Below are 72,089 nucleotides of genomic sequence, written 5' to 3'. Positions count from 1 at the left end.
TAAAAAGTTGAAAATAAATAAAAGTTTTTATATAACAGTGTTTATGGATAGACTAGTTATATTTATATATCTTATTTAATTATTAGAACCGTAAACCAAATGTTAGCAATAATCGCGTACTTTAAGTCAAAATGAGGCCTTTAGTTTTTCCCACTCTCATAAAATTGTAAATAAATATTCTTATTTCCGATAATATCCAATAGTGCCTTAGATTTAAGAACCCTCAGTAGGGTTAGCTTAGCCAAGGTAGTTTAGCAACCCCACTTCCCCTAATTTTATGTTAGTTATAAGCTCATATTTAAAACGAGTAAAGCCAGTTGACACCCAGCTTCATACAAAGGAGTTTTATTTCATATACATTTGACCACTCCTGCAATAACCGCCACTGAACTTAACTGGCGCTACAACCTTTTTTTAGGTCTGGGTCTATTTCATGATCATTTGTCAATCAAATACTCAAGTATGTCATCAGCCTTCTCTGCTTGAAACGGGCCGTCGTCTTTTTAGATTTCCTCAATATATTTTTTTACACCGTTCGAGCGAATGTAAATAAGCAAACAGACAGAAAGTTCATTGGTGCACAGCCGGGGCTTGATCCTACGACCGCAAGGATAAGAGTACCACGCTGAAGCTACTAGGCCAACGCTGCAATTTTAATCGCATTTTTAGAACTTTAAATGGTTGTGCTACTTATGATATAGATAAAATATGTCTCGTTGTAAACAACGTCGACTATTTTTTATTCGGCGAATTATGGTCTGAATATTGTGAATTATAGTGACGAATACTGATCTACTGATTCACTGGAAAAATTTAACATATATTTAATAAAAGTTTTTATAAACAATAATATATGAATTTTTTTAAGCATATCTAACACTTTTCCATATTAATTGGACCTGTTTCTAAAAATAATCGTTTACTATGTACAGTTTAAGTGCTAAATTTGGATATATTTTTTGACTGATAAGGGTCAAGTAAAGGAGTTTATAAATATCAATTGTATTCAGCCGAAACACTTTTCGTGATTTTTATATAAAATGTCTAGTGCAATTTAAAAACGATGTCGATTATTTCCCTAATTCCCTAATCAAAAATTTTTATTACAAAGGGTTTAAGGGATTACAAGTTGGTTATTAGTAGCTTATTTTCAATTTTAATATAAATCTTTGCCCATGTTACCGAATATTTCTATAAGTGAGTGTAAAGTGTGTTAATAAATAAGTATTTGAATTAAAAAATTACAAAAAAAATATCATGCATATGTAAAGTCTATTTAATTGCAATTATTCTAAAAGCTCAAATGTTCTTCTGAATAATAAAATTGTTGTTAGCTATCTAAAATCACATGGGATTTACGAAAAGCGGTTCTTTAGTAGTTAATAAACCAACAATTTGTCTTCACGTTGGATACTATCCAACGAGATTTTGCCAACTTTTTTTCATCTATTATTTTTTGTTTATTATATTGTGAGAAAAATCCAATTATAAAGAATATTGGATACTTATTCAAAATCCGATGCGACAATGGTGACATATAAGTTATTGAGTTATTATTTAATCTACACAATATATATTTTAAAATACATTTTATTCAAAAATTATAAAAGCGATTAAATTTGAAAATTCTTGAAGTTAATAATGAAGTAGACGTATTTTGTTTCGTGTAAGTAATATAATAATAAGCCTTGACTCATCTTGTAATTATGACTATAAGTATAATATATAATAATGTAAACGGTACGATAAAAAAATTAATAACATAGGCAAATCAAGTTATTTGGTGAAAGTATTTACAATTTTAAGGCTTTGTATCTTGTACTCTTTTGAGCCTTTAAACATAAACATAAATATAAAATATTAATTTTATATTAATAATTAATTATTACTTTGTAGGTAAAGAAAATTGTAAATATTGTTTAATGGTAAGTTTTATTAACGCAATACATTAAATATCAGTAAAAAAATTGTATACATATGTGTATGTGATATTTAATATAAAATAACTTTTGCAATTTTATATTGCCAAGTAAATTTTTTATATAGGCATTCAGAATTATTTCATATAAATACAAAAACAAACAATTTTCTTTAAACAATGGGCACATTATGAAATGAATACGTGACCTCTAGACTAGAATTTATATATATATATACACATATAAGTACTTAAGCCAACGGGCTACTGTTTAAAGAATATGTAACCGAATGTCAAAATTTACTAACAAGTGTGTAGGCATAAATAACAATGTCGAACCGTTATAGCGAATGACATATTTCAGTTAATATTGTGAAAACTCTTTATCGGATTACAAAACCCTTGGTGCGTCAATTTGGCAGGTTAACTGAATTATTTGACACCACAATCATACAGAGGGCCTACATATAAATGAGTTATCATTAATGGCCACTTTCTGTACTCCTTCTATAATCAAAAACTACTGCCAATCCAGATTTTAAAGTTATAAGTTGTTAAACTTTTTTAGTTGTATTCTTACTTGCGGGGTTTTGAACTTGATTATTAACATCTCAACGATCATGTTTAGCGAGTACACGATAGCAAAATGCACACAATTGAATGTCAGATAGTTTGTGTTATGCTAGTTACTAAGTTATTTTGTTACCAATCCTTTGAGCTACATTATTGGTTTTTTTTGTATCGAAAAATAGTACGATTCCCGGTACCTTTTCCTTGGAATAGCATTAGAAATATTATAGAAGAAGCAAAGGTGCGACAATGTATATAGATAAACATATAGAGTTGTAATTAGAGAAGTTTGGTGTGTGAGTTTCCGACCTATCAAATAACAAAGTTCTACAATCACCGGTGAGGTTGGGTACTGATTTTCCTTCATTATCTACGCTCGATTCCCTTCAAACAATTTTTGCCAGAACGTCATTAAAATTACTGAAATAATATTACAAAAGTTTTGATTAAAAGGATGGAGATGCAAATTTTTTTCTCGTAATAATGAAATAATATTTTTAATATCTTCTACACTCTAAATGAAAGATAATTTTGCAAGACCTGGGGTGAATACCTAAATCCTATTAGCTTAGATTTACAAGATCCACTTAAGACCATGTATAACGGTTTTTAATTAAATTCGTTCATAATTACTAAGCGCAAGAAGAACTTGTAGTAAGTGTTTTCTTAGTAAAAAGTATGTGGATATAAAAATACCGACTTCAAATAAAGCAAATTATTATTATATAAAAATATTATTGGTTTTCAAAAATTCCAAGTCTTTATTGGATTATTTCTATTTTTATCACTGTAAATGATAAAATAATTTAACATAAAATTAGTTAAAAAACACAATTAGTACAGTGAACAACATTTTCGAACTAACACAACTTGGTTTTGGCACGAAAGGCAGCTGTAAAACTGCTATACACGCTTTTCGCAATCTTTTTACTAACGAAAAAAATTGTGTTGTTGAAAGTTGACGTCATAATTGCATTTATTTCAATACGCCATGTTGAAACATTTGGAAATATAAATATCTTTTACTGTGTTACTGAGAGCCATCAAAATTAACATAAAAGAATTAAGGAACTCTCTTCCGAAGTTGGTTTTCAACAAGGTGATCCTATCGTTCCGGCTATTTTTAGACTAGCAATAAATATTTGCATACAAACTTTAAAATCTAATTTTAACGTCTGGTATCTCGACGATGGCACTCTAGGAGGTAACGCATATACGAAAGTACTTTCAGATCTAAGATTATATCAGATTTAGTTCAATAGGTGTTACTTTAAATTTTGATAAATGTGAAATTGGACACCGAAGACACAATAAAAACAACTAAAACCTTAGCCCCAAATGTAAAAATAATAAATCGTTGTACCTGTTACGGGCACCAATTTTCAAAGAAGCTTTTGAAGAATTCATTAACTCAACTAACTCAATATTAAAATTTAAAGATCTTTCTCACCGTCTTCTGGATATTACCACACATTCAGTACCGTTCATTTCAAAATTCTGTATTTTTATTAACTTATTTACTTCGCTGTAGGCCTCTATGAAATCATTGTGTTCTATTACGTGATTTGGATAATCTTTTAAAAACTTCTTTGGAATCTACTTTAAATGTTCGTATTGAAACACCTTCTTGGAATCAAGTATACGTTCAAAGGATCTAGGATGATCCTCTTTGTATTAGGTGACACTTCAATAACAGACCGCGCAAGGTTGGTGTATTATCCGTCGCCAAACCCTGGCATCATTTTGGACCCTGAATCACTCCGTATTGTCATCAGCCTACGCTTAAGAATGCCCATATGTACTTCCCAAAAGTGTCTCTTTGGCTTTGAAGTAAGTTGCCTTGGACATCATAGCCTCCACTCCCAAAAGAGTGCAGGACGTTTTTCTCGCCACGCCGCGATCAACGACATCATACACAGCTCATTTGCCATATTGGAGCTAACAGGCATCGCTAGAGACGATGGCAAGTGGCTGGATGGGATTTGTTTGATCCCTTGGAAGACGGGCTTTGGTATGAGGTGATACTTGTATGGACACGTTTGCTCTGTCTCACCACCCTCGGACAAGCAAAAAAGGTAGGGATTGATCCCTTTGGAGTAGAGACTCTTGGGTCGTGGGGTTCAAGTGCACAGCGCTAATTAAAGAGTTAAGTTGGTTACTGGTAGATAATATCAGTGACCCCAGAGCTGATGTTTTCCTCGCTCAACGAATAAGTATCGCAATGCAGCGAGGAAATGCTACCAGCATTAAAGATACACTGCCACAGAGACCAAACATTTTGAATTTGATTTAACTTTCTTTTTATAAATTCTTATTTATTTTTATTATTACTATGTAGGTTAAAAAAATTAAATACTGTGTATTTGATTGTTATGTTAAGTTACACGAATCAAATGTTATAATATTGCTATATTCATAAAATTGTTTTAACTGAGTATAATATTGGACAGGTCAATTTATTACAACTATTAATCACAGGTTAAAGCCGCTGTCATATGTAGAACAAAACGTGTCATAATTAAGGTTCCGTCCAACGTTGGCATTAGTTTAGCGACATATTTGAACTTCATTATAACTTTCAGCGTGATGACAAAATTATATCGATATTTGTACACAATATGTACTTCAACATATATTTTCGATAGTTGAGGTAAAATTTAATTTCTATATATAACGGCTGAATCACAAGCGTAAACTTGACTAAAAATTGAAGCACTGGCAAAAATAGATGTGTTAAAATTGGCAGGTTAAAATGATTACAGAGTAATGATAATCGGTTGGGGAAAAAGTTTCTTCGCATCTTTTAAAGAAAATTCACAACATTTTTTAATATAGTTTGTTTACATTTAACTAAAGTATGTAGGTACTATTTTGTTCGATACCGTTTTGCCATGTAGGTAGGGATGGGATCTCATTGCTATATACATTTTGGGGCTTCTGAATAAAATATTAATAAAAGTAATAAAATAAAATTTCCGGATTGAAAACGCTTACACCAAATTTGTGCTACTCTCACAGATACTGCACTAGGTCCACATACATCGCAAATTTTTTTCGCGGCTTGCGTTGCAGTTTTACCTTTTTTGTAGTAAAATTTTAAAATATATCGAATTTCTTCATTAGATTCACTCATCTTGACAGTACGAAAAATAAATAAAAATCACACATTTTCCTTATTTAAATTTGGAATTGTCTTCTTTAAAATTTAAACTTATAATGATACTAAAACCAGCCAGATACAAATAAAATAGTCAAAGAGATTTTATTTCAAGTTCATACATACTGTTACGAAGACGGGTCGACTGCAATGTTTCTAGATTTTTCCACTAGTTAGAGAACTTTTCAGCAGGCTGTAATATGATTTCTGACCGTTTCAGGAGAAGGTCAATCACGTATTATAAAAAGTGTAATTTCCATACTTTTACCCTAGTTTTCAGGAAACTGAAACATTTTTTTAGTCAGTTTCAGAACATGTTTAGTCGAGTGGTGCAGTTTTCAGGCGTTTTCAGGCCTAGTTATACCTTTGATGAAGGAGTATTCTAGACCGAATATTCTAGGTGTGAGACAAGGACGAAATGATACGCGAGAGAGAGGGAAGATTAGAACCTTCTCGAAGCTAGGCTGAGCACTCTAGAACGCCATACGACAAGGACGGAGCAACGTGCGAAAGAGACAAAGAGTGCGGACGTTCTAGAATTGTGCAATCGCTACTCAGTAGCAAGCCCGCCTAGAGAGTTCGAGTTAGAATATTGTACAAGATTATTCCGAGGGATATATAAGCGAGCCGAAATGCGACCACTTACTTTAGTTTTGAATGCGATATCAAGAGAGAAACACCGAAGCGGTAAAGTGCGAATAAAGTGAATACAAGTGAGAAAGTACTGTGTGAAGTGTGCATAAGTGAAGTAATTAGTGATTGTTTCTGAGTGTAATAAGTGCTTTTCGGCGATTAATTTTGTGCCCATAAATTCCTCATTGATTTATCAAGAAATAAACCCTTGAAGAAATCCAAGGCTTTTCTATCCGATCCCCTAGCTCGTAACAATACTATGCGAAAAGACTTTTTCCCCAACCTAATATTTTTAGGTATATATGATACAATAATGAACAACTAAAAGTATAACCTCATCCACAACTACATAAAAATAATTCAAGTAAATTAATAATACACTAAAATATATATTTAAAAAGTTTTGTTCCTGTGGCAAAGGACTTTAAATACTGGTAGCATTTCCTAGCTGTATTGTGAGAAAAACACCAGTTCTGTCTGCCAGGCGCCAACTTTAATCTTGAGCAATAACAATTTTTCTATGTATTTAGTTGGTTGTTTATTATTTATATCTAATTACTTTTGAAAATCTACGATATTAGGTTCTATTATTACAAAAATATTAAAATAATATTGTTACATACAATAACGTTGTACAAAATACTAAGTCCTAATTAAACAAAGCTGACTAAGGACATTTATTTTACATAACGCTTTACAAAAGGTTCTGGCCGTGTTACGCAACACTTACAACCGCGTAAGCAAAAATAATATTTGTCAGATCCTACGCGTATGGAACATGTTAATTAGATTTTAAGATTCTTTATAAAGCACTTAGTTTCTAAAAATACTAACAATTAATTAATCTAACTAAATAATGTTATGGTAAACTATTATGTTGTATATGTATAATTATGTATTCTAAAACCTAGCAAAAAGTTCTTTAAAGTATCATACCAACACATGAGTAAACAAAAGAATCACATGAGTAAATAAAAGAATCACATGAGTAAATAAAAGAATCACACGAGTAAGCAAAAGAATCACATGAAGAGACAAAAGCATCAACTTTTACCAGGATTGAACTTACCAGTACGTAGCACGTTTTGCCAAGAGAAAGCAGTTTTTTTAATAAATTCATTTAACTAATAATTTACCACATAATTTGATAGAATGATTTCCATTGCTACATATTTATATGATTACAACCATGACGTTGAATTCGTCCTTCAATCTTTGATATACGATATATTCCGAATAAATAACGTATCTACTGTTTACACTAAGTATCATAATTATTTAATAAGTTAATAAAAGAGACGTTATTCTTTTCAATGACTATAATTATAACATTTTAGTATAAAAATACAAATACCTACTGGTATGTTCTGTGTTGTTATTTTCTTATATAACAATAAATTATAGCGCAAGGGTATCGCTTTCTATAGACACTCACAGTTTCAAGAACAAAATGAATCGCCGGTAAAAAATCGAATAGATTTAATTAATTTTTCTCATCGACTAAAATATACTGGAGTTCAGTTATCGACTGAGGGGAGTGAGGAAAGTGGCCTACTGGCGGGCTCCACCGGACGCCTTGATTATAACATAATTGAGTGCTTCCTCTGATATAAGGAGCCTCCATTAAGGCCGTGCAAGATAATACAAGCTGAAATAGAACCTCACCCTAATAATCCACTGAAATTTATGGCCTTATAAACGTAAAGTGAAATAATTTTCTTTCGATTAAGGAAAAAGTAATTATTACCCTAACTTATTTAATTTATTTTAAATAAGGGCTTTTAATTTAGATTTCCTTATATTAGATATTTTTGATTTAACCTTTTTAAAAATAAACCTTCGGATATAATAATAATTAAGCGTTATTCCTTGAAACATTTACAAAATGTAATTTATATTTTTTTTTCAAGCACCTCTATAGAGTATATATGCCTGCTCCAATTGGCTCCATTTTTCAGTGTCTGGTGCATGCTTCTCCCAATCTTCTCCACCAACTTCCTTTAGCTCGTCAGCCCACCGTGCAAGAGCGCGACCTCTGTTTCTTTTTCCTGGTAGCCCTTTCCACCTTGTTACCCTCTTTGTCCATCTGCCATTGTTCATGGGAGCGGTATGGCCCCCCCATTTCCACTTAAGTTTTTTGCAATGGGATAGGCCATCAACAACTTTTGTTTTGTATTTCTGAGCTTCTTATCTTGTTCATGGGTTAAATTTAGTTAACTACATTCCATTCCTTGTTGATAAATTATTATTCTTCTGTTTGTTTTCGAGTCATTTATCCATGATTGAATACCGGAAGCAAGATATGGCAATATATACGTGTCGAAGACTTTCTTATTTAATTAAATGGGTATTTCTGCCTTCAGTACTTCTTTATATCCCTAGAATTTGTTTCATAAATATCGACTTCGTCATGATGTCGTAGATTAAAAAAAAAAAAAACCTTATCCAAGTAGATATATTGTTGCACATATTCCATGGGGTATCCATTAATTTGGACAGGATCTTGTAGGTGATTTGCTATTTTTGTTCCAATTCCAATTCAATTGCTTGGCTAACGAACAGAGTTGTTTATCACTTCCTCTATTTGAAGTGATGCTGAGAATAAAACAATGTCATCAGCATATTTTATATGTGTCCACTTGAGCTTTTGCATGGAAAAACTTTTCGATATATTAGGTTGGGGAAAAAGTCTTTACGCATTATATGAACTTGAAATAAAATCTCTTTGGCTATACTATTTGTATCTGGCTGGTATTATTAAAAGTTTAAATTTCAAAGAAGATAATTCCAAATTCAAATTAGGCAAATGAGTGATTTTCATTTATTTTTCGTACTGTCAAGATGAGTGAATGTTATCAAGAGATTCGATACATTTTACTACAAAAAAGGTAAAAATCCAAAGCAAGCCGCGAATAAAATTTGCGATGTTTATGGACTTAGTGCAGCGTCTGTGAGAGTAGCACTAATTTGGTTGAAGCGTTTTCGTCAAAGATGCACGTCGCTCTGGTCGCCCTATTACGGATAAAATGGATGCCATTTTTGAAAAAGTGGAGCAAGATCGGCATATCAGTAGTTACGACGTAGCTGAAGAACTGGGAATTTACTACACAACAGTTTTGGCGCATTTGAAAAAAAACTGGGTACACAAAAAAGCTCGATATTTGGGTACCTCACGAGCTCACTGAAAGAATGAACCGTGTACTCATTTGTGATTCTTAATAACTATGTAATGAAACCGAAATATTTTTGAAGAAGCTGGTGATGAAAAGTGGATCTCGTATGACAAGGTTCATAAGTACCTGACACACAACTTTTGTGAGCCTCAGTCATGCCTGTTTTCTTACGATGTTTTCATTATTATCTGTACGCACATAGACAGAAAGTTGGTTGCATTTGTGCACAGCCGAGATGGAACCTACGATATCTTGGATGAGAGTCCGCTGAAACCCCAAGGCCGACACCGTTCCTTCCTATATGTAATACGCAGTGAAAATGGCGTACGGCAATAGTAAACTATTTAAATCTACATACCTACGTTATCATACTATCATACAATGCGATAACCTACAATATACAAATTGAGTCTTTAAAAAACAAAGCGTCACTTTTTAAATACATTAAAACCCGCTTAAGACGATTTCACAGGGTTTTACCAAAAACGCGAATTAAGCGAGAAAGCGTATTATGCGGTATATTGAAAATAATACGTACTACATATTATTATGTATTATGTTCTTATTTTTGTACATATAGGTATTAATTATACATTTATAAATGACATTAAGTCTGACAGAAGATTTAAATTCATTAGCAATTAAAATATTTTCAACATAATTCAACTTTAGCAGTGAGTCTTCGCTTTGATCCAAAGAAGCTACATAAATCATTAACAACTGATAATACCTGGATGTTTGACAAAACCGGAGCTGACTCATCTTCGTCTTCATCATTATCGCGTAGGATCTCGTTTTGTGTTTGAATTTCGTACGGTGCTACATTGTCATCAATGGAAGAATATCCAGGAAAACCCTGCAGTATTTCGGGTTCTTCACGAGCGGGCGGGGGGGCGTATTAAGCGTTAAGAAATCTATGAAAATCTCAAGTTCCAGAAACTGGCGTAAAGTAGCGTATTATGCGAGAAATCGTATTAAGCGTGATCGTCTTAAACGTTCTACTGTATAATTTTCTTTTCCGTCACCTGGAAAGTCAGTCAGAAAAACCAACAATTTGCTTAGTTTCATGAACCAACACAATGCGCGTTTGATATTACTTGAACTTGAAAGGCGACAGTTATGGTTATCTAGTTAAGCAAACATTTTAACTGGTTGATAAGAATAAAAATGATGTATGTCAACCTAATACATATATCTTGACTCAGGTTCCTCTTGAAATAATTACTTGTTGGTTCCTAAGAGTCAACATTCCTTTTAAACTTTTAAAGTACAATTTATAATATCTTAAAGAAATTGGAAGTTTTCAAAAGCTCTATTCTAGAGAGTCGTATATTTAGGAAATGTGACATTTAATCTTTTATGTTCAGGATTTGCACATTAGTCACTCGCGTTGCCTTCTCTTTGAACGCCTTTCTCTCAAATACTTCTACTATTTACAATGCAAAGAACTCATGGGCATTTACTAGATATTAATTAAAAAAACATTTACTCTATGGTATGGTAAAATAAAAAATACATATATCATTCTTGGAAAGATACGCCTAGTAGTATATTATAATAAAATTTATGTCAGCAGTTAAGCTTTAAGGTGAAATATTGTAAAGGATATTACTTTATGTAGTATTTGTATATCTTAGTATATATTTCTATCTTGTGCAGTTTTTCACATTTTTGGAGTTTTGTAGAACTTAATGATAATTAAACACGATGTGGAATCATACATGGAGTCTGCCTTATCATCTAGATAGTATTTTTTTATATTTAGGGTAAAACGCGTTAACACGCACGTACTTAGTGAAATATTATTATTTAATTCATTAAAATATGTAGTTGCTTCGTAGATATAAATAATATAACAAATAAAACATATTTTTCTCCACTTCCGAAAAGTTATTATTAAATTAAACACTTACTATATATTTTATTAAGAAATACTTTATTCGGAAACAAACAGTTATTTAACGATAGACTAAAAAGCTCAGCTAAGCATACTTGTGTATAACAATTCAGAAAAGATATTCTTTTTTTACTCTTTCAACGAAGTAAGAATTTTGTAGCAAAGTACTGGCATTCAAACAAACTTAATCCAGAAGCGAGTGTCGAATCGATACTACGTTAAACTGGGACAATAATAAGCACTGGATTCAATAAAACTACTGCGACCCTCACAGTTCCGGAAAATGGACAACTTCTTACGGCTTTTATTTCCTTTAGATTCCGCTCTCTGAACCAAAATTATTTCCTACCGACTTTTAATAACGTTTTTTATTAAGTAATATCATGTTAAATATATAAATATTTTTTTTCACATAATAGTCAAGTTATAAAAAAATTACACGAACATTAAGGCGCCAGTAACATTGTGCCAGATGGATTCCCCATACTTTAACTGACGACCAGAATCACCTTTGCATGGACTGGTGTCGCCAAATGTTAGATAAATTCAACTGTGGCGACTCAAATGCTGTATTTAACATCGTCACAGGTGATGAAAGCTAGATATACTGCTACGAACCCGAAACAAAAAGACAATCAGCTCAGTGGGTGTTTCCTTTCGAGGTTCGGCCAACTAAGGTAAAGAAAGGAAGGAAAAAAGATGATTGCATCATTCTTTGGTCGGAAACTTCAGTTCGCGACAGTTGTGCTAGAATATGGAAAGATAGTAACTGCGGACTGGTATGTCAATCGCTGTTTGCCTGTTGTCTTGGAAAAAAATCGACAGCAGTGCCCTCGAAGCAAAATCCTCCTTCACTAAGACAATGCTTCAGCGCACTCCGCAAAACGGACTGTTGAATATTTGACTATAGGTGTCGTCGTATGAGTCATCCGCCATACAGTCTTGACTTGGTGCCCTGAAAAACTAAAGACAAAATGCGAGATATTCGCTTTACCTAAAGATGCAGTGAATACTATACTATACGAATGCCATAGAAGAGACCCCTAAGGAAGAATGAGCCCACTGCTTTTCTCAGTGGTTCCATCGAATGCGACGATGTGTAGAGAGGAACGGAGATTACTACACAAACAGACAAACAATAAAAGCATTGGCAACTTTCTAGATTAAACCGTTTTTCATTTTCTATGTATGTATGTGTTGTTTCAATGTACAGTTGTATCTTTTTATTATATGCAAAATATTGATGCAGATGAAACAAAAACGGTCACAATAGTTTGTTAACATTTATGACTGCGATGTTTCGTTTTACTATCGATATGAATAGAAACTAAACCAGTTAGGTTTTTTATTTCCAACCTTTACATTTTTTTGTTATGCTTAGGTACTACATTGTACCCCTACAATGGTTGACACGTCAATGAAATTTGTGACATAATTACGCATGATTGGTTTATTTAACATAATAGATGATACTGAGGAAAAAGTTTCAATAAATTATAAAATCTTTTATTTTTTCTAGCAACATCGTATAATTGATGAATGAAAGAACAGACCAACTGGTAAAGGAAGCTCCGCATCTAGAAGAGCCGTGCGTGTACAATAGAATCCTCATATCGCATTTGAATGGAATCACAGATATCGCAACGGCGAAACAGCTACAATAACAAAGTTAATCCTTCCATATGTTATTTCGGCCTTTTCAATAACTAATGAAATAAAACCAATGGAATTGATTACCCAGATGTTGACAGCTCAGACAGATTTTTGGCGTATCTTTACAGGTTTAGGGTTAGACAAAGTGCTGCCTGTTCTTGTAGCAATACAGCAGAGACGGTGTTACATGTTCTGACCGACTGTCCCATGTATGAATACGACAGGTATAACAATGCAACAAGCTATGGGAATAAACGTAACAGAACGAACTTAAAAGAAATAATGTTTAACAATAGTTATAGGCATCTTTCTGGAATTTGCTGTCATACAAAAAGCTATTAAAATACATAATATAAACAGGTAGTAGTGTTAAATCATCCGGGTTACCAATGCCATTTACGTAAGTTATTTAATACCTTCGATGACAACATAGTCCGGAAATTATCTAGAAAATATTAAAAAAAACACATCGTAAAACTTCAGTTGGTTTAGTGCACGGCTGGATTATTATTATTATTTGAAATTTTACTATCTTTAACAGTTCGCATATCGCACTTTTTATTTTGGTTTTATGTTTGTATTTTGGCATTTGAAAAAATTAAAAAGCCAGGGTATTATTTAATAACGACATTGTTTCTTCAATCCTGAATAAAAGGAATCCTGCTCTTCTAATCTTAAGGGGGCTAAATTGAGTTGTCCTTAATATGCAAATAAATTACTAGTTACACGTGGTTTGTGGTTTTCTATATACAAGAGATTGCCCTTCTGTAACGCTAAGCAAATATTAAATATACAATATTTTGATAAGCTGTCTGGCTCCGCCACTTGACCTTACGTATATTTTCTAACTATTAAGAACAGTGACTAGCTTTATAAAAGAACAACTTCAAATCGCAGAAGACTTTTCAGTTCATACAAGTTATGATCTTTGGTAGTATCACGCTATCAAAAGCTTTTATGAAATTTTCATTCCACATCAAAGTTTACTTTTTTAAGTTATTAAGATCTGTGTCGTTGAAAGGACAGTTAAGTATTAACATTTAGGTTAAAAGTACAGATACAATATGGATATAGATTAGATTCTGTTTTATGTAGTGCTAACTACCGCTGACGCCTGCATGGATTTCGTAAATTATTGCAAATTTCTTAAACTCAAACTCAAAATAACTTTATTCATATAGATAAACAAGTACACTAATTAACGTCAGAAAAGAAGTCAAATTAATTGTAAATTTACATTTACTACCAGTTCGCAAGTCAAGGGTGTAGAGCGGGCAAGAAGAATTGGCAAGAAACTTTTAGTCATTTTAATCGCTAAGTTTTGAGTCATACAAATAGTTTGAACTGGAGCAAATCAATCCCATATTACTCATACAGGGGCCTTCAGCCTATCTTTCGAGTTTACTATGAAGATAATAAATCATTAGAGTTACTTAGAGCGCTGGCCGCTGTGTCTTAAATTTAAATGTTAGTAATAATTACACACGCTCCTTTTGTATTCACTATTGCATAGTAAGATGAAAAAAAGTTATTGTGAGACAACTATAATAGTAAAATGTATGGTACTATTGTATATTTTGTCTTTTTATAAACTGTGTTATATTACTTTTCTCTATTGTCAATTGTTTTCGCAGCGTACACGATATAGGGATATTAGAGTTTTACCCAGGATGTTACATTATCAGAGTTTTAATTTTTGAAAATATTATATAGTCTATGTTTATCGGGTATAAAATTGGATTGTATACGTAATGGTGAAATGTTTTTGAAGTTGTCCAGTGGTTTTGGAACCTTTACAATTCAAACAATGAAACATCTTTGCTTTTTTATAAAATCTGTGTATATGTAGACATAGACTACATGCATACTATAGTATTCTATATCTATCATTTATTTTTTTATGATTAAATGAGGAATTTCTTAGTAAGGTGTTCTGTGTGTTTTATTTTTAATTGCGGGCCAGGTAAGCCAGGCCCTAAGTCAATTTTTCAACCAACCTAAAATCGAACGGAATATTTAAGGACCTTTAAGTAATCCTATAATATTATCATCAAATTATCTTCTACAATTTCTTGTGAAACAACGCTTAAAACATTTCATTACTTTGCTAAAGTTAACCATGTTAAAATATGCGCAATAATTAACATAAATGACATAAGCAATTACGATAACTAGTTAGAGTATCGAAGTTAGAATTAATATGCATAGTAAACTTAAACTTAAAACTTTGTTTGGAGTTGAGTAAGTTTTAATAAGGGTCTCTTTGGGTCATTATGGGCTCGTAGCGGTAATCGTCAGAGACGGTACGACCCAGCACTTAACGACACTTCTGGTTGACGGAGCCCCTCTTGATGGCGTTTGTGCTTCGAGAGCCGTCTATACTCAGGAATAAATTAAAATATTGTGATTTATTATAACTAAATTTTCGACAAAATAATTCACGAATATCGCGTGGACTGCGAGTCCTGATTGCCGTTATAAGAAAACAAAATCCACACGTGTCAAAAACTTGTATCTTGTTACTCGTGAAGTTTTTCTTGAAAATCTTCTGTAGTAAATCCCGAAATATTAATAACAAATAAAGTGTAAGAAGCATAAGTATTCATGGAAATAGCAAGCAATGAAAATCATTTTATCGTGTAGATTCCAAGAATCAATCAATTCAAAATGTTCAATTTACGTATATTTTATAATATTATGTTTCCAGTACTCTGTAGTCTAGTCATGGCAATGGCAAGGTATAAGAAGAAGGAGAAGACTGTCCCATCGGTCGGAGATATTATGGCCACCAGTTTTTTGGAATTCAAAAGGTGTGATCTACATCGACTACTTGCAGAAGGGCAAATCAATCACAGGGCTCTTGGGCAACAATCATTGGGCCGATTCGACGCCGAATTGAAGAAAAACCGGCCCCATTTGGCAAAGAAAAACTGTTTTTCCATCAGGATAACGCACCGGCTCACACCTCCGCTGTCGCCTCGAAATTTGGTAAAATTAGGCTACGAACTGCTGCCACATCCACCGTATTCTCCGGATTTGGACTGGTGCGACTTATTTTTGCTTCCAAATTTGAAAACTTGAAAGAGTCATTTTCAAACACATCGGGCAGAAATTTGAGTCAAATGAGGCGGTTGTCCCCGCCACGGAGGCCTACTTTGCAGACCTCCAGAAAGCGTTTTTTTCAGACGTGTAAAAGAAGTTGGAGCATCGCTGTTACTGTACAAGTTGAGAAATAAATCTAAACTTTCCTTTAACACCCTATTCCATATTATTGATATTTGATAATGAACACGCAAAATTGATGAAATTTTATTTTAAATGTTCCAAATTCAAAATAATTAAAAAGTTGAAAAAAAGAAAAGTTTTTATATAATAGTAATTATGGCCAGTTATATAGCTTCTATGTTTAAGATAATAGATTTTTGTTAGCGACTTTAAAGTTCGTATATTACTGTGCCGTAAAGACGATAACACTTTACGACATATTTATGAAAAAAAATTCTGTTAGCTAAGCGCTCGAACCTAAATAAACAAATGAACCAAATATTAAAAAAGACTTTTCAATTTAATATTAAAGGGCACCCTTGTGCTTTTTTTTATTTTTGTTTAACAACGAAACGTAAACAGCACTTTGAAGCGGCGCTTTAATATTGCGCTTGCTTAGGACTCAGCACATAAGTGAGTAATTAATTGATTTACGCTAATTTTATACACACATCATTCTAAAACATCCTTGATAACGCGTAACGCGAACATGATACTAATTCAGTTTAGTGACTAGGAATGTTGTAAAGCATTCGAAACTTAAAATTAAATAAATCATATAATTATCAAAAATTAAGTTATTTTAGACTACCTTTAAGAGGTGAATAACCAATGAATACTTGATATCGATATGCATGTTGGAAAATTCAAAATCATTTAGTCACACAGGTAACATAATGTAGACTTATGAACATCAAAAACAGTAATGTGAATAAAATGCTTCTAATTTTACATTTACTTCCAGTTATCAAATCAAGGGCGTAGAACGAAAGAGAAGAACTGGCAATAAAACTCTCCGCCACTCTTTTTAATCGCCAAGTTTTTCACACAATTTGTAAGGAGCTGCACCCATTACACCATGTTCCACATGATAAATGAATAATAATAAAATCAATTAAAAACAAAGATTTGTTTGTCATAATCATAATAAAACTTTGCATACATTTGATGTGGTCATCATCATAGTGCTTTAGTACATAGCCACAAGAAATACGTAATAAAATTACTTGTATTTTAACCTTTACTGACGATTACGGTGGAAGTAGGAATTTATTATAATTTTATCAGGCGCTTGCCAATTTTGAAAAGGTTAAATTTAATGATTTTTCATCTAAGCTTAGTAGAATGAATGCCGACTTGATTAGAGAAATAAATTGAAGTCATTAAATAGACACTCTGGTGGATGATCCTAAATGTTGAACAAGTTTGCGAAGTTTAAGTCGCTTAGGCTGATTTATATTTCTTTAAAGACATACCTATTAAAACTTTTTTCAGATTGCAACTCCTTTAACACTTTCAATTTCAACTGCAATAAATCAGGTCTAACCGCGGCAGCTTTCACGTTATGACTTCCTCGTAAAATTTACATTTAAAAGTTAATTTTCTCATTCCCGGCTCAGGGCAATTGTTAATCGTGGATTCTCGCAAATTTAATGTGGATGAACCCATGATGGAGCTTACAAAAAAGTTTCAGTTATTTATTATCTACATGCATTAGGACGGAATTGATGTATGAAAATATGTACATGCAGATGCTAGTTCGTTGTCTTTAGATTTAAAAAAACAATAAGTGCTATTTTAATTAAGACATAATTGAAATTCGTCATGTATATGTTGTTGTCGTGTATCTCCCAAATCCCGATTGTATGTACAATAAAGTTAATAAGTCAACTATATTATAATATTAATAAATAGTAAAGTCAATCAAAATATGTAAGTAACTTCTAAACTTCTAAAAAGTTTGCCAAAAAAATATTGCATTTTAATCTCGTAAATTCTTCTAATTAATCTATGTGCAATATAGTAATAATATATTATCTTCGCTATAACTTATAAAAACAGCTTATGAAAATACATAAAAATATCCGTATAATCCAAAAACTGATTTTCTTACATGGAAATAGAAAAGTCGTTGTGCTAGTTGAGCACTTATATCTGCGAAAAATATTATGTGAACTGCATAAATATACGCTAGTGTCTGGGTCGTTAACCGAGAAATCCACAAAAGAGTTGGTCTTGCGGAGACTATTTCGTAGTCCACAAACGAATTGCAAATTCGGGCGCGGCGTTTGCTCACCCGGCACCCTCTAGCACTCGCCAAACACGGCCATCTCTCGCTTAGCATGCTGATAGAGCTGATACTTTCTAAGCATTTCTCACTAGATTTCAAATATGAGCTTTCAAATTTTAAAATAATGTTTTATTAAATATGATTTTTTTTTAAATTTATACACACACTCAATAAGACAAACAATTAAAGGCATTGTACCAAAAATATTAATTTAAGTACGTTTGGAGATTTTGAGAAATTGCGTCAACTGAGATGTATTTATTCTGTATATTTTTTGTAAAAATTTAAAGTGTTGTAATTTGAACAATTGATATTAGGTAAAAATCATTTTCTGATAGATGATTTGGAATATATATATATTCACTAACCATACGAGAAAATCCTAAGGTGCAGCATTAAAAAATAAAAAAAATCCTTGGTGTTCAGCGGATTCCAAAGCAGACCTCATAATCGAGAGTCACACGGTTAACCACTAGATCAAAACTTCAATTTGCTTCATACTAATGGAATGGAACTATTTATTTAACTTTCGAAAACATAGATTAAATTTTGTGTTTTAAGTCACGTGCCTGTGTGTACGCAAAAGTCGTATGGCGTGATGTTGTTATTGTACCAAATTAACGTAGACATGTAGCCCGTAAAAGTATTATTGAATTACCCTCTTTAAAACAGATAAACTCAATGAAAAACCACAATAAATACCCTAAATTAAACCAAAACTAGATTAAACTTCCGATTAGCTTGAACTCATTGGATTCAATCCGGCTCCAGGAATAAGTTTACAACGTATAAGTTAGGAATTTCTGATAAAATTAGTGCACTTCAAAATAGCCTTTCCTTAGTCCAATGAATTATGTTCCTAATATATGGTTTTTAGTTTGCATTTGTCGTAATCTTAGTTTATGTATGACGTGTAAAAGAAGAAGCCTCGCGTTTGATTGTGGTATGTATTATAAAGGTAAAACAGTGTCATAGTTAGTGCTTTTAATATGGTTAGGTATTTTTTAAAAGCACTTTCTGTACTATTTTACCTAATTACATAAATAGAATAAGGATTGATGAAACATAATCTAACTCACTACTAACACAAAAGGGGCAGCCTTACACATAAATTTGCATAAATAGTAATGTACTTGGTAAACTTCGTAGTCGGTATTCGACATATATATGTAAAGATATAATTATCTCTTAAATTAGATTATTAATTATCGATTTTGTTTTTACAGATGTTCATTTAGTTTTGTGTGTTAGTCTGTGGAAAAGACACTAGTTTTGTTTGTCTATGTATGTTTGTCATTTTTAATTTGAATACGAAGTGTTTGTTTCATGTACATTTTGCATTGATTATAAAAAAAATAGGATAAAAGTAATTTTCAACTGAAATAGCAAACTCTAAATGTTGTTTCTTAAAGTAAATGTTTTTGCAACACATTTGAGTTACCCTTATAAAACAATATTTAGCGTTTGCTACTTCAGTTGAAAATCACTTTTATTCTAAGTGAGTTAATATTAAATTCCAAATTTGTAAAATCGGTAAAAAAAAAATTTCTATTCATATACTATCTTCCTTTGTTGTAAATTATAAATTTCCTGAGTGTTATCAAAAATTACTGGGAAGAATGTATAGAGTCCTCTTTGCCTTTCGCAGTGCACTCGACTGAAAATATCACAAAAAATTAATAAATTTTGAAATTACTCATTTATGTGAATAATTTCGAAAAAAAAATTATTACTTTTTTACATATTAAAACGCCTTTACATATTTTATTACACGTCGAAGACAAATGATAAATATCTAATAAATCGAGTGCACTGCGAAAAGCAAAGCCAACTAATAGATTTCCATAAATTGTAATATTCTAGGTATTTCTGTTTTACAGTGTTTTCTTTTTTTTTAATTTTTAATAAACAGTGTGTATCATAATTAGAAAGCAAAAAGTGATACTCATGTGTATAACACGTGTTTATTTTGAGAATGACTTGAAATTCTTCAATTAGAGCGTGAGCGTCGTGCGGCAGCGGCTGTCACCAAAACTGAGCCCAGTAAACCGCCTTTCCGAGAGTAATTACACAGAACTTCATTTAACTTGCGCGTCTAAGAATGAATTTGTGTGCCGCTAAGCACTCCATCCCTGCTTAGTCTGTTACGAAATGATACAACTTTAGGGGGACTGTAACTTTTTATTTATCGCATTTATTATACTTACACACGATTAAAGAAAATTGTTTCTTACAAAGCCTTTTCAAATAAGAGAGTTCATACAAATTAACGAATTTAATCGACGTAAGATTGGATGATAAAAGATTACATGATAACAATTCCTTAAAGAGATTAATATAAACAATAGTAATGGATTGTGTGGTTCGAGTTTATTATTAAAGCCAAGTCTAAGTGAAACCATAGAGTACAAAATATAAAATATAGCTGCGTTTCTAAGAGGTCTGATGAATTGCCTCATAAATTGTGCCTCGCTTGGGTCTCCGTCTGTGAGGAGCAAGTGACGTGCTCATGTTTTAGTGCTTCTTAAGATGTCTCATTTTTCTAAGCAAATAGTTGTAATAGCGAGGGATTGGGGGACTTAAACATTTCGTAAGTAATTGATTCTCAGAGTTATAGCGCTATATTTCTGAGGCGAAATATTTTTTTGAATTCAAACTGATAACTAATTATTTAAATACATATGTAGGTAATGTAAGTTTATGAGTAAATAAATGTTTATATACCTAATCCCCATGGATCCAACTTTGTGATATTTAGGCACTGAATTTGAAATGGGTATGTTTATCTTGAAAACCTGAATAGGCATTGCAAATGTGTCATTTGATGTCTTCACGATTTCATTAACGTGAGTAATTTCCAGGCCAGGAAATTAAACTCTCTGCGTAGTGCTCAGTCAAGAGATACACAGATTTAACTGCTATATATCTAATCCACGAGGAAAACACATGTATCTTTAAACTATCTCCAATACTACAATCCTACATAAACCTATCTATTTAAACCATCAGTTTTCAGCCAGTGTTTTCTAAGTTGTACATAGCTCCGTAAATATTATCTTCCACTACTGTTCACTAGTTTCTGAGCTCTAAATTTTATACAGTTATGGAAAGCTAAGAAGTAAGTAATTATTTTTTTTTTAAATATTTGACTGGGATTCTTAATTCAATAAGCCCTTTATAATTACATAACCTCGCCCTTATAATTTCATTAACTGCCTACCTACTAGTAAAATGTTCCCGTTTAATTTATGTTCGAATTTCAAGCAAATCAAATCTTGTATCTTCGTATATTATTCTAAATGTATAATATACGTAGCTACAAGATTTGATGTAAATAAGTCCGGCCATAAATTCTGTTACAAAAAAAAAACATATATATATATAGACTGTTATTTTTGTCTGACGTGTATTGCTACTCCAGTATTTTTTTGTGTTGGATTTTTGGCATCCTGGTGATAAAGCTAGAGCTTCTTTAATGCTCGGCGGAGGCTCAGGCGGATGAGACTCATCTTTTTCATCAATACACAGATGATCCATGACTCCTACTTGTTAGTCATGGTCAACAACAGTCTACGAATACACAAGAATACAAAAGAACGAATTTCTTAGAAAGTTCGTATGCATGATGCCGACGCTCGAGTTTGTTAAAGTTAGAATTCGTCGAAACCCCATTAGGGAGCAAAAAATCTTATCGCGAGAAATGAAGCTTCCCGCTAGGACTCTGTCGCGTATTATAAAACAAAACCTGAAGCTCGACGCTTATCGTCGATATACAGAGACATGCCTTAAATCAATATTTACAATTAAAGAAAGTGAATCGATCAAATCAGCTTTCCGTCGCGATACGCACATGAAAAGCACAGAAATATTCTATTTACCGATTAACAAATTTTCGCGATTGAAGAACACAGAACTCTCACAGAACTAAAGAAGCTGCTCAAGTGGAAGGAAAGGTACGAGGTCATCATCCAACGTGAGTGATGGTTTAGTGGGGTGTCTTATCACAAAACTAAATTTTTGTAAAAAATGAGTAAATACCTCAGCCAAAGTGTCTCAAAATACAGTCTTTGCTCATGTTGTGAATCCTCTTAGCAATACACTTTTAAAAAATATACCGCGGTTTTTTCAGCAGGATTCTACACCTGATGATAAGGCACAAATTAACCAAGCTTGGCTTGAAACCAACGTTCCAGAATTTTTAAGAGCTGAAGACTCTCATCTAGCCCAGAACTCTTTCAACTTTCTTCGACTTTAAATTAAGGTCATTTCTATATAACATAGCCTGCTCTAAATGACACGGAGACATTTCGTCTCTTAAAAAATCTTTGGAGCAAACAGAGGCAAGGTTTCCCTTGAAAACAGTCCGTAAATCTATAGATTTGTGGGCAAACAAATTAAAGGCTACTAGGTAACACTGAAAATGTTTAGAAAATGAAAAACGGCTTAATGTAGAAACTTGCCAATGCTTTTATTGTTTTTCGTCACATATTCGTGTATTTGAGTCACCGCAGTTGAACTTATCTATCATATGGCGACACCAGTCCATGCCAAAGTGTTTCTGGTCGTCAGTTAAAGTATGGGCAATCCATCTGGTACAAAGCTTCTTGACGCCTAAATGTTCGTGTAAATTTTTTTTTTAAACTTGACTCATACCAATGCCTAGGCTTGCCCGTATCTACTGATAGGTCACTCTCTTATCTTCCTCTATCATGCGTCGCACAGGACTGATGTTATCTTCAGTAGTCGTTGTTAAAGGACGTTCCTCATGCGGATCATCATTGAGATTGCTACGTCCACACTTAAACTCGTTAAAGCAATTGTAAATAGTGGCACGAGATGGGGCTTCATTAAGAAATGCCAATCGCAGCCTATCATAGCTTTGTTATTGAGTAAGCCCACAAAAGTCATAAATCATTGACCGAAAATTTTCTCGTGTTAGGTTAATTTTCACGTTTACCGCCAATTCACAAAATCAAATGACAAATGAATGCAATATACTCATTATGTTACCAAAGAGTTTTAAAATTAAAATTCAAAAAAGTTTTCTAACTGGCCAGTTCTAAACATTTCCCAGTGTTACCCACGTAAAAGCCAAAGGTGGCCATTTCGAATAGATTTTTTTTTTGCTGAGACTAATAAATATGTAGGTATACATTTTAATAATATTACATCTTTAAAAAAATGCATTTTCATTTGTACCATAACTTATGGCTGGACAATATTCTGGATACAATGTATATTAAGCTCAATTTCAAATTAAGTGCAAGTAATCAAATAATTAGCTGTGTATTACTAATATTGTAATCGCAGTTAATGTGACTATAATTAATATCTTATTTGGATATCGTATATATCTTAATTAATTTATTGTTATTTTTCTTGTGTAACATTTCAGTACATTAGTAAACACAAAAAAAAACTTCATCCACCTAAAAACTGATTCTTATTGATATTTATTAGAAGCAAGAGAATTACGGGTTTAACCAGAAAAAAAAAAGGAAAAAAAGGTATGCTTAAATTTTAGAACTCGCATAAACCAAAAACAATATGTAGAACATTATCTGTAATCTTAATGTTAGAAAGCTTTACGTCCACAGTTGCGTCAAAAGTATTTATCGTAAATTTTCACTTGATTTATCTATAAACAATTTATGGACTCAGCCAATGTAAGTTCTGACGCATTTAATAACAAATTGAACTATGGAAACGTTTAAAAATTGTCTTCATCAATAAATGTATATTATCTTATAAAATAGAAATAAATCTTACTTTTGTGAGGCACTTTAAGTGCTTCGTCCTTCTACTTTAAAATTTATACATTCCTAATAGCTTATTACAATTTTTCCTTATGAACATACACCAAGTGACACTTTATTAGGTTGTTGACAGCTTTCTGCATTTAATTCAATGTGCAATTATTTAGACATAAGATCACCAACCTCGTGTAGTTGACACACAGTAAGTTTTTGCGGTCAAAGCATGCTGGCTTCCTCGCCTTATTTTATTATATCTTAAAACCAAATATGACACAGTTTTTAAGAACACAGGAATGTTTTATTGGTGAACAACCGGGTCTCGAACGCAGGAATGAATCGTAAACATTACTGCAGAAAAATAAATAAAGTCATTGCAGTTATTGCAATTCTCAGTCGTTATATAAAGTGTTATCGGGTCTACGTTCAATCTACGGCTACGAGTCCTCATCGATCGTACCGTGTTGCACTCGCCACTTACTGCTACATATTGCTTATTTTAGTTCTAACGTTTCATGCACGAACACTTTTCACTAGAGACATCATAATTTTTATTGTGCCATTTTGTGAAAAGCTTTCGAGAATGTAGCTAATACTTTTAAAACAATTGTAAAGTTTGTAACATAGAAGTTGCATAAAGCTTCCACCGTAATGGAAAGGGTATTTATAAACGTCATTCCTGAAACCTTTCCTGGAAGTTGGGTAATATTTTTTGTTTGACAAATGGTTACGGAAACGAGACTTCGCTAAAGTTTCACCCCTATTAAAGTCGAGTACCTTTAGTACCCGGCGTTTTTTACAACATTACATCTTTTAAATTTAGTTAGTATTAACTAAATTAACGTTTCGAACATTTTCTTTTAGTAACGCATATTTTTCATTATCCTGATTAAGCACAGCTAAAGTAAACTAATAATAAATTGAACGTGCTCAACCCGCGTACTGCTGAATGCAGTAACTAGAAATTGAATAATTTTGCGGAATAGCTAAATAAACTCTTTTGTAAAAATACGGAAACCGGGAATGGGACTTCTTCAGACAATAAAATTTTTATAACAGAAATCGACCTCGGAAAGTAAATTTCCTTAGGTGCGCCTTTTTTGGCAAAAGAGTTTAGTAGGTTTTATGACGTTTTATCATCTAAAACGTAGTAGCAAGAATTATTTACTGATTATGTTATGCTTTTATACAACAGACAGCAGTCTTGCATTATTTAAAGTACTACAAATAGTTGTAATATAATACTTCTGGTTTTATATCAATCTCTCAATTGAAGCTCTTTCTGCTAACAATTCGTTAAATGTGCAAATTATGCAGCAAAATATTTTTTAGAAATCGATAAGAAACGAGTTTTATTTTTTCACATAGTACTGATAAAACGCAAATTCAATTTAAAAAGTGCACAAGGAATTTGGATATTTTAATAATAAATATAATTGTAAGTTACTTAAACTTACAACTATAATAAAAGAAATCAATAAAAAGTATTAAATAATCATTTGGACCTCACTTCGTATTTAGAAGTAATGTATTTTTAAAGAATAAATTTATATTTTAACATCGCAACCGTTTAGTGATTTAAATTTTATGATTACCATAAAAGAAATGAAGCAGAAGTTTCAATATAAGTGGCCGAGAAACAAAGGAAATCTTATAAAATCAAATTCAAAAAACGCGACTGGAAAATGGGTGATATAATTTAGCCCTCATCGACGGCGGGAATAAGATGATAACAAGATGTTTAGTATTCAAGACACGAAAGGTCGATCCACCTGCTTTTCATATCACGACTATTGTCAGCCCGGTTCAAGAGAGATTCTCTATCGGAATGACAATTCTCTTTATGAAAATCAATTGAAGAGCACGTCGTACGGCAGTGCAATTTTATTAATAGTTTCCGGTTAAGCCGAGCGATCCTATTGCTTGAACGTCGGAATTCCTTTGGCCTTTCCCTTGTCCAGTCGATACCAATTATTAAAGTCGTAGTAATTTGATTTTTTATTACATAAGCTTAAATACTAAGACTATATATATTTTTTTTAATATTGACTTTGAAGCTATTTGTATAATAGTTTTATTGAGAAATTAAGTGAATTTAAAGCTTTGTGTCGGTCCGACCGACTGTCCAATGTATGAATACCAAAAGTATAACACTGAACAAGCTATGGGCAACAAAAGTAACATAGTCGAATTTAAGGTATGTGCAACATTAGGATAAGAGAGATCTTTTTGAGATTTGCTGTAAAAGTCATACAAAAAGTTGTTAAAAGATATAGATAGTTGTGTTTAATCATCAGGGTAACCAATACCATTTACGTAAGCTATTTACTACCTCCGACGACTACATCTAGAATTACATTTAAAAAAAGCATTGTACATTTTATCACTTTTTTTTATTTTTTTTTATTTTAATTATTTATGTAATCTTAATATAAAAAAAACATAAAATGTATTGATTAAGAAATCCATTCATGTTTATTTTATTTAACACAACGCCTAGTGTAATATGTGATTTCGGAGAATCTCGATTTTAATTTTGTTTAGTCAGATTATTCTATTGATTGTTCAACATGAAACCACCAGTGATGAAATGAAATGACCAGAAAACCTCGTTACAGTCTACAAAATTCAGTTAATTGTATCTTATTTATCTCCAACGTAACGGGAAACTGATAAATGTTAAAGTCTATCCTTTCTGATAAGTTGCTTATATGAAAATGTAATCAGGGCTTTATTATTTTCACAAGAAAAATGGAGCAATTATTTTAACGAATGGTCGCCCAGGTGTCGAATTTTAATAATTTATTTATCATTAGTATTATTTTCAGATTCACAAATTTCCAATAGCGTGTCACATGGAACTCCATACAAAATATGCGCAATCACTCCTATATAATTATATATTTAATCAATAAATCTGGAACTGTATAGGAAAAGCAACTTTTGTATGGGAATCAAGGTTTACAATAATTTACCAAAAATATTAAAAGATCTTCCGACTAGAGTTTTTAACAAGCGACTAATTGATATGACTCTTAATGTAAAATTCCTATTTAGTGCCTATCCGGTCGCCAAACTCCAAAAATGTACATTGTTTCTTTTCCTTTTTTGTCATCGTTTCTTGAAGTAGGGCGAATGGAAAAAATATATAGTGGAGTTGTTTAGTTTATTTATTTACTTATTTTTCTCCCATATAACATTTACAACAATAAATAAGCTTACAGTTGAGAAGGTATTGGCAGACTGGTTTCCAAACTAAGTAAGAACCTGTGATATGGATATATCCATTTTGAATGATGGTTCATTAAAATAACTTCGCTCGACAGAAAAAAAATCTAAAGATAGCCAATTTTTGACACTTTGACACAATATAGAACATGATTTTTAAGTTTACACAATATATTTTATCGCAAGCTAAGTAATCCGTTTCAGAAAAAAATTGATGAAATTACATTAATTTAATGTTTTACATAAATAATTGTTATAACGGGCGCAACTCAGTGCTCCAGCTTTCCACTGGGCACCGCAGTCCACCCCGAGACACTGACACAGCAATTCGTGCTGGGATAGGGCCTTGAGACAAATGACTCGCCATTTTGTGTGGAAAATCGAACTTTCGATTGTACCACCATATTATTTGTGAACCATATTCTGGCAATAAATAAATAATAATAATAATATTATATATGAAATATCATTTGTACTTTTTAGATCATTAACTAAAGACATATGTGTAAAGTACAGCATACATATTAATTTAATTATTAAAATAAAAAGTCATATTTTCAGTACCCATATCACCACCCATCTAATGTATTGCCAATAAATTATGCAATTATGCAACATAAATCGATATTAATATGAAAACCAGTGGCACGGATCATTACGTGGCTATTACAATCAATATTGGATGCAGTGTTAACGGATACGTATACAGCACTATCGACAAGCGACCGACGCCAAGTTAATTGACCCATTTATTAGGGATTCGCAAACTCTAAAGACTATTCATTTGTGTGTTTTTCTCACAATAACCAGGCTATTGTGGTAAAGAATAGAGGATAAAGAAAAGATCCTGTATTCTTTATCACCAGAGTTGCATTATTGGTTACCAAACTTGACTGCGCAGCATGAAGACACATCACACGGATTCATATCCTTAGTGGAGCCAATAAAATGAATACACCAAATCCAAGCAAAAAATGTCATCTAATTAGGTAAAGGTGTAACCCTTGTGCTTTGGATATGCATATAGTGGTATCAATTCAAAGCCTATTATCCTGATGCTTTCTGTTATCGGACGTCCGTCTCATCAGAGCTATGGAATATAACTCTAGCGTCTGCCTGCACACTTGTGCCCACTCCTAGGTAAATGGTCAGTATCAATAGAAATTACCGCCTTGGCCAAGTCTGCCTGGAGAATACCATTATCAATCAAAGTATATGGCCTAAATTATATGTTGAATAAGTGAAAATGCTATTAATGACTCATGTAACCGTAGTGAGAAAGTGACATATGTAAATTATTCCAAATTGTATATTTAATAAATATTATTAGAAACGATTGAACCCTACTACTTTATATACTCAGATAAAAATAAGTTAACTCATCACGTTAATCTCTATCCATCCCGTAACCTTTTTTATTTTAATTATAAAACATAGATATATATTTCTTCAAATATAAATTTTCCATTCGCGATCTGAGTTTTTCTTTACAAAATCATTGAAATAAAAACAGTAATACAATTGCCATTTAAATATGAAATGTTCGTTGTAAATGAATCGAGGCATGCGGTTTCGTTGGTAATTGTAAGCGTATTGAGAAGCAGGCTGTGTGCACCAGTGCGGAAACGGTGACGCAAAGATCGATGAAATTAAAAATAAAAATAAAACGTATAAAAAACAGTGAACAGCTATTTCATAATATCACCTTGACACGTACAACCTTGACTTTAGTGAAAACGAGAACATCACCCCTAAAAATCATTTATCATCAAATGAATAGCTGCGTAATTTTTCGATGTTAGATAATGAAGCAATTTATATAATGGGACTATGCTAAAACCAAGATAATTTTTACATTATGTTGGCTCTGTAACCCATTATAGGAACATTATCATTATATAAACTCATATTTATAAGATCGGAGGGCCATCGCTATCCAAAGGCGCAAATCTTTGCGGTTGCAGCGCAATTTTCAAAACGTTCTGTTTAAAACATACTCTATATGAATAATTACATAAAGTCTGTGTTGTAGCTTTGGATAAATGGGCATCAATTGAGGGGTTTAATGAAAATAAGCAGTACTATGCAAAAGAATTGAGAGTTTTACGGATGGGGTAAGACGCTCGCACAGTATAATTGAAAAGGTTGTTTATTTACGGACCAATACACGTTAAATGTATTTTCCGGACATACACGTTAGATGTCACACACTTGTACTGTGTCAAAAATTATCGCGATGTGACTTTATTATTTTATTTTTTACAATATTAATGGGTTTACTATGCTTGAAATAATAGCTATTATAACACTAGACATTCATATTTTTAAAAGTTTGGATTTCTTCGACGTAAATATTAAACTTGAAGTTGTACTTCATTGTTATACGATAAAATCCAGGTCATTTGCGTGATTACAACGTTCAATTTTTGTCACCCTGACACTAAACACTGACACTGAAACTCAATAATATCAATACCTCTGTACGGTTTGGCAATACTATATAAGCCCTCCAAAATTTGCAACAGGCATCATTTGGCAATCGTTCATCTATAAGTACATCTTATAAATATAACATGAAGACTTTGGGACTCTTCTGTTTATTTGCAGTTACGACTATAGTATATTCAAGAAATGTAAGACAGAAACGCGAAGCAGATCTTGAAGAAGCAGCTTCCGGACATTGGTCAAAGGGTGATGGCGGGGAACATCATGGAGCATATTACGGAGTAGATGGAGGGCACAGTGATAAGGGCTACAAAGGATACCACGACCATGCTTATGGAAAGAAGGGTCACTCTGATCACGAAGGTTCTAAAGGACATTTTGATGAAAGTGGTGGTGACGAAAAACATCACCATCATGATGAAGGATATTATGACGGCCATGCTCATGGTGAGAAGGGAGAGAAAGGACATAGTTTTGAAGAAAAAGGGCACTTTCATAAAGGTCATTCCACAAAAGGTCATCATGGCATACATAAATTAGACGAGTTTAAAAAAGACAAACATTTCCATGACAAACACGGTGAATCAGGATTTGAAGAAGGATATGGTGGTCACCACGATGAAGGTGGTTACACTGAAGGGAGCGAGTTCCATAAAGGTCACAGTGGCGGTGGATTCTATGAGCACGAAGGTGGCAACAAAGGATACTTTGAGAAAGGTGGGCACCATGCAGACCATGAAGGTCATCATGATAAGGGAGCCGAATATTGGGGAAATCATGAAGATCACGGCAGCAAAGGTGGTCACGCTAATCATAAAGCTTGGGGCTCAGATAAAGGGCACTATTAAGTTTTGCTGTAAAGAATTGTAATACTAACAATCGTATTTTTGTTACTGTTGATTATTTTGTGATATGAATTAAAAGAAACAAATAATTTAATTGTTTTACTTTTAGACGTCTCAGACTTTTGATATAAAATTTGTGATTTTCGTATATTTAATATTTGAGAATAAGTGACACATTATCGAAAATGTTAGAAGAATCGAGAATGTTATAGTACAATTTATCATTGGTGGGAAAACTAAAGGGCTCATTCAATTCTTTTGTGCGATGATTGATAACATTTGGTTTGCACTTCTAATCATAACTCGCGCTTTGGCAAAAAAATATGTTTAGGGGTTTGATTTGACCCTGTATTATTAATATATAAAAGCATAAAAGTTTCCCGAAGTCATATGTCTAACAGCTACTATTAATAAGACTTTTAAGGAATTTACGTCATAATAATTAAAATAATTACACATCTAAATGTTACCCCTTGAACTTTAGATGTTTCAAAGTTTTTTAATACACAATACATTTTCTTTATTACCATAAATGTGCAATACAATATCCGGCAGGGAAATCGAATCTGGAAGTAAAAATCTATGAACCGATATCTCGACCTTGACTTGAGTCTGTACCTAAATTAATTTCCTAATCGACTGCAGCTTACAGTATAAAACATTTTCGTGGTTGAATCTAACATCATTCACCTAACACTAAACCAATATGAGGATTTACGTGCTTGTGGCTTTCGGGCTGGTGGCACTGGTAGTCACTGCATCTACGAAAGTCACCCGGGAGAAGAGATCAGCAGATTTAGAAACTGCTGCTTCCGGCCACAAATGGGATAAAGGTGGTGGTCATGAGCACCATGAACATCATCACCACGACCATGGCGGTCATGGTCATAAGGGTCACAAAGGCTATCATGATGACCACCATGGTCACAAAGGCCATCATCATCATGAAGGACACAAAGGACATCACGGAGAACACGGTGGACATAAGAAACATCATCATCACGATGAAGGTTATCATCATCACCATGATCATGGTGAAAAAGGTGAGCATGGTCACGGCCACGAAGAACATGGTCATTGGCATAAGGGCCATGATACGAAAGGGCACCATGGTATTGAGAAACACGATGAATTCAAGAAAGACAAACATTTTCACCACCATCATGGCGACAAGGGCCATCATGAACATCACGGGGGCCATCACCACGAAGGGGGTCACAAGAAGGGAGGACACTTCCACAAAGGGCATAAGCATGGAGGACATCACGAACACAAACATGGTGATAAAGGTCACCATGAAAAAGGAGGGCATCATCATCACCACAAAGGTCACCACGGAGACGGAGGACACCACGAACATTGGGACCATCATCATAAACACGGAAAAAAAGATGGTCATGAAGACCATCAGCACTGGGGCCACAAATCTGGTCACTAAAATTTTAACTTTACTAATGCTACTTGTAAATAGTAACACATTTTTTACTTGTTTTTAATAAAATTTAATCCATTCATATTTACCTTTTTGAGAATTTATCCCGTTATTATCAAGGAAAATTAGACATATAATACAGACATATAATCCCTATTCAAAATACGCTAGCCAGCGGCTAGGTTATTTGACAAGATTTTAGCAACCACTGCAAATTATTATTAGTAGCTATAGAATCTTTACCAAAAGTTATTTTTAATATTTTAATATTGTCATGTTAACATTTCAATTATCATGCTCAATTTACACAAATACACATATATTATATCTTGATCACATCCCTCGAAAATTGACGAAACTAAACTTCAAAACATTATTATAATTAAACAGGCTAAGACAAATTATTAACAATCACGCTACATTAGCATCGTCTAATCTCTAATAATAAATGATTAGCTGTTGTAAGTTATTTTCCTCAATAACGCTTTTAAAGCTTTTATAAAGATTATTTTCAATAACAATTTGTTTGTTATCCTGTCAAATAGGATGTTCCAAACGTAACGTTCCATATATTAAATGAATGAAGCCCTACTTTATGCACGCAATCTTAATTATGTACACGGAAAAAGTAATACAACCACATTCCACATCAGCACCAGCATCATTGAGTCGGGACGTAACGAAAAAAAATATTGGATAAAAGATAAACACATTAATTATTATATTTATCAAACTACTATAAATAATAATAAAGTTAAAAAAGGCATTCTCATATATTGCACTTATTTTATTTCCAAAAAGTACAGATTTTTCGTAAAAGTTCGTTTCTGTCATTGCTTGATGTGACTCAATTTTTTCATGTAATTTTCATGTAACTAGCCATAGCTACATGGATAATAATCGGTATGACGGCACAGTGAATAATTAACAACAAAAATTACAGCTAAACGCACGGCAACTTCATGATATGGTTTCAGAATAGTAATCGAACTAAGAAGCTGTAATAACATTATTCACAATTAGAGTCTCCAATAAACCTCACATTAGTTTGAGTGGCATAAAATATTCCCATTAACTTATTCTATTTGATTCCATGTTCGTAATACTATTTTTTTAAGTTCAGGAAACCAATATAGTTCTATCTCCTAGCGTTAAGCTCCAGAATTAATATGTGACTAAAGCACGCACAGATAGTGACGTAGCTGAATAACTTATAATTTGACTATGACTTCTCGTGTCTCAATCGTCAAATGTCGTCACTATTTTTATGTAAACCACAAAAAAGCCAAAAATTTAAGCAATAAGGGGTCGCAAGGAAGGTCTTGCGACTCCGCCACTGTGAAATTATAATTTAGTTTTACGTATAACAAACACTACACTATTATTCATTGCTTTAATAAACGAATCTTTTGTACCTATATGTAGTTTGTATTTAATATTTTTCAACTGGGACTCCCTTTTAAAACAGACTCGACCGCTTTAGAAACGATGAACTCTTAACATAATATATTATTAACTATAATATGAAGGAGAAGGTGGTAAATTATCATAGTGACGAATCATAAGGTGTAATTCAGACTGAGTTAATACACCGGCAAAGTCAAGTGAATAATTGCCGCGCGGGTCGGTATTAACTATCACTAATGAAAACCTTTGTGTTGCAGGTTTAAATACCGTCTTCGCTATTTCTATGTACATAGTACATGCAAAGTAGATATCTCCTTTCTAACCTTTTTATTTATTTAAACTATTTCATAGCGAAACTTACCCCAATATCCGAGTACTTAAAACTAGGAACAAGTCAGATGTACATATTATATTCATTATTATTTAATTGAAATAAATTAAACTGCATTTATTCATATCGATCCAACCTTGGTAAGAAATGTAAATAATAGAGCTTGTCACAATTGCTTAATCAAGGTGGAAAGAAAATTCTCGGCGAGTTGTCTATAAAATCATGTCGTAAATCGGCGTATTCATTAAGAAACAAGTTCTAGCAATAATAACATTGACAATGAAGGCAGTGCTTGTAGCGAGCTGTTTGCTCGTTATTCTTGGCATATCTTTAGCACGAGACCTCAGGGAGGAACGGTTCGATGACCTACAGATTGCAGCCTCGAACCACCACGAGAAAGGTGGCGGTAAAGAACATCATAAAAGTCACCACCACGGGCATGGCGGCAAGGGCCATAAAGGATACAAGGGCCATCACCACCACGAACATGGGAAAAAAGGTCACCAAAATCACGAAGGACACAAAGGAAACCATGGTGAGCATGGAGCTCACAAAAAGCAGCATCACCACGACGATGGCCACTACGTAAAGCACCATCATGGAGAAAAAGGAGAAAAGGGGCATTCTTTCGAAGAAAAGGGCCATTTTCATAAAGGTCACTCAATAAAGGGTCATCATGGACTACACAAAATAGATGAGTTTAAGAAAAATAAAAAGTTCCATGAGAAATTTGGAGAGTCAGGATTTGAAGAGGGATACGGCGGTCACCATGATGAGCACGGGCACAAAAAGGGGGGCCACTTTGCTAAGGGGCATAAGCACGGAGGCCACCATGAACATCATCATGGAAAAAAAGGGTCCCATGAGAAGGGAGGACACCACCATGAACACAAGGGACATCATGATGAAGGCGGCCATAAAGAGCATCATAGTCATCACCACGATAATGGGAAGAAAGGAGAACATGAAGTCCAGAAACATTGGGGCTTTAAAAAAGAACAATAATTTGTACCAGTAGTTAAAATGGTGTAATATATTTTTGTAATGTTTTTTTATTAAAATGCATTTAATTTAATATTTTTGTTACAACTATTTAATTAACATTATTATTAATTAGTGGATTCTACTAGAGATACCATATTATTAATAATATAAATAATCAAAACTAAACAAACAATTTGGCACATTTTGCCCTAATATTATTATAACAACCATTAATATCAACACGACAGTAGTCACACATTAGCGCAAATGATTCGTTAATGTAAGTAATTAGCGAATGTCACTCAATAAATGTCGCATTAAGTAACAGTTGCTCACAGCGTGAAGGATTTAAAGTATGTCGCATAGAGCAATAAATCTAGTGTGAGGTGTGACACTAGTAAGCCCCACATTTGCCCGTTAATTAGTGTAGAAGCGTTATCAGTAGATTACGCCCTCAAACAAATTGAACATTTTTCGAGTATGCAATTAAAGAAAGAGATACTCATATTACCATGAAAGAAACGAATAAATGTTTCACCTAGTGTAAAAAAAAATTCGCTGTAAAAATTTATAAGATGAGTTTATTATATGTCATAGACTTATGCCATTTTAAGTTTATAATTTTATGATTCCTATAACTAAAATAAATAATATGTCTTAAAATTACGTCTTTTTTTTATACGCCATAATGAAACAAAAACGAATGATTATTTTTTTATATTCAACAATTATATTTTTTTAAATAAAATAACATTTAAATAACTATCTTTACTAAATAAATAGTTGACCAGATGTTAATATTGAGAGCAGCAAGCCTTGTAAAATCGCTAATTGTTTCGCTTTGATTTAGCGGTCTAGTGACCTTTCTTATATCCCCACTTCTTATGATGTTCATTGCCTCCTTTCTTAGCGTGATCACCATGGTGATGATGATGTTCATCGTGTCCTGCGGATTCCTTATGGCCTTTATGCACATGGTGACTCCCGCCCTTTTCGTGATGGCCCTTTTCCCCATGTTCATGCTCGTGGTGGTCGCCGTGATGATGGCCCTTATGGTATTTTCCACCCTTTTTGTGACCATGTTCCTCGTGGAAGCCTCCGTGTTTTTCCTCGTGTCCAGAATCTCCATCTTCATCAAAGAAGTGCTTGTCTTTTTTGAATTCATCTAGTTTATGGATTTCATGGTGGCCTTTTGTTGAATGTCCTTTATTGTAATGTCCTTTTTCTGCATATTTATGTCCTTTTTCCCCCTTTTCGCCCTTATGGTGTTCATCATAATGTCCATCTTCATGGTGATGTTTTTTTTCATGTTTTCCATGATCATCATATTCTCCCTTATGTTCTTCTTTGTCATGATGTCCTTTTTTACCCTCTTCATGGTGATGATGTCCCTTATAACCTTTATGACCCTTTTCACCATGATCATCGTGATGTTCAGCGTGGTGATCCTTTCCGCCACCTTTTTTGAACTCATGATCCTGGGGTTTCTCTGCTTTTTTATGTTCAGAAGCAGCATCGATCTGATCTTTATCTTTGTCGTAAATCACATCTTTTTTTAATGACTTTAAGCGCCTCGCATCAATGTAAGCGACGTAAAATAACAATAGTCCTAATAATATTAATGACCTCATGATCGGCCAGAACTACTAGTCTGGATTGATTCAGTGTACTTATTTCTTAAATTGACGAGATAACTAATTTCACAGCCGTTTTATATAAATCGTTGTGTAACATTATAAAATGACGAATCTTAGTAATCTATTGCAGCTAGTATTGTGTCTGTTTCGAATCCGATAGTCTTGCTGTTCCATATTGAATTATTATTATTTCTATAAACCCACTACCAGCTTAATAAGCTGACGCGCGCGTTTTTGGTGATTTGGAGAAATTATTCAACCTCATTTTTAATGAATCTAAAGAGGATGCTAATTACACTTTCCAGAAGCCTAGCTCAGTCAGACACTACTCGGTTTGTAGGAAAGTTTTTTAGAGCATTTGTATTATATTGAGTAGTCTTCAGTTTTAAAGAACTACCCTTCAAAAGTTTTCAATTCCTGGAACATTATAGTGGCCAGTGAGGATTTTATAGGTTTCAATGAGATTTCCTCTTTGAAAATACTACCTACTTCCTAAATCGTGGTTTTTCTTTGAGCATATTAATATCCTTTATAAAATAAGGATCCCAAATGCTGTAGCATACTCTAATAGTGGTCTATTGAAACATTTATATATCTTTAAGAGTATTCTTGGTGAGAGGCATTTGAATGATTTTCTCACTAAATAGAGCATGGAATTAGACTTTTTTTACAATATTCATGATGTGACATACCCATTTCAAAACATAGTATTGTGCAATAGTTTCCAGTCAGTCGCATTAAATAAACGACACAAAAGTAACTTGGTACAAGTTAAAACTAGAAACATTGTATCAAAGTTTCTTGTTTAGCAAGTATAAGCTAATAATAATATTCAAATTACTAACAGTAGTAAAGGTAATGACGGAAGATAAAAGCTTTTTAAGTGCAATTATTCCCCGTCTCTTAAACATTCTTTCTCCGTGTATTCATCATAAGAACGTCTTGGAATTTTGGCTACGTATGTATGGCTAGTAATTAAATAAAACTTCTTTAGCAGATTTAAACGCAAATTTATCTACATATTATTACTTTAGTTACAAGTATAAATCAATAAAATCGATCTGCAACAAAAATTATGTGCAATCATCGATACAAAAATACATTTTTTAAGATGAGGTTAAATATAATCAATTTTAAACATGTTTGGTGTTCTCACAACCTTGCAAATTAAATACTAATTTCCATTTGATAGACAGAGTTCAGGGTGATGCATATAGCAAACATAAGTGTTATTCCCAGAGCTAGATGCTGTAGTGAAAAAAATCTACCAGAGTTCAGCCCTGCTAGTGCGATTGTGACTATGTACCCAGTTCCTCATATAAAAACTACAATCGAGCAAAAAGATACTTAAATTTTACAATGTGTTACATCACGTTACAATAGCCATAAAAGGGCTACGTAATAATTTTACGGTCGATCAATTATTACAGGCCGCTGACCGTTATAATATATATTTAATTATTTACATACTTTTATTGTACAGGTATCCAATAACAATTACAAAGAAATTATGAATTTCGATTTGATTATCGCACAAATGCAGCCTTACGTTTTTACGTTTAAATAAGATTACGTTCTCTATATTATACTTAATTAATGAAACTACTTGTAGGTTTACTTTACAAATATATACATATATATAAATACACTTGTATCTAGTTAATTAGATATAGTAGAAATTTATCACTTCTTATGCTTAAAACACCAAAAATCTTTCTTTAATTAAATATAGAGCTAGAGGCATATATATGTAGATATAAATTCAAATACACATTATTATGTTAAAAAGACCTATAATAATTATAACAATCAATAGCGACACGACTTTAATAGACTATTATGAGGTAAATTGCCGACCACTTACAAAGAAATTAAAGGAAAACGCTTAATTAAGGAACATTGAATATTTGAAATGATCAATAGTAATAGGTTTTAGACAACAATTACATATTAGCGAGGGTATTGGTCTATAAAAATACAAACGAATAAAAATACTCTTCCTACAAATATATGCAAGAGATAAAGGTGGACTTCCAAGAGAATATTGAATTACAAAATTCATTTAATACTGTTTTAACAGAAACCGTTTGTTTCTGTTAACTTAAACTATACAATTATAATTAAACACAATATTTTTTTAACTTATTAATTTGTGTAGATGCTGGTGCAGTCTTAAAGGTATTCCAACATTATTTTAGTATATTTTAAAAGATCACAAATAATTATTAGATAGTAGAGGACTTTTGACAGTAACTTTTTTATTTTGCTAACTATCTAATCTAGATAATTATCGCATATTTGAGCGTCGTACTAAAAATTGTACATAGCTACATTAAACATTAATTAACAATTAAATGAGAATAAGTATATCCCACTAATTATGTTGCCATCTCGATAGCAACATTAATATAACTTCTGTCGAAAACAAATATTTCTTTGCGACTAGATAGCTGGGAAATACGGGCCTTATCAAAGCTTTCATAATTGATATATAAATAAAAATATTAAACATAAAAATGACCTCTAAAAATAAAAAAATGATTCACCGTATGTATTGTGTCGACTTATGCAGTCAATTTGCATGTCTTGTATTATTTACCCTTTTTTATGCTATAATTATAACTAGTGGTCGTAGCCAGTAGGTATGTAGAAGATCAGCGAAATACTTATTAACATTTACTGTGCGTGTGTAACACACGCACATATCCAGTCTGTATATATCTGTTTTAGATGTTTACACAAGGGCTATATATGTAGTTAAAAAATATATATTTTTTAAATTTATTATCAAACAGCAACAGTAAAAAAATAACAGTAACAGAAAAAAATATTATACGTAAACTTATCTATGGGGCAGTTGCCGTCGGTGGGATTTTGGCCTTTATTTGTGCCCCTTTTTAAAGCCCCAGTGCTTATGGTCTTCATGACCACCCTTCTTTCCATGATCATGATGATGATGATGATGCTCATGATGACCTCCTTCATCGTGATGGTCCTTGTGGTCATGATGGTGTCCACCCTTCTCATGATGACCTTTCTTACCATGCTCGTGATGGTGATGTCCGCCATGCTTGTGTCCTTTATGGAATTCACCGCCTTTCTTATGGCCGTGCTCTTCGTGATGCCCGCCATGGTGTTCATGGTGACCACCGTCATGATGATGATCGTGGAAATGCTTTTCCTTTTTGAATTCGTCGTGTTTATGTACTCCGTGATGTCCTTTTGTGGAGTGTCCTTTGTGATAGTGTCCCTCTTCGTGGTGACCATGTCCTTTGTGTCCCTTTTCGCCATGATGATGCTCATGGTGATGGCCGTCATCATGATGATGGTGTTTCTTATGTCCGCCATGTTCGTCATGATGTCCTTTGTGTCCTTCGTGGTGATGGTGTCCTTTTTTACCATGCTCGTGATGATGGTGACCCTTATAACCCTTATGACCCTTATCTCCGTGGTCATGGTGATGATGAGCATGATGTTCGTGTCCACCACCTTTGTCCCATTTGCCACCATGTCCTGAAGCAGCCGTTTCAAGATCGGCATCCCGCTTCTCCCGAGTCACTTCCCGGCAACTGACATATGCCAGCGCCCCTATCAATATACAACACCATAGTATGCTTCTCATGTTGCCACTGTATCCGTAAGGCTGTGCTGAAGAACTGATAATTTATGTCGATGACAATTCATTTTTATAGTAACTAATTCTTTAAGTTAGTACTTGTGTAATTTAAAACACCAAGGTTGTAACTATGTCGTAGAGGCGAGATACGACTGCATTGCGCAGTGGGACCCGTTGTCCGAACGAAACATTCATAAAAAACGTGCTTGTTACTGGCGTCGGTTGCAATGTGAACAACGCAATATTTCCCTCTAGTGGTTTCAACTTGAATTTTCTCTATTTTTTTCAATATAAACAGATGTGGGTTTGTTTTGTACGTTTAAAAATCGTTTTAAATATTTTAAGCGCGAGATTAAAAATCTTGAGCCGAGTGAAAAGGAGAACATATAGTTGAAAATATAAAATAATGAATGAATAATATGATACCAATAGCTTATTATTATGGATGTCTGTATTGAATAAACTTAGATTTTTTCTTTAAACGTGTTGTCACATCCATTATTATTAAGAAAGAAAGATGGTCTTATATGTTGCAGGTGCCTATGCGTTTTGTTTCATTTATTTTACTTTTATTGATAGAATTCAAAGAATTCACTTCACGGTTATTATTTTATACGTATACAGACTATATCAGACAGTTAAATTAACTGAAATCGACCTTAGTACGTAAATTTCCTTAGATGTCCGTTCATTTTTTGCAAGAGGTTATTTTATTTGCCTTAAGTATCATTTGGAATAAAGAGCCAAAGTTGTAGTATTTTTACTAATAGAAAGCCACTTTATTTGTGTGGCTATATATTACAGAAATATGAAGACACTTTGTCGTGGTAGTCCGATTTGAAAAGTAAGTCCGTGAAAAAACAAATCAATGATTAAGTGCTAGAACTTGATGATGCCTATAAAAAATCTGCGACAGCAATTGATAACTTTATATTATACAAAAACTTGTTTTTTATATAATATAAAGTCTTTGTCGCGTCTACCTGGCTTTCACTAATATCTAGAATGATTCGTGAGGAAGGTACAGGCGAAGCCGGGACGGGACATGGCTAGTTTATCATGAACTTATTAAATAGAACAAATCAACATGTGTGTGGTGACGAGTTTCTTATAGGTATACCTTAAGTAATTCCCCTCCCAATTCTTTTTTTATTCGGTCTAAACATAAAACGACTCTTGATTCGACTATCTATAGTTATTTATAAGATGCTACATAGAGCAATTTATATATCTTAACAAATTATTTTGTTAACTGCGTTTATAAACATCCACGGGAAAAGCTTGGACGTCATGGACTTGTGCGAGTCTTGATTTAGATGTATATTATCCTCTTTATTCATTTATTATATTTAAAATGTCATAACATATATAAATAGGTACACTAATTTCTCAGAAAAGTTTACTCGGAACAAAAATAAATAAAAACAAACCATTTTTTTACTTAATTTATTCAACAACAAATAGCAGAGTTCATTCTACAAAATCCTAAGTTCTCATTAATACCGTAAACTTAACGTAATTTTAAAACTAAATATATTTTTTTATAATATTTATAATCACAAGAACAACTTTCAGTTGAAAAAAAAATCAATTAACTTAAAGATTATACTGTGTTAAACACTTTTGAAATCGCAATTTTAAGCTAATGCTTGTCAGTCCTCGTATTGAAGTAGAAATTTCGATGAAAATACCGCCTCAGCCCGCTAGAAATCAAATTGGGATCCCGAGCAGATGAACTTAAAACTGATGCAGATCTTCGCTCAATGACATAAGAATTTTGGATTCGCTTAATATATTTTTTAGACACTCTTCACTTGCAATCTTTCAATAATTTTGCTTCAAAGTATGAATAATACATAAGATTTTTTGATAAAGATTTTAGTTAGAAATGTAGAATTCATCTCCGATAAAAATGCTTAAATCTATGTTATGAATGCAAATCGTTAAACAGAGACTTATATAATATAGCCTCGAGACAATTATTTAGAAAAATACACACTTAAGGCAACAACAATGTTCTTACTGAAGTTGAAATCTTTTATATTATTATGCAAGCGAAACGCAAGCATTTTTATTACTATGACTATTTTAACTATGTTGCACTCTATTAAATGAAACAATAGCATTTTACAATTTACATAATTTTGTACGTTAAGTATGTTCAATTCGAATTTTACAGTTTGCCAGTGGCTTAGTGAACTCCATAAAAAGTACCCATACAAAAGATATTGCTTGTCATTAACCTGCATATAACTGAGGAATTATACTAACATGATATAATTGTTATGTATACAAATCTTTATCTACATCTGAAAAAGATTTATTGGTAGATTAATATCCAACAAATGACAATATTCTAGTAATTCTGGAGCCTTGTCTAAAAATAATTAACTTTAAGTCAAATTTGGGTGGTTTCAAAATCACTACGCCAATGAACGTACGTATTACAATGAAATAGCGTGACGTAGGATGTTTGAATATTTTTAATTTTAGAATACTACGCTTGTTGCCATGGTTACCGTTTATAAACGAAACATCGTAACCATGGTAACAAACATGGTATCTGTATTGCACAGAATAATAAAAAAAAATCTTTGACGATCAGAGTTTTTAAGGAACGTATTAAGGCCGACCACTTGAAGAGATGACACGGCTTTCGTTAGCGGTAAACGTATGTGTATCGCAGGACCTGGCTTCGACTCCCGGCACTAGAAACTTTTTTCAGAGTTAGTGGCCACAGATGACTTTACAAAAACGATCAATAGGTGCCAACTTAAGACCATTACATTATTGTTATTCGTTTACATGCCATTAAGTACGGAATCTAAGCACGCTTAATGAAAAGAAATTAGTATCCGAAGTATTCAAATGTCTAATATGACATTAATTCAGGTAGAATCCTCGTTCATTGGTCGCTGCGAGTAATCTCTCACGAAGAACCTCTTTGCAGGAATATTCTGGCAGTTTCAGATAATGTACGCAAGTATTAACCGACGGGTAAGATCCATCGCCAGCATCCACCTGGAACGGAAATATATATTTTATTTAAAAAACTTTGCCAACGGGCATTACAGTAAAATTTTACATCTAGAAATGAACAATAATAAAAATATAAACTGATTGTACAACTTTTAATAAGCAAACACAGCATTACACATAATAACTATTACAGAGTGAATTCTACAAACTATATTCATGTGATTTAAAAAGCGAGAAATATCAAAGTTAATGGAAAGGAAATTTAAATAATCATATTAAATAAGCTTAAATAAGCTTATAGTACGTTGAACGAAGAAATTTATAAAGGATCACTACAACAAAACAGTAATATGGCATAAAAACTTTTTTTTAATAAAAAAAAACCTTCTGTAGCTGTAACGTCTGTATCTGTATTTCATATAAGTATGCAATAGCGTGAATGCCGCCGAACAAATCATAATATTTTTTTGGCTATGAAAATAACTGCCTACTCAAATATACTATAAACATTACTACTTGGGAGGTATAACCATATATATATTTAATCTTGATATTCCTTTCAGGTACAAGTGTTATTTTTTTTAAATAGTTGAATTGAAATAATAAAAAACCAAAGACAATATACTATTTATCTTTGCCAGTACGTTGTTAATTTTTAATTACCTTGCGAACAACTGTCAGTCTAGGATGAAGATTAGCCAATCCACCGGGCGGCAGACTGCTGCAACCGGTTGCGAACTGAAGGAAGGCCTTGCGCTCGCGTTGAGACATTTCTACCAGCACTTCTACTAGCCGTAGGAAACCCGGACTGCAAAAAACAATGACATTCAAATGTAACAATTTCAAAAATAAATCATGCTGTATTATATTCGTCTGAAATTATTTTATTATAATAATGTTTCCTTTTTAGATTAGAATTTATTTTATACTTGTATAAAACAATAAAACTAACATTAAAAAACAGGGGCGTTATAATCTTTTAAGGTCTGATTTTGAAAGAAAACATTTTTTTTATTATTTTACATAATTTTAAATTTATGTAAAATAATTATAAGTTCATAATAATACAAATAGCTTTAATCCGGTAAAAAAATTGTTTTCTTTCAATGTGTACAAGCCAAGTTAACCAAAGACAATACTAAGTCTGATTTTTGTATTCTGTGTCTGACAGACGGTGTCGACTCTTTGAGTCAAAGGCATACTTCACGGTACGAGCGAGACACATGACACATATACAAAACAAAAAGTTGGCGCACAGCCGGTGTTCATACCTACGACCTCAAAGAAGAAAGTCGCCACTCGGCCTTACAACTAATTGGGGAAACTGTTTAAAGTATTCGACAAGAGTTAGAAATAACTGACCTATCACGCGTGTATCCCAGCTTAGGCTCCGTGTACTGAAGGAGATGGTCCCTGGTCCACACGGGCCCGCGTTCGCCGCAGACCAGTAAGCGCAATTCGGGTGGTGAGAACGCGCGTAGACGTCTCGGCGGAAAAACAGCGCCAAAACCACGTCGGAACTCAGATATTTGACGCTGTACGCCGTCGTTGACCATCCAACGAGCGCTTAACGTTGCGTATTCACGGGCGTTGTGGGGACCCACCTATGTAAAAAAAAATATTTTTAACTAATGTTACATTTTGATTAAGGAAGCGTTCAAGTATTCCGTCACGCAATTTTTGGAGATTCTTGCCCCCCCCCCCATGAAAGGCGCCGTAACGTTTCTGTTTCCAATAGTAAATCGTTTCGTGACTAACTCCAGTGACTCTTTAAACCTAAAACTTACCATTACCATGTGTTGTAAAGTACTGGAAAGTAGAAAATAATATTAACAATAACGCGTAATTCAATCCCCGCCCCGCATCGTAACGTTTTACAAGAGGATCCTTCCCCCCCCCCCCAGAATTCCTTACGTAATACTTGAACTTAATGTAAATTAAATTAATATTACCTAAAAAAATAAATGGAGTAATTTAGGAAAATACTGCGCAATAATAATACATAAATTTAAGCATTTAGTCACGTAAATATCAGTCTTTTATAATACACCATTTAAATCTAATCTTTTTTGAATTGTTAAATTTCCTACCTCGATATGTTCTCCGCCATCGCATAGCGGCTGAATTGAAATAGATGGATCGCTGTTGGAAGCCACGTGTGTCATGGTCAGTGAAAGCTCCTCGAAGGTGGCGCCCTCTACCAACAACGCGTTAGATTTTCTATCCTTTTCAGCCTCATTTATTGAATCATCTTGTTTTATCGCGTCGTATTCGCGAGCAGTTTCTATTACGCTAGTTAGGAACCTGAGAATACGTTTGTGTTTTTATTATTGCGAAAAGATAAAAAATCTATGAAGAATGAAAATTCTTGGAATTCTTGAAAAATTGGACGGTGCCTGGATCAGGATTTAAGAGTTTAAGGTAATCAAAATAATTCATATAACAATAATGATCATCATTTTCATTTAATTTCTTAATATTTAATTAAGAAATTGAAACGGTTGCTATTGAAACATTATTATAAATCATACCACACTGTATTACGCGGAAAACTAATTTTAAAGTAAAAAAAATATATATACCTATGTCTAATGGGATCAACTTCCTCCAAATGTTCAGCAGTGAGTTCTTCTCCGCACATTATTCGCAAGAAAGGCTCCGATAATGGTAAATCGACTAGACGCCCATCTTGTAAAACCTGTAAATATAAAGAATTAAGTACGACCTCGTATATAAAATTATATTTTCAAAATAAATTCAAATTCTGTATCCACATAGTTAAAAAGTTTGTAAAGGCATTGCAATCAATTATGAAAAAAACCAGAATCCAAAAATATCAACATCGCCACAATTAAAACAAAAATGTAATCCAATAAAAATATCTGCCAACTTGATATGTTTTATTCTGACGATTGCTAAACATTCGAAACGTCGAATTATATAATAAATTCACGATAGATATATGAAAATGACTTTTCTAAAAAATTCTTACCTTAGCTAAAAATACTCCTAGGAACCAGAAATATTTGCAAACTATATCACAGATTGTTGATTGTTGCGGCAACGGCGCTGGGAATAGGCCCCCGGCGCGGGACACGTAGTATCCGATCGGTTTTTCTACTGAAATTTGAATGTCATTTTAATTCTTTCCTACGCATATTTAGTATGCAGGAGACCTTTAATTCTATGAAGTAGTAAATGATAATAATAATGGTTAGATATATTTATGCATAAATGTTAAGTAAATAGACTACTATAAAAAAAGATTTCAATGCTGGACAAATAATTTGATTATACAAAACCATATTGGATATAACACTATCGTTTTTAAATCTGCATTTAAAGTAATATTTTTACTATATTGAATATGAATAGTCATAAAGTATTAGTCTAATAACTTTTCAAACATTTATTCTGTATCATGTTAATAAAACATTTACCCTCAGGCACAGTGATATGTGGCGCGTTATTTTCGTGCGTATGCGCATCATTTAGCCACATATTGAGATCAGTGCGTTGCAGTTCAGCTGCTACGAGTGCGTAGAACTCGAGGGTAGGACCCAAACCGGTGCCTTCTTCGCCCTCGAATTCCACTTCTAGGACCGATTTCCGCCCTGCGTGGACGCGCATCACCTGAAAATAGATTACATATTAAAACAACGGAAATAATTCAAGTAAAAGTTCTGAGACAATCTATCCGAAGGCTAAAATAAGTTTTTTTTAATAAAAGAGTTTGGGTATGACATTGTAATAAAGTATAAAATCATGTCTTACATTATAGACATTTTATTAAAATACTTTACCTGCATAGCAGATCGCAGCAAATGAGTATCCCGTGGTATTCTTACACGCTCGTGTCTTAATCGACCCATTCGGAACTCTGACGCTTCTAGATCCGCACGACGGGGCGACACAGTGTTACCGGCCCTTTAAACATTGTGTCTTAAGCTTAGCTTAGCTTAATTAAGCTTAAAGAATTTAATTTTTAGTTACTCGAGGAATTTCTAATCTAATCTTCCAATATATCTATTAATTTAATTATATAAGAAAAGCTTAAAGTTTAAAATTTCATATACAAATAAGATGTTGGATAATAAACAAACAATGCCGTGATCTCCCAACGAGATGGGTTGACATAAATTTTCATTACTTTAAATTTTTTTTGCTTCTTACTGAAAATAAGTTTCATAATAGAGCTAAATATACCTCTGCCTATCCAAAGCCCGATCGCGCTGTGCCTGTAGCCAGACTATCGTTCTTGATGTACCAAATGCTGTACAAGCGAAGAACATCTGCCTAGTCTCCAGTGGGAACAGGAACGGACACCAGTCGTTCAATTGTTGGCACCTAGAAGAATATTTCGAAATTATTTGAGGTATTACTGGACAGTTTGATGTTTTATAGCATTGCAAAATAAAAAAATTAAGTAATTTTATGGTATTTTTGTAGGTCAGACACTAACCGTCAGTGTAAGGTCAAGGGTTTTGGTTCATTTTCGGAAACGAACGCATCTATCATGATTGACTATGTAAGTGTAGGGTTCCTTGGTTAATGGGGGTGCTTTAAATAATAGAGGTTTCTTGGTTTACTCTATATTAACCACTCGCGTATTACAATAGAATATGAGCGAAATAATGACGTGTTAATTGCTATGTACCGAATGAATGCAATTTTTAAAAGTCAAAGAGAGTCGTCTGGCTATGCACTCGGGGAGTAACTCCGATGATTTAGGAAATCGTTAAGGTTATAAGTAATCAAAGTGTATAGCCATGGAACGTACATACATAGGAAATCGTCATGCTTGTAAATGAGCCCAATGTGCGAGCCTTGTCATGTATATAGGTATCATCACGCTTATAAAACTAAGAAAGCCTGAGTGAGCAATATGTACAGCCTTGGTTCGTACAGTAAGTATATGTGTAACTAAGTACGTGTATTACGTATGTGTGCGTGTACGTTTTTGTTTATACGTAAACCTACCATCTAGGTGCAGCTGCAGCAGCAAGAGTGAGAGGCTCTTGCAACTGATGGTGCAACTTTGTGGTCAACTTGGCTGAGAGCAATGCATGTGGCGGTAAGGAAGGCACGACTGCTTGAAGGCGCCGAAGGACGCGCACACAGCACGAGATCATGGCGCCACGTTCTGCTTCCACACAACAACCGATCACACCGCGCTCAACTGTTAATAAAAATTAAAAACTAAATAAAAATCTTTATTATAATTAAACAAATGTAGTAGCAATTAATTAATTCTCCTAAAACCTAAGTAACTCACACGGTTTTAAGGTTATGATTGTCAAGACCAGTCTCGTTATATTGAAGAGACTATTTATCACGTTGACCAGGATGGCTAAAGAGCACTCTACATATCAAGTTATGTAATAAATTCGCGTTTATATCTGTTAGTTTAATTTAACAGCTACAACTGCTTTCTCTTTCACATTCCTCCTAATTTCAAAAAATTTCACTTTTATCATCTCTTCTTAACTTTACATACATCACATACATCACTGTTCTTCTTTTGCAATACCATTCATTCGTCACGTCAACGATAGATAATGCAGTTTCATCTTAAATGTTGTGGATAATAAATACTCTTAAAAATTTGTACTTCCATTTAAGTTTAAGTGGTATGTACCGTTGCAACCTGAAAATCACTATATCCTTTAAGTCACGTACGTAATTTGGATATAAAAAACCCACCCACACACACCGTTTAATATTAGGTCCTATGAGTCCTGTACTAATAGTGCATAAAAACAGGACAGCTATAAAAAATCAAGACAAGAATTAAACGGTTTGTTTATCATCGTGTGCTGCCGAACCGTATTATTAACAATATATGTTATACTTCTACCATAATGAAATACTTTAACAAAAAATTTACTATTTAAATTAAAATACATGGACATACCCGGATCGGCTGGTTCGTCTTCCTCAGTATCGTTCGAAGGCGTCAACGTGTCCGCATTATCCACCTCCTTGTACGTTAAGCTGTAATATATACATGGATAAAATCTGCAAAAAACATTCACTACGCCATATAGACTTACCTCCTAAATTTAAAAATCCCGGCAGCATACAATATAGTACTAGACTGTATATATGTCATAAACTATGTATATATATTATATATACATATATGCATCATTCTACATGCTATAGTAAGTTGACAGACTTTCTCTATAATTTCAAGATTTCAAATATCGAAATTATTATAAAAGGACTAAAATTGTTGGTTTTTAAAAGCTTATGAAAACTATGGCCAACTCTGTTTATAAAAGAAAAATCTAATGTCTAACGTAATCTAACTAAGAAATATTTGAACTTACGTATACGTTGTATCTCTATGCGTATCGTGTGCGGGCAGCTTAGCGTTAAGTGCCAAAACTGCCCGATAGAGTGTCCAAGACGGGTTATCTAAGGGCAGCGACACACCGCCAGACGTTAGTGTTAATTTAAGCGATGGCAGACGCGTTGCAGGGTTATTCAAATTTTCCGTGAGTGTTGCGTCACTTCTGTTTGCTGAAGGCTCCGACGGCTCTTCCGCATCCGAGTCTTCATTTAAGGGTATATCGAGATCTATGGATAAAGATTGCACATTATTTTGTCGAGTTATTCTCGAACAATCGAACAATGGTAATTACAATTAACAGATTACATATAGTGAAGCTAGTGACTGTGATAAGTTAGTATTAAATAGACATCGGCTTATGCAAAATAGCAAAATTTTCTAGATTAGGCAACTAACCGACAGTCTGGTTGAGGTTCGTCCTTCCAGGTCTCGGATCAAAAGCGGGTATGAGCGCTGAGAACTGTCGCTTGAGCACGAAGTCGTCATCCCAGGGCTTGCGTGCGCGCCACACAGGATTCGAACCACGCTGTACAGCTTCTAGGGCTTCCTCCTCCATTAGAGATAAAAGATTACGGGATACCTGCAACTGTTACATACCATTGTTAGTTAACGAAAAATTTGTATTTTGCACATAAAAATAATACAACACAAGTTGTGTACGAATCCAGGAAATAATAGTAAGGAAACCTAAAGAACTTTATTCCGCTTTGATATAATTAAAAAGATTATTGTTAGAAAAAAAACTGGAACACAAAAACGTGAACGCATTCACTGGGCTTATGTTCGCAACATTGGCTATTATTTAAATTTATTTTTTGTTTTGTTTTAGTACTTAAGAAAAACTTTGTCCGTAGGACATTTTGAAATATTCACTAAAAATACTTACGCAAGTAACTCTAGGTAAGTCTTGGTAAGTGGTTTCGTTTTCTTTGTCGCTATCGAGAGCATCATCCCCATCATCATCGTCTTCCAATTCTGTCAGTAAGGCAGGCGCACGACAGGACTCCAAGAAATCCTCAAGAGACACCTGTAATACCACCAATCTCTCATGACTCGTAAAAAATTAAGAAAAAAAAGATGAACAGCGTATATGAACCATTCTGTATATTTTTATTTACACACTTTTAAACATTGTAATAAAATATCTTGATAGTAGTATAATAGTTAAAAGAACTTTTGCGCAACGACTCATATATCGGGAATTTTAAAACAAATTAAATATATAAATCAGGGCCTTTTTAGGTCTGGGCCTCAGATTTCTATAATTTTTTCGTGATCATACGTCAATCTAATAGACAAGTAGGTGATCAACAGATCATTTTTGCGTCTAAGACAAGTCGGTTTCCTCACGATGTTTTCCTTCACCGTTCGAGCGAATGTTAAATGCGCACATACAAAAAAAGTGTATTGTTGTCTAAGCCAACAATACTCTATCACCATAAATAAATACAAAATTAAAAAAAAAACATTCCATAATTTTTGGGTACTAGTAATTAATACTATTATTTTAAAAAATACTCAACCTGTTCACTCTCGCTGGATGTTGAAGTGAGTGATAAGGTAAGCGCATTCTGTGCGTTCGGCGCAAGGGATGGGTAGCTTTGTGCGGCCGAAAGTAGGCCGCCGGGGAAATTACTGGACAGCGCTAGACGTACCAAACTATAAAAAAATATGTCTTTAGAATTTCAATTTCAAACATTTAATAAAACCAACTTATTGTGTACTGTAATGTTTTGATAAAGATGTTCTTTGTTAAGAACAAATTATTCATTCTAAATTTCACCAACATCACCTTGATGGCTGGAAATCTTCCACAGTCCATTTTACAAGGCATTTTCTTTTGCAAACTAGCGAACTGTGGAATCGCCACCCAGCGGGGATCTTCCTTGAGATATACGACCTCCAACTCTTCAAAATTCGAGCGTACCTACTCCACCCTCAAAGGCCGGCAACGCACCCACTAAAAATAGGTGTATATGGGCTGCGATGACTGCCCTTTATGGGCGTTCCGCAGGCTCGTTTGCCCTCTATTATATAAAAAAAACAACTTACCTAGGGAATAAGCTACTGGGGTTGTTACGGTTCGACCTCTGTTGGTTGGAATTGTTTCTGGACGCACTTGACATTCGTCCAACACCCAAGGATTCCAATAAACGAGCGGCACCCTGCAGTTAACACATAATTGATTACATATCAATATTAACACAAAAAAACTGTTCGTTTTTTATTCATTCTAGTGATTCGCTAGTGAAACAATTATGATAAAATACATGCATATTTCCATTTTCATAGTTCTTTAAAAGGTTAAAATTGATTTTTGAGACGGTTAAAAAGTTATTAAAACTAGTTTTCGATCCAATTTAATAAAGTACATAGCTACACTGATAAGGGGACAACTACTTTTATAGTATACACGAGGCTTGTCCTTAAATGAAAAATGCTTTTTACCTGTTGTGTCAAATCTGGCTCACTAGCACTCATTGTGCCGCTTCCTTGTCCATCATTTTTGTGCTCCACATATTGGCCATCGCTGTTCTCGTTTTCTTCACACTTAAATATATAAAAGAAACGTTACGCACATAACCCGATATATCTTAATATATATAAATCTCCTGTCACGATGTTTGTCCGCGATGGACTCCTAAACTAGTTAACCGATTTTAAATTAAATTAGCACACCGTGAGCAGTCTGGTCCAACTTAAGAGATAGGATAACTTAGATCTTTAATTATAGTCGCAATTTTATTTTATCGCAAATTATTTGTCTATAATTAATTGACTGTCACAGTTATCTCTCAACTCCAAAAGATTCTAACAGATGTCGATACTTTTCGACTGGATTGAGTAAGTAATCAATAGATGGCACTGCTATGGTAAACCGACAAACGTGTCATATAAACTACAATTCAATATCATGATAACCACGTGTTATTGAGGCTAAAGTATAAATTAAATTTATTTTGTAGTAAACGAAATACCGTGAAATTCAATTATTTCTACTTTTTTAAATTTTGGTGTTAGCATAGCCAACCACGTGTTACTTAAGTGTAAATCAAATTCAAATAAATTAGTGACGATGATACAGTGAAATTATTCTTTCGTGTCACGGTATTAAGGCCAACTAAAACCACATTAAGGAGAAACGAAATTCGCGGGGTAGCTAGTAATACTATAAATGTTGCTTGTTATTCAGTTATACATGCGATAATAACGTATAATACACTACTTGGAAAAAATAAACACAATTTATAAAAATAATCGTACATATGCTACAAACACAAATACAAGATAAATTCTATCAACAATAATAACACTTACTACATAATCAATGACTGTATCTACTGAAAAATATCCTCCCTCATGTTCTGAGACATCATCTTTATGCGCTTTAATCGTTATGTTATTACGTATACGCATGTATACGCGAACGTAAAACGTCATCATAAATTGAATTATTCACATTCACGTGCACTTCTCTTAACCTTATTTATTACAGCATTTAGTTTCAATATTATATATAAAAAAATTGATTTTTTTATCTCCACAACGCTATTGCGGTCGCTTAAATCCAAATTGGATTGATGTCGATTTTATTAGATTTAAAACTTCATAATCTATTTTTATTAATAATAGGAATTTACCATTGAGCCGCCCATTTAATATCATTAACAATGTTTATTTTATTTTCTTAACAGTTGCCCACTCAAAATACAATTTGGTGATGTTAAACTGATAATATATATTTTTTTAAATAAGCATCTAATATTTAAAAAAATAACTTTTAGTATTTACGTACGCGAACGTGTCTCAGAACAAGCGGGCACATATACCTGTATGTGCAGTCTGTTAGCATTATTACGCAGCGTGTGCAACAGGGTGGCGGGTAAGGCCAGCAACTCGCTCGAAAGCAAGGCGTTGGCGCTATTCCGCTGAGCCTCACCGGAACTGCGTCGGCGACGCTCCTCCTTCGTAACACACTCTACACTATTTATAGGGCACGCGATCGAGCTGCTACTAGTCTTAACAGTTATACCCGTGTTTAAGGCTTCTGAGCTTAACGCATTGTTATTCGATTAGTAAATGTGTTAAAAAAGTTCTTAATTTCAATCGATCGTCAATAATAAATATGTGAAAATTTTAAGTTTACACACGAATAGTATTAGTAAATAATATATATACAGATATTAGGGTTCATTATCACATATAAAAAAAGTTATCGACCTTTTAAAATGTAATTAATTCTATTCTTACGAGCACGTTAGACAGTTTAGTACTAGCAACATTTAATCTCGAACAATATATACCGAACTCACCTCCTGACTGTTAGATTCCGGTACCGGTTCTTTGGCTGGGTATGGTTTGGTTATATCAGTAATACTAGTAGGCCCCATTTCCATATTCGTTAGAGAAGTGTTCGCTAAATCTGCCATACAGTTGTTACCTTCCGCACCCAGAGTTAGCGATTCCACGATTGTGGCGAGATCTGTCAAAGTTTTAAACGTTTAAAATCTGTGTGACAATTGACTCCTTTATGTGAAAGGGTTGTCAAACTTTGGGTACCAAAGTCTGGATTCTGAATCTTCCCTTAAGACGTATAATTCGAATATTATTACCAGTATTAATATGGTGCGTGGAGTTATTGATAGCCGAGAGATCCGTAGCGTGCATACGCGGTCGTGTCATATTACTGGCCATCTCCTCTCCTGATATGTTATCAGCCGACGATGCTTGCTCCGTAGACGCAACAGAAACCTGAAATATTTGTCAAATAATTTAATTCGTTTTGCTCTTTGTTACCCAAAATATAAAAAAAGTAAAACACAACAATAATCAATATGTATAACGATTTGTTAAAAATACACATTTATTTGTGTCACACAAACAAGGTTAGTAGATTCATATAACGGTAAATAACTTAAACAAGATCTCAACATTTATATGGAAACAAATTAAATACTTTAGTGAAAATATAATAATAATACTGTACTTCCTCGATAAATCGAGTATAATCAAAATTCTTCAGCTTTATAACATTAGTATTGAAAAGTCATACCTGGTTATCATTATTAGTAGCATCCGGTAAACTTGGTGTTGAGTGACTCTTTCGCGAGCGTGCGTTTGTATTATGTTCGTAGCCTCCCACTAACTTTAAGTCGAACTTTCCGTCCGCACCCATACGATACGAGTTACGGCCACCATGGTCCCACCTTTAAAGTGAATAAATAACATAAAATAAATCCGATTTTTGTATGTTTAAATATTTTTACCCGTTTTATGTAGTGGACAATGTGCACAACAACAACATTTGATTAGCGGAGGCAAGCGGATAGAAGGCAAGGCGCCCATTGACACTCACACTACCAGAAGGTTCGCAAATTTTAAAGCGTCTTAAATATGTATTTTTTTATATTGATTGAATTATTACTTGGTTCTTTAGTTTCTTTTTTTATTCCTACCTAACATCAACCCATCCGTTGTGAAGGTCAGATGTGACAGTGCCCATAGCTGGTTGAGCGCCATCTTGATCCCTCCACTTCCAATCGGGCCCTCTAGCGACTCTTGCGCCTACGCACACGCCACGTGCATTTCGAGACATTCGACGCGTACGACTTCCGCTCCCCGTGCTAGCTGACGTCACTGCTACGCTCGTGGGACCGCCTACTTGACGAGGTACTGAGTCGATAACGCTTATCACCTAAAGAGAAAATTATCATTAGTTACTATAATTAGATTAGGTTAAATATTTTATGTATGGATACAAATGCATAGATAGTTGACATTTAAATAGTTAAATAGAGGTGACAAGTACTAAAAAAACAGTTTTTTCAAACATTTTTAAGGCAGCTTCATCAGGATCATCATCTTAAAAATTATCAGTGAAAAAGTTTCAACGGTCCTGGAACAACTAATAAAATCATCAAACGATAATTTTCTTTACAAAATCTTTAAATTTATTACAAAAATCAATAAAACGTGATTGTAACAGCAATAGTTTAAGAGAGAAGGAGTCTTTTTACATACCTTTCCGTAGACCTCGAGTCCGGACAGCGATAGATAGTGACTCTGTCCCGAAGAATTCTTCCCATTTTGTTGTATGCGAAGATATCTGTACGGTATATCACATCGCACGCGCCACGTTGCCGTACTACCAGGCTCTTGCAAGGCCTGTTCGTCTGTGTGAGTCACCAAAGTAGTCCACGTCACACCATCCACTGACATCTGAAACAGATACAAACATGATTACTGCTAAAGATCTATTTAAAACTGTTCATAATTAAAATAAGGATCAAAATATATACAGTTATAGAATTTTATATATTGTGTAAAATGTGTGTTGTAAAAACATTAACATCTATATAGGTAAACAAAATGTGTATGGACCTAAAAAAGCGGTTACTGTAACTTCATAAAGGCTTCAAACGGAAGACTAGGAACAAAATCACTCTTGAGAAATAAGACCTTTTCGGCTTCATCAAATTGCTCTGCAAAAAACTTCAACAATCTGGACTGCTACGGATATTTGTTGTATATAATTAAATTAGCCACATTCAAATTTGATTCCACTCAACATATTATAAAATGTATTAACTTCGAATTGTTAAATTATAGATAATTTTTAATAAAATTGACATCCACAAACCTGGAACAACCAGTTCCTTAGCGCAGATCGCCCGTACCCGCGCGCGTGTCGCAACGTATACGCAGTGGGGATCACATTGAGGCCGAGGTCTAAAGCTATGAAAGCACGTCTATCATCATTTGTATGGACATTCAACGGTTCTGGTGATCTCGAGAGGACATCTTCAGCTCTCCCATAAGGTAATTGTCGGCCATCCGATGACCAAACGCTGACAAGCGCGTGTGCGCCTGGATTTACCCATTCGCAAGTACCACCATTGCTTCCGATGAAGTAAATTATGCCGTTATCATCGAAATCGTGCTGTGGATACAAAAATGTGTTTTTTTACAAAATTTATTTAAATATCATAAATCGTAAAATTAATTCTTAGTATTGTCTTTTGTTAACATAGCTTTTACTCATTGAAAGAAAACACTTTTAACAGTGATGAACGAAAAGATGACGGGTTTTTGTAGAAATGACTCACGGTGTCCTCTATTTTCTCGGATTGTTTGTCTTGGGGTTTTAATTGTTTATTAAAAATTAATTCTTGTTTCAATCAGGTAATTTATCATAGTATAAAAACACAGAATTATTGTAAATTATTAAATTAAGTTTTTTAGAGGTCTTTGACCTAAAACAGACTCACACATAAATAAAGCTTTAATGGGTTATAAATAAAATTTACTATACTTACGTCATACGTGAAGTTAATTGGTGCTTCCGACTTTATTCTCTGAACAAAGTTGTATGTAGATCGCTCCATATCGTACCATTGACGCGCGACAGATTTAGCGAGGAAACGCTCCAATTGTCTAATAGTCGTTAAGGCCTCGACTCTAAGATTACGGTTGCCGTTGTTCGACGTTGTGTCTTCGCTGGTATCGTCATTTGCACGTTCCACACGAAGCCTGAAATTTTATTAGATATATAAGGCTCTAGTAGAATCGAAAACCTGCTAATTTAAAAGTAAAGCGAAGAACAAAGTATTTATTTTGTAATAGCTGCAACTGGATAGTATTAAAAGTTCTATCAAAAAAAAATTGACAACACTGATATGCATAATTATTTGAACGTACCTATCGCTGTATATGTATATCCCACAAAATTAGGACAAACACGTGATTAAAGAAACAAATAGACGTACATCAAAAAATATGTGGACACGCTCAGCGATTTTTACGTACCTAATACGCTTAGTTAGATGATGTAAAGCAGAAGGGTGTGTTGTTGGTGCATCCAGTACAGGCGCAAGTACCGGAAGTCGTTCCACACTCTCTAGCACCGCGACAAGCCGCGACGCGACCGTGGCGCCAGTGTCTCCCTCCATTAACCACTCGCGAAGAATGCGCTCGCGCTCAGATAGCTGATTTGGTACATCTGAAGCGGAAAAAATAGATAACTATTGTTTGTAACTCGAACTCGAATATAATTCATGTTACGTGGAAGAAAGACCATTTGGTCATTCATATAATTAAAATAGACTTTAATGGAAAATCAAAGACACAAAGAACAAAATGATAAAGTAATTTTAATGTATTTTATCGATGCTTTGACTTGAAGTTTGCGGGGAAATATTATATATTTCAGGGGGTAATTTTATCACCACAACGCAACAAATACAACTGCCTAAGGGTATTCAGAAAGTCTCGGCGGTATGTCTAACTCACATACGTTAAAAAGTATTGGATTTTGAAATAAATATAATTTCTGAATCAATAGCGCACAACTAAAAAATATACAAAGCTATAGTTTCGTCTTAAGTTTCAAGCTGAGGCCGCTAAACTCGCAGAATGTTAAAGTATAACCTCCTGTCCAGTTAATATTTTAATAGGGAAAATATTTTGATTCCACACTCACCACTGGCTTGTGGCGAAAGAACCTGCAAAAGTGCAGGAGCCAAGCCTGAAGATTCCAATTCGTAAGCTGACAGCAGCTCCTCACCAGATAACAACTCTGTCAGATGGTTTAGTGTTTCTTGCAACTCTTTTTTCCAATCACCTTAAGTAATAAAAAAAACATTTATTTAAATTATCCATAGTCATGAGAACACATTTCAGTCCCTTCTTCATTTATATTTTTAAAGTAAACTTTTTGTCTATAAATCCGAAACAGTAAAATCAAAGACAAGGGAATGAAACGCTGTCGTGCTTTCCTTTACTTTTTTGTTAGAAAAATAATAGCAACACAAATAACATTAAAAAACATAGTACCAGAGGCATCCGTGGAGATTTTATAAAGCATTGCCAGTAAGGCCCGTAGTCTCGCGACGGGCGCACGTGGTTGTCTGCACGCGGCGCTCGCTAAGTGACGGGAGTACAACGCACGTGCTCGCTCGCCGACCTAACAATAAATAATATATAAAACAATAAATTTTTCACAAAGATTAATATTATTATATTTAATACTTTATTTCGAATATGCAAAGAGGCTTTCTGTATTGACCACTTTGAGGTCAACAGTGAGTTTGGAAGGCAGAAAATAAAATTAAGTAAATTTATAGCAAAGAGGTGTATTTAATAAGAATCAATTTATAAACCTGTCTACTAAATACGCCAACACGATAAAACTATATTTTACTAAGAGAAGGTGCTATAACTCTATATGGGCTCTAGGTTATAGGTTAGGATAACGGTTATTTTGAATTAGTGTTTGTTTGTGGGTTGATGTTATAAGATACCTGAGCCTTCTGTGCCTCAGTCTTAGCGGAGAGTCGGCTACGGCCTTGAGTCGCATTACCGTTGCTTGTCACAGCCGGCCGACGATCAGTCCACCCACTTGCTAGGTCGGGACCTAAAATAAATTACAATAAAAAAACATATATTGGAAATATACTAGTTAACAAATCATTTAAAAATCTTAACCGATGTCGAAAAATTCGAAAATGGAGAGTGATACTTATTGATTTTATTGTTTATAAAACATAAGATAAGATTCTGTAACTCACTTTTAACACACTTCACAAGGGATTCGGATCTCAAATCCACTTAAGACGTAACATGAAATTGCTTGACAGAATGCCATGAGATTTCAAAAATGAGGTGAGTGACGGAGGTCTGTTTGTGAAGTGAGTTGCGAGATGAAATCACGGATTATCAGAATGCCAGACAAAGCTTTTTCTTTCTTAGTTCAATGTAATTTGTTGACTAACGTTATACTTCAAATTCCCTTTAATAAGGTCAGTTCTAGGCATGAGTATATATGATAAGGGCTGCCTATTTCGCCTCCTATGTAATCCAAATCGAAAGCATAACCATTTTTCTTTATAACACTAACACTATACTTATATTCACAAACAAAATATTTTAAGTTGAATTTTTAATATTTCAGTATTTATAAATAGCTTTAACTATAACGAATAAATTTTAATTTACGTACCAAGAAATGTTTCGGCAGTGAACGAGTGCTTTGTCCCTCTGTTTGACTCAAAAATAAAACCAGGTAAATCTTCCTTCAATATAGTTGTCTGCTGCTGCCCATCAGTATTATGTATGTGAAGTTCTTTCTCCCTGAAAATAACCATAAGAGAAGTTAATTTCATTAACTGTTCATGAGAGAAAACGCTCACGAAGTGGAAGGTTTAAGCCCTAATTGATGACGTGTGGCAGACACAGCTGGCTGATCAGCTACTTGCAAACAAAGATAAAATGACTAATGAAACAGATGCAAATATCTACCACAGCCCACGCTTATTTATTATTAAAGAAATACATACATTATCCTTACACACAACGCCAATACGATATTGTCGAGAAACATTAAATAAAATATGAAATACATATAAAACACATAATTTACACAATATCGCTACTGTGCATTCACTTTGCGAACATATAAATATATCGATAGTGCTGGAGACAGCATTCAGTAGTCGCAACGTCCAGAATAACGGTGTTCTTTGCAATAGACTAGTTCTTGCCTTTGGTATCGCAAATAGGCCTTCGCCATCACACATATCTCATAGGTACTAAGAAACCCAGTTCTTGGAGTACACTTGGGTTGCACACTACACCCCTCAAGACTTTCATTACGTAGTAGGCCAACTGTGAGTCCCGTCTGGTTTCAAATTTATTGTACCCCACCATCCCTAAGACAAATAATGGATCCCCTTACAACGCGAATGGATTATTATTGTTGATTTAAAAGGTCATACAATATAACATACATAATTTAAATACAATTATAACAGATACAAAAAAAAACATATATGTTAGGCGAGCTCACGGGTTCCTCCTTTTAAGAGTTACGATATAACGATAGTGCTCGCAAGAACTTAAAGGCGTACTAAGCATACTATAATAAACTTTTATTTGTCGACGAGGTTGCGTTAAAGCGATCATAGATGTCGTTATTAGTTGTTAAAAAAAGCTAAATCTTTCAGAGATGGCGTTTGAGTGAGGTCTGTGTACGATTCGAATGTGGGGAAACGGGTCGGTGGTCGGTCAGTTTGGTTTAGGATGGCATCCAGCAAAGTCGTACGCAGGACTCACTGCGCTTTAAATCTAAATTAGAAATATGCCACGTGGTGACGAAATCGACGGCGATTGTTCTTACAAACAACTCGGGGACTCTTGTATTGCGACATATATATTATTTTACCATGTTTCAGTGTAACTGTACTGAAACATCAATATATTGATGTTGTACTTACTTTTTACAAGACAGTACCCAGTTTCCAAGTATAAGTTTTGTATTGGTTGGCTTAGATAGAATTGGTTGGGGCACCGAATTTTTCACTGACGCACGCGCCCTCTGAAGTTTGTCTATAAATTCGCCACGATTTTCTGAAAATACATTACTTATACAGCTAACAGTATTTTTTTTAATAATTTGATAATTGTACATAATATTTAAATTTGTACAAAAAATAAGAACGTACCAGTATTATCAGTCTGATGTTCGGGACTGCCGCTAGAGTACATGGTAGCCAATTTCCCATCTAACAGGAAACGGAACCAGCCGTTAGAGCCCGTACTCAGCTCGAGGGCGGCCGCGTCACTCCACACGTAGAGGGCGTCACGTCCGCGGCACAACGACCATTCGCCCCAAGAGTAGGCCGTACCATTTGTGAGGCTGGATGCGTCTTCGCCGGGTTGTTCGCTTGACGGTCCTTTAACGATAAAAATCACGTGTATAGCTTCGTAATCTAAGGAGGTTTCTACGTCCGTTGTACTGATTATTCTTTATTTGCGTACACGGCCTTCAATAAAGATACTTTAACAACGCCGTGAACGAAACCAGCTTCTTCAAGTGTAGATTCTATGTCCGTTATCACAATATATCAGAGGCCAAAATTGACCACTCAATTGATAACAGATAATAACATTAATCAATTCCTAATTTTAATAATAATAATAATTTATTGCAATAATATGGTACAAAATGGTGGAACACTAGTAATTTCGCATATTCTGCCACATACAATGACGCGCAAATTTGTCTTTAAAGCAGTTTTACATTTTACATTATTAGTCATATTAAAATTGGTCAATTCTTATATTATTTGTATTGTACATATGTTATTAAATGTATACAATTACAGTGTTTCATGCAAATAATCATTTATTGAGTAATAGATTTTTTCCATAAGTGAAACACCAAGTCGATTTTTAATGACTCTAGTCGGAAGATCTTTTAATTCTTTTGGTTAATTATTGTAAACCTTAATTGCCATACGAAAGGTGTTTTTCCTGAACAATTCCAGATTGATTTTTGGCTCAGCTAATTTCTCCCCATGTCTACTTCTTACTTCGACTTCTACATTCGACTAAAAAATAAGTATGTTTCTGTGCACGAAACACTTCTAAATAATAAATATAGGGAAGAGATAAAATTTTGAGCTTCTTAAATAAAGGTATGCAACTATCAATACATTTTGTTCCACAAATTACTCTAATACAATGTTGTTAATGTTTATGACTTAATGTGTCTTAAGCATGTTTCACCGTTTCGCTTTTAATTCTTATATACGTCTCAAAATGAATGTTTTATTTCAATAGTTTTTGAAGTTATATTTCTTTTGTAGTTTTTGAGACTATTTTTTTCGTAGAATATTTTAGTAGAATACGGCGAAAGATAAACTTTTTGAAAAGATTTTAATCTTGTTACGCCGAAGAAGTATAACTTCTAACGCGTGTACATAAGCACACACACGATTTTACTATAAAATTAGACAAATATTATAAATTTACTTTGTATACTATTTATAAAGAACAAACCTGCAGCTATCACAGCAGCATTGTTCTCAGTGGCTGGCGGTGGATAGGCAGAAGCCAACGCGTCCACTTTGCTGAACACGCCTAATCTTGCGAATTGCTCCAAGTAGATATCGGCCGCTTTGACCATCAGTTCTTCTGCTATACCGAGCACGGTTAAATGTCCGTCATCATCATCCTAGGGAAATGAAATATTTAAATCCGTAAACAGTCGCGCAACATTAGAGTCGAAAGAAATTCAATTACTATTTAAGTAACTATGTATAAAAGGATCGATAATAACGTCATAATGCATAAAGGAACATGCAAGGAAAATGTACTAATATTAAGAACTGTGAAATTCCTATTATCTTAAATGAATTTCAATGATAAGGTCACATTCGCTGAATGCGGGTAAAATTCGATGGTGTGTTGCTTTATACATCGACTTTTTAGTTATGATTCATGAATGACAAAAAAAAATGTTAATGGGACTAGCGCATTTATTTACAACAAATTAACACGAATTTATTCCGTTTGAAATAAATATTTGGAGTTAACCCGTGCGAGGGATATTAAAACAATAAGAGGAAGGAGCGTTCACACCATCGTAACTTTACCACGGGCGGGCGGATATAGCGACTGCGCAGATACCGCGACTGTGCTCGACGTCCGGTATCGAGATCCTCCTAGTTGTATAGAAATCACTGATGGCTATACATGCTATGAGATAACTTTACAACGTTATCGTGTTCTAAATTAATTGAAAGAAATCGAAACAGTCGTTCTGAACCGATAAATCAGTGCCTGAAATTATTACGAGTAGACCAGTTTTTCGACTCCGGCCATCAAACATGATTCAACTTTCGAAAATTTACAAAGGAAGTTTTATATTTAACCCGTATATGAAATCATGTTATTATCTTAACAGACTATACCGATTGGACCGCTCATTTTCTAATTCCAATCGACTTTTCTAGAACTTTTGTATTAAAAATGCATTTATATATAGACTGCTAATAAATTTCTAAAACAAGTTTAAATAAAAAAAAACAATTATACCTGTGTATCGAGGACTCTTGCTATAAGCCTCGTCAGAAGCGACGCAGTTCGGGGGGTGGACAGCGTACGTAGACGTTGCGAGGGTGCGTAGTGCACCATTTTGCGTACGAGCGATAAACATGCACGTTTTACGCCTACGCCGCCCGCTGCTATGTACCGCAAACAGAACACTGGTACTAGACGACTGAAATAATAATAATAATAATCGTTTATTTGCCAAGATAGTGGTACAGAGGTTAGATCGATCAACTACAAATATCCGCACAATCAGCCATATGTACGTAAATAGGCATGAAAATGTCATATCAATTTTTATAATGTCTTATTAAGAACATAAAATAATGTCAAAGTTAAATTACTTATTTAATATCGCAATGTGTATCCCGTAAACGCCACGTGGCATGGCAGAAATGTTTCTGCATATTGATTCCCTTAATAGGCCGTTACGTCCTTCGTTCCAATACTAATTGAATTTAATAAGTGTTTGGCTCAGTAGTTATCGTGAACATTATTTTTCCAAACAATCGCTAGGGCCATATTTCTAATGTTTTCAAGGTCAAGAATTAGAAGTAGGCACAAGCATGGATCACGATATGCAATAAATTTATCAATATACGTGATAAATACTGAATCGTCTTATATGCAAGATAAGCAATTAAACTTACTCTAAATAAATTGCAGCCATTTCCTTATCACCGGTGTCAGGGAAATCATCATCGTTGGATGAAGCCGGCGAATCTTGATTGCTAACAACAAGCCATTCTCCGGGGCATTGCAAAATGGCTGCCACTTCACGGTGACCTGTTTTTGTAAAATAATGGAGGTTTTTTAAAATGTTACAAAAAAGTCAGCTATAAAAGCAAAAATTAAAGAAAGTTACCTATTTAAAATCGGTAAAAGGTAATTTATGTGTCTATGTTTTTATTTAAGAGAACATTTACTAGCGCTCGTGACTTTTTATTTATTATTAGGAAAATGAAAACCCATCAAAATTAGTTTTCATAAATATTAATATCCTTTATAAGCCTGGGCCACAGATTCCATCACATCCTCTGATTGTCTGGTCTCTATACGAGCAAGTGTTGCATATATACATAATTGGCATATAGACACAATCGGGGTTTAACAGACCACAAAACAAGTTTGTATAACAATGCAATTTGAACTGACATTAACATATAATTGAACTCAGATTATATAGGGCAAGGTGAGTTCGTGGTACGATTTTATAGGGTTAGGGGATAAGTGATAATGAAAATGCAAAACTGACCGGTCCGTTTACCTTGATCGTGCCTTTCCCTCGCTTTGTCGAGTGGCGTTTTTCCATCTTCGTCTCTAAGGTCGGCGTTGGCTCCATACCGAAGGAGGACTTTGGCAATTGCAGGTCGACCAAAGCATGCTGCGTAGTGGAGAGAAGAGCTTCGCTGGCCACGGTTTACGTCCGCCCCTGAAGATAATTATTATTTTATATTAGAGTATATAATTAACAATAAAGCTTCTATAATATCGATCACAGTTTGTTGGCGGACCGATCTCGGTATGGTAAAATATTATTGAATAAAAAATGTGTGTAGTCCGTTTTACACGCCTCTTTTGTGCTCATTTGATGGTCCAGCTAACAGATTGTGTCGGGTTTACAATAAAACTGTGATGCAAAATGACTCATTTTCAGCTACTCCATAAAGACCTTTCGCCGAGTTGTTTTAGAAACCTTGCACTTTTAAATATTTACTAATATTATTGGTTTCTTTTTTTATATGGATACCTATTTAATATTGGCGGTCCCAGGCCGCATGCGACTTCTTTGATACAAAGAGTCCCCTCGAGAGTTGTGTTGCAATTTTGCGGGCTACTCGTTTTTACCATATATTCATAAGTCATTTGATTGTCATTTGTGATGTTTGAGAGCATAAATAAAATAAATAAAAATATTGTCCGTAAGTCTAATTCAAACCTAAGTATTATAAATTATATACCTATAGTGGCGGAGAGTTTATTTCTTCTTGCCCGCTCTAAACTAAACTGGTAGTAACAGTAAATTTAGAATCAATTTAATATATTTTCTGTTGACGTTTATAACTGTACTTGGTTGCCTATATGAATAAAGTTAATTTTAAAAAATTACATTATCCATTAGCTTTGAGTTGCCTTTCCATGTCACGTTGATTCAAATGCATTAGCGATTTCCGGAGATTAAATCTATAAGACTTTTTAGGGTAATCGAAAGCTTTACGTTTAAAAGTATTTGTACCTTTTTCACACAGAAACTCAACCATCTCCCTGGTCCCGAACGCTGCCGCCCAGTTAAGAAGAGTCTGTCCCACGTCATCGGTAAAATTTACATCCACCGCGCCAGTATTGACAGCTGACATGAGTGCATCGGTGTCCTTTCCTCTTATACAATCGATCAGCTGCCGGTGAGACTTGTCCCTCACACCCTCACCACTTGCAGACACATTTGAGGACCCCACTACCGAGGAACTACTGCTTGCGGCAGTTGAACTGTTGCGGTTTAACCCACTGTAATTGTCATAACGTTAAATTTAATTTGAAAAGATAATCATATTGAATTGTAATCTTCCTGATATGTACCAAAAAAAAATTTTTTTATATAATTTTGCAATCTTTCTATATATAGTAATATAACACTAAGAATTTGTAACCACTTAACTAGCCGAGAGGTTAAATACATAGCGAGACCATATGCGCAAATATTTATAAATATTAACATAATAGAGAATCTATGTCCTACGTTCTACACCTTGACAATATATAATAATTTACCGATTTAAGAAAACTATCGTATAGAGAATTGTCGTTAAATGGAGAGAAGAAAAGCGTATAGATAATCCATGACTCCTACTTATAAATTATGGTCAACAATAGACTACACGTGTAGGAATCCCAATTTGGAAACAAATAAACGAAGTTCTTAGAAAGTTCGTATCCAAGTCAAGTTTATTGCGGGCTAGGATAATAAAACGACAAAAGTACGTACACAGCTGCGCACTTTTTACTAATTTAAGTAACTTAAAAAGTACTTTATTTCTCAATTGTTGTCGTTATTGACAGTGCTTGTAATGCTATGTAAAGTGTATCGTTGTATGGAACACAAGCTAAACCATCCAAAGCCAATTGATTTCGACGCCTTAGGGAGAAGGTCGTTAAATCAAGGGGAGTTACAAGGAGTTTACATTAGTAGGTTAGGTTTAGGATATATTAAAGATACACCATTGGATACAATTGTACTACTTATACAATTTTGTATACAAAAAATAACTTTCTGCATTCGACTTACGTTTGTATAGCTTGACGCCCTTCGCACAGCAGTACGAGTAATAAATCAACCAAACGCATACACTCCAAACTCCAGCGTTCATCTGACTGAACAGCTGCTTCTATAGCCGAACAAAGGTCCAGGCGAACTAAATCCTAAAACGAAAAAAACATTTTGATATTTGTATGAAATATTATTAATAATTATTATGATAAAGTCATACATACATGTGTGATTTGTTCAGAGCCGCGACACAGCGTAGTTAGAAGACTGACTGTGGTAGATACAGATGGCACTGAACATTTGTCGTCGCTATTCTCGGTACTGCCCAGACGATGTACCAACTCTTCAATCAAGCCTGTAAATAAAAAAGTTAACACATATAATAAGGCTAAGTTCTAAAACCTAACGAAGACAAGACGTAGGTGATCATCTCTCTGTGTCCACCAAGAAGAATCAATTACTTTTCTGTAAAAATCTGACTCAGGGCTTTCGGCTTCTGGACTATGTATACTAACCACTAACACCATAACTAAGTTATCCATGGACTACAAAGCTTGTAGCAATATCATACTGTCCAGACTATGACTTAATTTGTCCCAATCTGGTATTAGTAATATATTTTTGTTTTTTATGAATCATCAGTTAATAAACTTAAATAAAAAGGTCGAAACTTCAGGTCACCTAGCGCTATGTTATAATAATAAATCGAAAGATTATTAAGGGCGCATTCTAAAAAACATGTATACGATAACATCTTATCCATTTAATCGTTTAACAATGACCTAAAAACCTCAATACATATGTTCTAATTAATTGGTAATAAACTATTATTTATATGCGTGACGTGTTACTATTAAAATAACCCCGTACCATGTTCGGCTAGCGGTGCAGGGTCGGCGTGAGCTCTTGCAAATCGGTCCGCAAGTGACGCAAAACATCGTAAGGCCGCATCGGCGACACGTGTATCGCTGTGACGTAGTAGGGAGGACAGGGAACTCACTGCATCGCCCACACGGGCATCACCGGGTTCCATCTTACCGCAGACTCTGAATACAATAGTACAATCATGACTGGTATACTAGTATGTATGTGTGGACTCAGTTTCCGCACTTAGACGCTCAATAGGTCCATTGTGCGTAGTATATAGTATGGTATACTAGTACAATAGTAAAGTTTTAAAACGCAAGTAGTCTGTAATATAGAGTGTAAACTCTATGTAACATCGTCATCGTAAAGCGTCATCGAAAACACTCAGCTTTGGTTGGTTTAGTTGGTCTTCATCAACAACAGTTAAATACTAAAACATTCTGTTTAAGTTGCCAAAATTAGATCTGAAACCAAACGAAACTGCAGAGCTGTTCTTTGTCACCTTATTTTCCTAGCACGTAATAATTCGACTGTCAGCTTCATGCGTACCGAACTTTCTCTTGAAATCCGTTCTTTTGTTTATGAATTGCTTGCACGTGCTTTACCACGAAGATGCCTCAATATCGCAAGTTAAGTAATAAGTAAAAAAATATAACAAAATTAGTGGTGCACCATGAGACGTCAGACAAAAATAACAGACTATACGCAATAGCGTACAAATAAGAATTGTTTTTATGTAATTACTAACATTAGTCTAAAATAATCTTTTTCTTTTTGTAATACAGATTTTTGTTCTTTTCATTTAACTCTTTCTAACGTCTAAATATGCAATGTTCCTTGAGTGTCGTTATATAGCGCTTAGACTGTATTTACTATCTTTATAATAAGAACAACATTTCATATAATAGGTAAAATAATAAATACATGTCGTTTTAGCCTGACCATTGTAAATGACCTCATGAAATATTACCTGGAAACAACAGCCATAGCTGAATGCAAAGTGTCTTTGTGCACAGCAGTTCCATGATGAGTAATAAAATGTAGGACAGCTGGTAATCCACCACCTTCCCACACAGCACCGGGTTCTCGGGTACATACTAATTCCAAAACCTGCAAACGTGATTTAACTTAAAGGGCTGAAAAGACCAAATTTTCAACTTGAAGATTTGGGCTGAAAACAAACATTGAAAAAAATTAAAATTTTGTAGACTACTGTCCCTTTTGCAAATATGTCATTAATATTATGTCAAGAGGAAACAGCATATTAAAAAAAGGTAACCGTTAGCTTTCAGCTGCACTTGCATAAATTTAAACACTTCACTAACCTTAATGCATTGTTCAGCAAGGTCTTTGCTAGTCCTATTGTTAGGATCCACAGTCAAAAGTCTGCTGCAGATAGCTTTTACTGCTCCTTCAATAGCTACAATTCTTCTGGTACATTCAGCTAAAACGATAAAAATTCTTTGGTATAATTATCTTTAGGGTATAATTTCCAGTACTGCATTATGTAGAATATTGATTAAGTATCATATCAGATGCAAATAGACATTGTGGACAATAATTAAGAAACCTTTTTGTTCTTAATAGATCTTACAGCCACCAGTTATTAAATACATACTTATTGAAAATTGATAACACAAAATTAATAAAACATAAACAACTAATATCAACAATTAATAAACCGATTAACCATAGGTAACTGACCTGATACATCCAAATAGTAGGTGATTGCTCTAGCTGTCACTTCTAATACATTATCTGGTGCATATTCATCAAGAAATATTTTACACAAAGCCGGTAAGAATGTTCGTGGAGGGCAGCTGTAATCCAAATATAATTTAGTAATATTGTTAGTCTTTATCATCATGGTGATACATTACAAAATAACTTGCGAGATTTAATGTAAAACACTACATTTAAAATGTTATGGCATTTTTACTGTTACAACATGCCAACATACCATTAACAGATTTACATAGCTAACAAACCTTGAGTACTGACAAAAATGGCATAATCTATAAGAAAATATATTTAAATGTCATAATTTATTGATTCTTAAGGAAAAATATTTGCATTTTTGCTACAATAGTGTAAAGTACACAGTAACACATCAATATAACTATATATTGAGTGTTTTACAAGATCATTTTAAAATGAAATGCTTGATTAAATGCATTAATAAGGTAACCTTTTGTTTATTTATACATTTTTGTCTGATAAATAAGTATTAAATTACCTTTCAAAGCACCGGTCAACATTATCTGACATGAGCAAGAGCATACAAAGCTGCTCCAAAGCAATAAGCTGCATATCACGCTCATCACCCTGCCCTGTCAACAGCCACTCCAGCAAGGTCTCAGGATCCACCTCAGCCATCTTAATAGAACCAAACAAAAAACTTTATTATTAATCTGTACTAGTTTAAATATGACATATTAAAATATAAAATAATACCTTGGGTGGAGTTTATTCCTTGCTCCTAAAATAAAACAAATAATATTTATAATTAAATTCTAGTTATTGTTAGTTAAAATACTACAAGTGACAAATTCTGTAACTAAGGCTTAAATTCAAAGTCAAGACATGGCACTAAGTAAGCCTGCCATATACAAAATCCAGTACATTTTTGAAATATGAGTCATACACAGATAAGTCTTAACTTTAACTTTCCCTTAAATAAATGATTATAGAAAAAAATTTGAGACAATAAAGTAATTTAACATATTTATATTAACTTCATCACATAATTAAATGATCTACAATATGGACTTACACATTTCTTATGTTTACTTCATAAGTAACAATAAAAAGTGTCAAATATACAGGATAATTACATGGAATATTAATTATTTATTTATATTATATAAAATAAAACTTATTGGAATTAAAAACTACAACTATTTAGGAACTAAAAAATCATTTTTTTTAAAGGTAATAAAATAAAAAGTTTTCATGTATGATTCAAGTAATTATTGCATATTAAGTGGGTTAATTACAAATAGAGTGACCCTTTCTCTTTCACAAATGCATCACATAAGTAACAATAATGATTGCCGATTTTACAAACACGGAAGTATGAAACAGCGATGTAATGCACATGTTGTGTTTTTATATACAAAATAAATATCCAATATTCCATAATAATTAAAACGTGACAAAGTAGAACAATGAAAACGATCAATGTCAATACACTTACCTTTATTAGATCATTACTGATAAATCAATTCAAAATAAGATTTTATTAGGAATATTTTTCTTGCGTTTAATGCGACTTTCACTTCAACACAATTCAATAATTACATGAGAAACATCTTTTTCTACGATTTTCACAACATCATCTGTCATACATCATCCTACTCAGTACTCGCCATCATTGTAAGTAGTGATGTACCTTGATCGTTGGTATGTAATTCATAATCGTTTCTATAATCGAATAATGCGTAAAACAAAAATCGATTATTTAGATTTAATGCCTGATTTTTACTTTTTAAAACTATTACTAGCTGCCATTTTAGTAAAATAACAACTGGTCCTATTATTAATTTGAAAAGTATGTAACGTAAAGCTTTTGAAAAATAAAGTTTCTCAATACAAAAAAAATGTACCTAGAAATAATAATTCCTATTTTGGGAAATCGTGGCAACGTTGTAGACCACAATAAAATCGTCAAATGTATTTTTTTTAATGATTTTACCGTCGTGGCGCAGTTATTTTTTTAAAAACTATATTAGAGCATGTAATATAGAAGCCCTAATGTAACTCTGCTGATAGTAGGTCACATCTGTCGTTAAGTATTCTACAAAGTTGTTTTTCCCTATATATTAAATCGATCTGTTTTATTTTAATAATAGTTACGTTTTTACACTATTGTCAGGTGCCACGTTAGCCATGAAATTTTTGAAGTGAAACTTCTTTAGAATCGTTGTGATTTCAAACCGGATGCAACGAAAAAACGACAGGTAAGAGACACAAATACAAAAATGTGTAGGATGAAGCCAGGGGAAAGAATGAGACAGAAATATACATACAATTTGTATATTATCGGTCTCTCCTCTTTGTGCCATACTTCGTAGCGTCCCCACTCCCGTCTTCTAAGCATAGTCGCCTGTAATTTGTGAGCCAGAGCGAGAGAGCAGATGTCAGTGTGTATGTATATTGCACACTGTTTAATACGTGCTTGTATTTGAGCATTTAACGTGTGTAGTGCATGTGAAAACTACGTGAGCTTACTGTACACTGTATGCGGCTGCGTATTACAGCGTTTTAGTAAGATAGCGTGGTGTGTTATTTTTTTAATTAAAAGTTTTATCCTACTTTTAGACATTGAAAAACGTCCAATTTACATATTATTAATAATAAAAACATTGTTTTTGAAGGTTTCACTTCTAACACGTGTGAATTGCACACATGTTTTTTTTAATAATCAAATAGTTTTTTCGACCTCGAATCGATTATTCATAATTAAAAATAGTAAGGTAGTATGCGATAGACCACACTATGGACTTAGAACCATAGACTTTGTCAACAGTCTAGACAATAGGCGTCGTGCGTCAAACTTGATTAAGGCGAATGAATCTGTTTTTGACGTGTAGATAATTTCAAATTTTTAGCCTATTTTGTCATTTTATGGAAAATAAACAAATTAACAAACACAAATACCACTTCAGAAAACGTATACACTATATCTACAGAATCTGTTTAATGGTGTTTATGTAATAA

The 72,089-nt window shown here is 33.7% G+C and overlaps 6 protein-coding genes across 10 annotated transcripts; 3 read left to right on the top strand and 3 right to left on the bottom strand.

Moving 5' to 3' along the window:
- Positions 1-29,890: 29,890 nt before the first annotated feature.
- Positions 29,891-30,610, top strand: LOC123720264 (glycine-rich cell wall structural protein-like). The gene has a single exon (XM_045676804.1). The coding sequence runs from the start codon at positions 29,891-29,893 to the stop codon at positions 30,608-30,610; it is 720 nt and encodes a 239-aa protein (XP_045532760.1).
- A 703-nt stretch (positions 30,611-31,313) lies between these two features.
- LOC123720263 (histidine-rich glycoprotein-like) lies at positions 31,314-32,045 on the top strand. The gene has a single exon (XM_045676803.1). It carries the CDS (start codon positions 31,314-31,316, stop codon positions 32,043-32,045), a length of 732 nt encoding a protein of 243 aa, XP_045532759.1.
- Positions 32,046-34,056: 2,011 nt separating this feature from the next.
- Positions 34,057-34,782, top strand: LOC123720262 (histidine-rich glycoprotein-like). Its single transcript, XM_045676802.1, has one exon. It carries the CDS (start codon positions 34,057-34,059, stop codon positions 34,780-34,782), a length of 726 nt encoding a protein of 241 aa, XP_045532758.1.
- An 833-nt stretch (positions 34,783-35,615) lies between these two features.
- On the bottom strand, positions 35,616-36,392 carry LOC123720712 (histidine-rich glycoprotein-like). The gene has a single exon (XM_045677436.1). The coding sequence runs from the start codon at positions 36,390-36,392 to the stop codon at positions 35,616-35,618; it is 777 nt and encodes a 258-aa protein (XP_045533392.1).
- Positions 36,393-39,279: 2,887 nt separating this feature from the next.
- Positions 39,280-40,020, bottom strand: LOC123720574 (histidine-rich glycoprotein-like). The gene has a single exon (XM_045677245.1). The coding sequence runs from the start codon at positions 40,018-40,020 to the stop codon at positions 39,280-39,282; it is 741 nt and encodes a 246-aa protein (XP_045533201.1).
- A 1,433-nt stretch (positions 40,021-41,453) lies between these two features.
- Positions 41,454-70,731, bottom strand: LOC123720838 (E3 ubiquitin-protein ligase Ufd4). Of its 5 annotated transcripts, none has more exons than XM_045677624.1 (46): positions 70,567-70,731; positions 69,825-69,849; positions 69,607-69,746; positions 69,075-69,190; positions 68,696-68,814; positions 68,341-68,480; positions 67,374-67,549; positions 66,728-66,858; positions 66,522-66,655; positions 65,475-65,743; positions 64,494-64,670; positions 63,889-64,024; positions 63,224-63,407; positions 62,186-62,360; positions 60,847-61,077; positions 60,619-60,751; positions 59,346-59,476; positions 58,648-58,760; positions 58,181-58,310; positions 57,828-57,968; positions 57,155-57,347; positions 56,665-56,878; positions 55,989-56,288; positions 55,370-55,567; positions 54,805-55,043; positions 54,402-54,555; positions 53,962-54,100; positions 53,662-53,831; positions 53,179-53,313; positions 51,797-51,898; positions 51,401-51,513; positions 50,872-51,007; positions 50,235-50,375; positions 49,745-49,934; positions 49,326-49,575; positions 48,908-48,987; positions 47,974-48,172; positions 47,200-47,340; positions 46,797-46,920; positions 46,434-46,626; positions 45,986-46,113; positions 45,576-45,691; positions 45,084-45,297; positions 44,356-44,597; positions 43,657-43,801; positions 41,454-43,035 (listed from the first exon to the last, which is right to left on the bottom strand). In XM_045677624.1, the coding sequence occupies exons 3-46, from the start codon at positions 69,744-69,746 to the stop codon at positions 42,898-42,900; spliced, it is 7,170 nt and encodes a 2,389-aa protein (XP_045533580.1). In that variant the 5' UTR covers positions 69,825-69,849; positions 70,567-70,731; the 3' UTR covers positions 41,454-42,897. The 5 variants fall into 5 exon arrangements, with proteins under 5 accessions (XP_045533580.1, XP_045533582.1, XP_045533583.1 ...); XM_045677626.1 differs by having other exon boundaries at positions 45,986-46,110; XM_045677627.1 differs by having other exon boundaries at positions 64,506-64,670.
- Positions 70,732-72,089: the final 1,358 nt, after the last annotated feature.

Source organism: Pieris brassicae, chromosome 2 (genome assembly GCF_905147105.1).
Source record: "Pieris brassicae chromosome 2, ilPieBrab1.1, whole genome shotgun sequence".
Taxonomy (NCBI): Eukaryota; Metazoa; Arthropoda; class Insecta; order Lepidoptera; family Pieridae; genus Pieris; species Pieris brassicae.
Note: the sequence above shows the minus strand (reverse complement) of the source record. Positions and strands in the feature narration are given on the sequence as shown.

Bases quoted from the DNA above. Each gene is read 5' to 3' on its own strand.
- LOC123720264 (XM_045676804.1), top strand. From the start codon at position 29,891: ATGAAGACTTTGGGACTCTTCTGTTTATTTGCAGTTACGACTATAGTA.
- LOC123720574 (XM_045677245.1), bottom strand. From the start codon at position 40,020: ATGAGAAGCATACTATGGTGTTGTATATTGATAGGGGCGCTGGCATAT.
- LOC123720712 (XM_045677436.1), bottom strand. From the start codon at position 36,392: ATGAGGTCATTAATATTATTAGGACTATTGTTATTTTACGTCGCTTAC.
- LOC123720838 (XM_045677624.1), bottom strand. From the start codon at position 69,746: ATGGCTGAGGTGGATCCTGAGACCTTGCTGGAGTGGCTGTTGACAGGG. The intron at 60,752-60,846 runs GTACGTTCTTAT...ATGTATTTTCAG, and splicing joins ACATCAGACTGATAATACTG to AAAATCGTGGCGAATTTATA. The intron at 51,008-51,400 runs GTAAGTTGTTTT...ATTTTTTTATAG, and splicing joins CCCAGTAGCTTATTCCCTAG to TTTGGTACGTCTAGCGCTGT.
- LOC123720263 (XM_045676803.1), top strand. From the start codon at position 31,314: ATGAGGATTTACGTGCTTGTGGCTTTCGGGCTGGTGGCACTGGTAGTC.
- LOC123720262 (XM_045676802.1), top strand. From the start codon at position 34,057: ATGAAGGCAGTGCTTGTAGCGAGCTGTTTGCTCGTTATTCTTGGCATA.